The 72,089-nt window shown below is 44.5% G+C and overlaps 2 protein-coding genes and 1 pseudogene across 3 annotated transcripts; 2 read left to right on the forward strand and 1 right to left on the reverse strand.

Annotated features, from left to right (window-relative positions):
• Positions 1-27,670: 27,670 nt before the first annotated feature.
• On the forward strand, positions 27,671-44,353 carry LOC146208695 (uncharacterized). Of its 2 annotated transcripts, none has more exons than XR_014705405.1 (3): positions 27,671-28,258; positions 37,793-37,862; positions 43,981-44,353. XR_014705405.1 is itself a non-coding variant. In XM_084595923.1 (3 exons), the coding sequence occupies exons 1-3, from the start codon at positions 31,924-31,926 to the stop codon at positions 44,314-44,316; spliced, it is 462 nt and encodes a 153-aa protein (XP_084452049.1). In that variant the 5' UTR covers positions 31,832-31,923; the 3' UTR covers positions 44,317-44,353. The 2 variants fall into 2 exon arrangements, 1 of the variants encoding a protein (XP_084452049.1); XM_084595923.1 differs by lacking the exon at positions 27,671-28,258 and adding an exon at positions 31,832-31,979.
• A 22,102-nt stretch (positions 44,354-66,455) lies between these two features.
• On the forward strand, positions 66,456-69,274 carry LOC146208696 (uncharacterized). The gene is made up of 3 exons (XM_084579180.1): positions 66,456-66,704; positions 67,684-67,757; positions 68,115-69,274. Exons 1-3 carry the CDS (start codon positions 66,456-66,458, stop codon positions 69,241-69,243), a joined length of 1,452 nt encoding a protein of 483 aa, XP_084435306.1. The 3' UTR covers positions 69,244-69,274.
• A 1,649-nt stretch (positions 69,275-70,923) lies between these two features.
• LOC146208697 (uncharacterized) overlaps positions 70,924-72,089 on the reverse strand; it is a 2,496-nt pseudogene continuing 1,330 nt past the window's right edge.

Consider the following 72,089-nt stretch of genomic DNA (forward strand, 5'->3'; position numbering starts at 1 on the left):
GAGGAAAAAAATAATGAAGGCAAGCAAGCAAGCTAAAAAAAAAAGTTGCCAAGGTAAATTCGCGAAACTAATGCGCAAGACACAGTAAATGCGCTATTAAAACGCTCCATTCCTGTTGATTACTTTCTGCATTGTACTGGTGATTATGCAAGCTATCGTAGACAGGGAAATATAGACCACAGGACAGCTTAAATAAAAATTATGCAATGAACAACTGCATCCATGAGCGCGGCCCACTGGGTGCGCACGGCGCTCACAGTAGCGCTGATGCCTATGAGTTGACAGATTTCTTTAAATATATATTCTTTTGCGGCTTGAGAAAGGATGCTAATGCAGGTCTTTCAGAAAAAATGCTTCGCGGTAAATCTGGACGCGGCATTACCCGGGCATGATTGCCAGCTCACTGCTCGTTGGAAGGCAGCGATTCACATTTAGTGTCGCTTCGCTTCGTAAAGCTTATTCGGTGACGCGAAAAATATTTTATAAGGCCAGTGAAAATGTGTGCAACAGCAGCAATCCAAGGACTGCAACCTAGCAATTCAGTTGTGACCATAGAATGCCGCGAATCGAAAGAACGAACGGCGAATGTGCCCCACGCACAGCAGATCCGCCGCATCTCCGCTGCACGGCCGGGCGCACGTCTCCCTACCAAACTGTTCTTACCGCCGCGAGGGGCGCGCGCGTTGCACCGCGAGTTACTCCTGCACGGTGCCTATAGTCTATTCGAAAAAATTCCGGCACTTCACTCGCATCAGATGTAGAATATTCGTGTTTTCTTCCAATAAATAGTTTGTAGTTTTGCGCATATGGTGTCTTATTCGTTTTTGTTGTCATCTTTGCACCGTAGCGTTTTCAAATCAGTACCCTCAGCTCACTTTAAGGTTTTCTGTGTATGTACAGGGTGAATAAAGCTTTCTTTTCTTAAAACATACTAGAAAGACTGTTTAAGTTAACGGTAGGTCAGTGCCCGAAGCCACCTCGTTTTGTGGTGCGAGCTATGAGGGATTTTTTTTTTTTCATGCATGGCTCACTTGGTGAATGGTTTCAATGGCGTTCATGGTAGGTCCGGACATTTTGAATAGATGCTAGTGGTATCACCTTATTTTAGTGTTTCCTTTTTCCGTGCATATTTTCTTTTCTTAAAAACCCCACAAAACCCAGGCACGGAGCTGAACTGCCACTGCCTTTGGCTCGTTTGATTATTTCGAGCTTTTTGTGTCTTTGCAGGTTGCTGGAATCTTGTCTCTCTTAAAGACCCCTGGAAAAGGCAGAACTTGGAGCTTACGATAAGCCATTGAATTTAGCTCATCAGGCAATGCCTTCAGTGTGCATTATGATTTTATATATCTATGCAAGTTATAAAAAAATATTTTTATGCTGAACCTTCTAGGTGGATGGTTCCAGTGCGTTTACACCAGTGCATTTGCATGCATGCCTGTAACAAGTTTTTTACCAGTGCAGGTTATTTGGAATTTACTTTTGCAGAAGAACCTTCAAAAAAGGCTTCTCAAATCCATATTGTCAACAAGTTTATTTGCTGATTGCATTTACTTTTGTAGATGGAGCGCAATAAAAATTCGGACTGGAGAAGCATGTGTTCTTCATACATTCAGCATGTGCATTCACTATTGAGTGTAGCGATTTGTAGTTTTTGCTCATTGTCCTCAATTCTGCATGTGAGATCACACAATACTCTGCTTTGAGAACATTTTTTCGAAATTTTAAATTTTACAGTTAACTGGGGAGAGTATGCATTGTTGAAGGCTTGCATTTTCTACAGCATAATAAGACACAGCTAGAGATGGCACATAATCGGTGGGATAGTAAAAAAGTAAAACTTAAAATTCTATAAAAAAAAATTTTCAATTTTAATTCTCTTCAGCCCATCTGATTTTGTGCCATCTCTAGCTGTGTCTTATTGTGTTGTACAAAGTGCAAGCCTTCATCAATTCGCCTTCTCCCTAGTTAAATGTGTAATTTCATTAAATTTAGAAAAAAAATGCTCTCGAAGCAGAGCACTGTGTGACCTCACATGCAGAATTGAGTGCAATGAGCAGAAACTGCAAATCGTTACACATCTAAAACAAGAATAGAAATGCTCTAGCCAAGAGGGTTTAAAGAAGTCTAGTAGCAGAGTTACAGCTAGAAGCAATGTCTAGAACAAGTATAAAAATTTTCTAGGCGAGACGTTTTCAAGACTTCTACTAGCGTAGCGTTAGCAGTGCTAAACCGGAGCTACAGGAAGGCTTGTAGCTCTTGGGTCTACAGAACGTCTCAAATGAGACTCCTATTTCTTGGCCTAGACATATTCTAGATGTCAATTAGCTCTTTTCGTGTTTCGTGGGTTGTCACTGTCGTTCGGGCCACAGCTCCGCCCTGGCGTCCCAGTGGCTGTTCTCATTGGCGCCTTTTGGCGGGAACACGGCACCGCTTCGACACCCGCGCTCGCGCGACTGTCCGAGCGGAGCTCAGGGAGAGACCCCTCCGAGATATCGCAAGGTGCGTACGCAACTGTTTTGTCTGCCGGCCTTTGTCCGCGCAGACCAGTGTGTACTCGAGTTCGTGTGCTCCGGGTCGTACCTGAGAGCGCAACTCGAGCCTGTCGATCGTGATCCAACGATCCGCGACAGGCGTACCTTGCGGTGGTTGCCCACTCTTTCTCAAAGGAACCCTTTGGTCTCTGCGAGAGAGAGATCACAGCACGCCCTTGCGTGCTTGCGTGCTTGCGGCGCGCACTCCGTGTCACTTCTTGCGGTGGTTGCCCACTCTTTCTCAAAGGAACCCTTTGGTCTCTGCGAGAGAGAGATCACAGCACGCCCTTGCGTGCTTGCGTGCTTGCGGCGCGCACTCCGTGTCACTTCGTGCGCGCAGGGGAGCCTTGCTCCTCGCACGCTCCCGGGACACGGTGACTGAATATGTGTGTGTATGTGCGTTTGTATATAGGTGTATGTGCGTTTGTATATATGTGTATGGGTATGCGTGTATGTGTATGTGTGCCGCTGGAGGATGGCGTTTCAATAAACGTCTCCTTTGTTAACTTGGAGTTTTGTGTCCTTGCAGCGCAGTGCTCTCCTCCCGGTGGAGGTTGAGTGCGCGCTGCGGTGTTTCTGTGTGCGCGTGGTGACGGCTGATCAGGGCTTCGGCTCGCGCGACGCTCGAACCCGCGGTGGTTGGTGGCGATGCCCACGTAGAAACCACAATGTATAACGCATTTTTTTGGCAGCTCTATTATTGTAAAAATATCAACACAGCTATCAACACTGTTTCCTGCATGACAAGTGTTAACTAATGAGTAAGGAATGATAAATGTGCTCTTGTTTCAATTCCGATAATTTAGGCAGACGTAGTTTTCGCAAAGCGCTAAAGCTTGCGCGCTAAGAAAAGACGAGCTGCGAATGCATCACTGCTCTGTAAACGTGTAAAGAATGGATTTTATCAACCTTTTGCGCGTACACAGAGGCCTATGAACGGAAAGTTGATGACTGCCCAGGCGATATCTTCAGTCCGCGACTCGACGCAGCTCAGACCAGTGGGCCTCTTGGCTCTTTCATCGGCTCAGCGCTGACCACGCACGATCCGCAAAAAGAGTCGAATCAGACAGTCGATTCCAGGCGCCTAATGGTCGCCGCGCAGGGAACGTTAAGAGTTTAAGTAATAGGAATGCGTACACACATGCACAATAGTGTATCGAGAGCACGACTTCGATGCTCATCGGAGCCATCGCGCTGCGCGATAGGCGACACCTGTCAGAAGCTGCGCCGCCGCATCAGCCGTATTGCCTCGCCTCTCTTTACTTTGTCAACTGTTTTTTCTTTTTCCCGCTGAGGTAGACATGGAGGAAACTCTAGGGAGGCAGAGGCGGCGAGGTATATAACACCCCTAAGTGGCGCCTTGTATTGCATACCTGTGTCTGGTTTGCGTCTTGTTTAAAAACTACCAGATGGCGCTATGTGCCTGACGTCAGTTTTATCATGTCATGGCCGGTCTCGAGGGTGAGAGCAAGCCCGCGCTCTCCCCCGAGACCGGCCGTGATCAAGTGTAGCGTCTGTGGGAAGATTTTTCACGCCAGAATAGTAATTTTTCGAAATGTAGCCAGATTTAAGCTAGATTTTACCACAATAGCTAATTTGTAGCTAGACTTTGAAGAAAGGAGCTAAAACAGCTACTCGTAGCTAAACTAACTTTCTTGGTAACTAGTTAAATTCAAAAGTAGCTGAATCTAGCTACAAAGTAGCTAAATTGGCAACACTGAGCTGCAGCAGCCAACGCGAGGCGCGCACCTGCACTGCTTGAGAGGAGAGGGAAGAGCGAAGAGAGAGAGCGCGCCGGCGCCAGCGGCGTTAGTCGGGCGAGCAAGGCAGGGCTGTCCGCATGGTTTCATATGACACCGCAAGTTGGAATTCACCGACGGTCACTGCCCGCTGCTGAGGCGTGGGAACGAAGAACGCCTATGCTACCACGGCGAAGGCTCGCGCCGCTGCGTTGGCTGCGTCGCAAATAGCCGCCTGTCTATTACTGCTACAAAGAACATACGTTTACTCTAAACTGTTAGAGCGAACAAACGTAATTTCTAAATTGAAATACCTTCGGTCTGGTCGGAATAATTTTTGATAATACTCCCATAATAGCATCGAGAATCTTCCCAAAATACTGCGTAGGAACAAGTCTTTAAACGCGTGACGTTAAGCCGACTTTGCAAAAATATACGAACGCAGATCAGGAGAGTTATACGCACGCTTATACAGCCTTTGCAGAAAAATAATTTTCTTGAAGAGCAGCATGACCAGTCAACAATAATTTAATGACAAATATTTCGGTGATGAGCACGTATTCATGTTTGGTTTTGTTTCTGAAAAACAAAAAAAAAATTATTTGACACTTATTTCGAGTTTCCAATTGTGGGCATGCTATGCTTCAAGCCTATTCAATATTTTTTCTTTTAAGTCTTTACAAGCAAATGTTAAGTCCCAACTAGTTAAACATCTGCCACAACAAGTACACAACTTGTAGTAAAAAGTTGGGCAGCATGCAATTCTATTGAATTTAAATACACTTCATTCAAGAACATCTGAGAAAGCTAAAGCTAGATTTTTTCTCTACCAGGCGAAGGTAGCGAACGTATAGAAAATATAGCTTTTATTTTTTTATGTGGGCGGATCTACCTTTTGACTATGAGCTATGCTGCATCAACAGCCTAAAGGGTTTGTTCATCATTCGTCCCTTGCAGAAGCACTTTAAGCAGGGCATGGCGGCATGTAGGAATCAAGTGCAAGTTTCTGGCTGATGTAAGTTACAATACAAAATATGCTGCACCTAGCCCGTCTTCTGTACTTTCAAGAGCACCTACCGCGCAATACAGTCGGTGCAGGCGCCTCGTTGTGAGTCATCTAGCGTACATGACAAAAGGGTGCAGCATTTGCCTTCACTAGCGCAATCTCTACGACCTCTGGTTTCCAGCATTTTTTCTTTTCTTTCTCCACGCAAACGAAATAGTGCATAAATAAAGCATTTATCTGTCTATTTCCAGTCATGGACTAACGTTTCCAGGATGCAGATGTAAAACCTCATCGCTACGCATTAACACGGGCTGACAGCCTATAGTATATATGGTTTTGAAGGTGCTACGTCTTACTGGCCCACTGCAGATTGCAGAAGTGTGTATGCTTGTTTACTGTGCCGTAATGTGTTTCTATGCAAAGGCAGCGACAGTTTTCGGCTTAAAAACATTATGAGTCTGTTTTGTTGCAGTTTTATTGTAGAGGGCGACGAAGTATTCTTTAATTTTTGACGTATGAGTGGACTTACGCTTAACACTGAAGACGTATAGATGGAATGGTAGAGTCTAACGGCGGCGCGTTCCACCTCTGTACTAAACGTTTTCACAGTTCAGAACAGCGCAACAGTCGCGCATTTCTATTTGTTTCGCAGACGGCATGAGCCATGCGCCCGACTCGATGGCAACAATGCACGAAGCATGCCCTGCTTGCATGCGTAGTGTCACCCAGTCGTTCATTTCGGAGCTTTCTAAATGTTTTGGCCCAAGAGTCTGTCTTTATCTCATGGCAAATGAAGCCTTACGCCGGCAGGGGTTCAGAGACCGGAGCAATGGGGTAGGACCATACACCAACTGTGCCTTTACAGCCTTAGCCATTTTTCTTGTATATGTGTTCTCTACTACTATATTGTTGACGATGTATAAAACATACTTGAAAGCCATCGCGAAGGACATAACAGTATTGTTCGGGACGTTAAAACTATATTAGGATATACAGGTTGAGAGTTGATTGTTAATACCTGCAAGCCAATTCCGGCCAACACATGTCATGATATGTGCAATGTTTTTCAGTGGTCAAAATTCAATGGTTCATTGTTGTAAAGTCCCCAAAACTGGTGGGGCTACATTGACCTTATAGGCCAAAATGTATTCAATGTAGATAAGCCAGCTATACTAACAGAATCATATTGTCAGCTGCGTCAAAGAGCCCAAGTCTGTGAAAGAACTCAGGAGCTTCCTGGGACTTTGCTCTTACTTTCGACTCTTCATCCCTAAGTTTGCTGACGTAGCCTACCCCCTCACATGCCTCTTGAAGAAAGATATTCCTTTCAAATGGACTCCTGAATGTGATTCTGCGTTTCGCCAGCTCAAGTTTCTTCTTACCTCGCGGCCCATACTGCGTCATTTCAGCCCGACAGATCCCACTGAACTCCACACTGACACAAGTGGCATCGGCGTGGGTGCTGTACTCATACAACGGCATGATGGAAACCAACATGTTGTCGCTTATGCAAGTCGCACACTTAGCAAGTCTGAACGCAGCTATACCGTGACGGAGCAAGAGTGCCTTGCCGTCCTTTCTGGCGTACAGCGGTTTCGCTCGTACCTTTATGGACGTTCCTTTATGGACGTTCCTTTACAGCCATCACCCATCATCATTCACTTTGCTGGCTGGTGAATCTACGCGACCCCTGCGGTCGGTTGGCCCGCTGGGCATTACGCCTTCAGGAGTTCAACTTTACAGTGTCGTACAAAAGTGGCCGCCAACACGCTGACGCTGACTGCCTCTCGCGGCTGCCTCTCGCAACTACCCTCTGCGATGACAACTTTGACGACTATCTTGCCGCCGTTTCCGTAAAATTTCCGGATCTTGCCACTTTCCAGCGAGAACAACGAAAAGATCAAGACTTGGAATTACTTTTTGAAAAAGCTCGTGATCCGGCATCTGCGAACCCTTTCTGAATTCGCGATGGTTTGCTGTATCGAAAAAATTACTCGTCTGGCGATGCACGCTTTCTGCTAGTCGTTCCGGCTAGCCTCTACTCCTCTGTTCTACAATCTATGCACGATGACGTCACAGCTGGGCACTTGGGATTTGCCAGGACTCTTACGCGCATTAAGGAACGTTTCTACTGGCCAAATATGCGTCGAAAGACTCAGCGTTACGTGAACACCTGCGTGCAGTGCCAGCGGTTCAAGCTCCCCACGACTTCTTCGCCGGGCCACTTACATCCGGTGACACCACCGACCACACCATATGAGCAAGTGGGTGTTGACCTCATAGGCCCGTTGCCCCGCTCGTCCAAAGGCAATCGCTGGGTCATCGTGTGCGTTGATCATCTCACGCGTTACTGTGAAACTGCAGCCATCACTTCCGCCACCGCCGCTGGCGTCTCGTTCTTTCTTCTCCACGCTGTCGTCCTCCGTCACGGGCCTCCTCGTGTAATTATCAGTGACCGAGGCCGCCAGTTTACGGCAGATGTTGTGGAGCAGCTTCTGCGCTATTGTACTTGCCAGTTGCGTCACTCTACGCCGTACCATCCCCAGACAAATGGCCTCGTCGAACGTACAAACCGGACACTGACGAACATGCTTGCGATGTATGTTGACTCACGGCACAAGAACTGGGATGACGTGCTTCCTTTCATTACTTACGCCTATAACACCTCGAAGCATGAGACAACTTCCTATAGTCCATTTTTCCTCCTCTACGCCCGTCCGCCTCGACGTACTCTTGACACCATTTTGCCGTTCTCTCTCGACACCGAGCCGTCTGTTTCAAGCACCCTCTGCCGCGCTGAAGAGGCTCGTCGGGTCGCCCGATTACGCACTCGGGCCTCGCAGGACCGCTCTAAGCAGCGCTACGATCGTCGGCATCAGGATGTCTCCTACCTTCCCGGCGACTTAGTGTGGCTCTGGACACCTCTCCGAGAGCTTTGTTTGTCCCAGAAGCTATTGTCGCACTACACAGGCCCATTTATTGTGCTCAAACGCATCAATGAGTTGAACTACGTCGTGTCTCGCCAATGTTCCCAAGGTCGCCCCTCTCGGAAAACACAGGTAGTTCATGTCGCAAGAATGAAGCGCTGCCACTCTCGCTCGGGACTCTGACTGACAATATCAATCAATGCATACAATGATGCGTGTAATGTTTGCAAGCCATCGTAGCTGCCCATAAAATATTGACCACTAAACCCATGATGGATACAATATTGGGAAACCATCTCAACTAGTAGTAAAATATTGACAATCGTATCTCAGAAATATTTCAAGCTGACAGGCCATCAATGATGGCATGATAATATTGATTAATCTATGTAAACATGTATGGTTTTTGGCAAGCCATTACACCTTGTCAGGCAACATCGACCACTGTAATTAGAGATATACAATGTTGGAAAGCCATGATTACTGGCGGGAGGATATTGACCAAGGTATGCTAAGATACATTCGATGCTAACAAGCAATCAATATTGTTATTTTAAAATTCGGCAATGTATGCCATGATAGGTGCAATGCTGGCCAGTTGCCACAGCTCATTGGGCAATATTGCCCACTCGAACCAACAAGTATGCATTGTTGGGAAGCCACTAAGACAGGTGGGATAACACTAACCAATATATGCCAAGATATATTAAATATGGACCAGCCAGCTATACTGACAGGACAATATTTACCATTGTATGCCTTCATTGATCATTTTATCTCCAGATATACACAATGTTGGGAAGCATCTTGATTGGCAGGGGGATAATGGCCAATGTATGCCAAGATATATCCAATGTTAAGAGGCCGTCAATACTGGCTGGACAATATTTATCAATGCATGCCATGATATGTCCATTGTAGGCCAGTGGCCACCACTCGTTGGGCAATATCGACGACTGGAACTGAATACGCATACAATGTTGGCAAGTCACTAAGACCGGTGGGATGATATTGACCAATAAATGCCAAGCTATATTCAATGTCTACAAGCCATATATACTGGCAAGAAAACATTTACCAACGTATAACACGATTCACAAATTTTGGACCAGACATTGATCATGACTGGGTAATATTGCCCATCCTATATCATTTTGTACACAATGTTGGCAAGCAATTCTTTTCGCAAGGTAATTATTGTCCGTTGATAGCCCATGAATGCCAATCAAGAGGGGAACATGTAAATCACGAGTCCAAGAGTGGTCAATGTTATCGCATGGCTGTACCATTATTGGTAGCGCATCGGCAACGCCAGGCCACTGGTGGACCAGACGTCGCCAATCAATTCCCAATATCGGCCCGGGCGCATGTGCTACATGGGTTAGGTGACGCTTATGGTTTAGCTTATGATCATGCTTTATCATTTAGCCTATGGATATGCTCACGGTTTAGCTTATGGTTATGCTTTATAATTTAGGCTGTGAATATGCTTATGGTTTCACTTATGGATATGCTTATGGTTTAACTTATGGATGTGCTTATGGTTTAGCTTATGGTTATGCTTTAAGCGTATCAGACTAGGCTTTTCTGCGTCGTTTAGCGAGACGTTCTCGTTGTTCGGGTGTCTCGGACACACGTTGAGCCTTCAGCCTTTCATTCCTTCGCTCCTTTTAGGCCAACTCCCGTGGTAGCACATCTGTATCGGTAGTATGTATCGGTGGCATGTTTAAGACGCTTCGCGTCTACTCTTATAATAAAGTCATGTTACGGATAGCATGGCGCTATGCTTCCGCACCTAAAAATCGTGGATACTTGGGAGTGAAAGTGAAAAGAGAGGAAGGGGAGCTGTTGTCCTCACCTACATGGAGAAAGCCGGTTTCGTCCTGAACTCCAAGAACGGCCGCTTCGGGGAACGTCAGATCGTTCTGGTTTGGCATCTGGTTGACAAAGATGGTGTTAGGCCAAACCAATTGAATATTGAAGCTGTCAACGCGTCAAAGAGCCCAAGTGTGTGAACGAACTCCGGAGCTTCTTTGTGTGGGACTTTAGCCTTACTTTCGGCGCTTTATCCTAACGTTTGCATTCGTAGCCTACCCGTTGACATGCGTCTTGCCGTAAGATATTCCCTTCAAATAGACTCCGGAATGTGAGTATCCGTTTCGCCAGCCCAAGTTTCTTCTTACCTAGCGGTTCGTACTGCATCATTTGAACGTACAGCTTCCATTGAACTACTCACTGCCGCCAGTGGTATCGGCATAGGTGCTGTGCTCATACAGCAGCATGGCGGGAATAAACAAGTGGTCGCTTACGCAAGTCGCACCTTCAGCAAATATGAACGCAGTTATACTGTGACGCAGCAAGAGTGCCTTGCCGTCGTTTTCAGCATACAGTGGTTTAACTGGTACCTTTAACTGGTACCTTACTTATCATCATTCACTTTGCTGGCTGGTGAATCTGCGCGATGCCTGCGGTAGGTTGGCTCGCTGGGCATTACGCCTTCATAAGTTCAACTTTACAGTATCGTGCAAACATGGTCGCCAACGCGCCGACGCTAACTGCCTCTCGCGGCTCCTTCTCGCGAATACTCTTTGCGATGACGGTAACTTTGACGACTACCTTGCCGCCGTTTCGGTGCAATTTCCGGATGTTGCCATTTTCCAGCGAGAGTTTCGCAAAGATCAAGACTTGGTACTGTTTTTTGAAAATGCTCGTGATCCAGTACCGGAAACTCCTTCTGCATTCGCGATTGCTTGCTCTATCGGAAAAATTACTCGTCTGGCGTTGCGCGCTTTCTGCTCGTCACACCGGCTAGTCTCTACTCCTCGTTTCGACAAGCAACGCACGATGATATTACAGCTGGGCACTTGAGGTTTGCCAGGACCCTTACCCACCTTAAGAAACGTTTCTACTGGCCAAATATGCACCGAATGACTCAACCTTACGCGACATCCTTTGTGGAGTGCCAGCGGTTCAAACTCCGAATGACTTCTCTGCTGGGCCGCTTACATGCGGTGACGCCACCAACCACACCATATGAGCAAGTGGGTGTTGACCTCATAGGCCTGTTTCCCCGCTCGTCCAAAGGCAGCCGTTGGGTCATCGTCTGCGTTGATCATCTCACGCGTTACTGTGAAACTAACGCCATCCCTTCCGCCACCGCCGCTGATGTCTCTTTGTTTATGCTTCACGCTGTCGTCTTCCGTCATGGACCTCCTCGTGTCATTATCAGTGCCCGTGGCCGCCAGTTTACGGCAGATGTTGTGGAACAGAACAGCTTCTGTGCTATTGTACTTCCCAGTTACTCTACGTTTCACCGTACCACCCCTAGACAAAGGCCTCGTTGAACGCACAAACCGGACACTGACGAACATGCTTGCCATGTATATCGACTCGAAGCACAAGAACTGGGATGACGTGGCTCCAATCATTACGAATGCATATAACACCTCGAAGTAACAGAAAACTGCTTATAGTTCATATTTTCCTCTCTACCCCCGTCTGCCTCGAAGTTCTCTCGGCACCATTTTGCCATTCTTTCTCGACACCAGGCATTCAGTTTCCAGCCCCCTCTGCCGCGCTGAAGAGGCTAGTCGGCTCAGCCGGTTACGCAATCTGGCCTCGCAGGACCCCTCTAAGCAGCGCTACGATCGTTGGCACCAGGATGTTTGTTACTTTCCAGGAGATTTAGGGCGCTTCTAGACTGCTTTCTGCAAGCGTGCTTTATTCGAGAAGCTGTCGTCGCCCTACACAAGCCCATTGATTGCGTTCACTTGAATCAACGATCTAAATGACGTGGTGTCTCGCCTATCTTCCCAAGATCGCCCTAAACGGAAAACACAAATTGTGCATGTCTCAAGGATAAGCCTGCCACTCTAGGGACTCTGACTGACAGCCCAGGGGGCTTGTCGGCGAAGGGGAAAATGTCAGGCAGAGCTGGGGAGAGAAAAAGTTAGGGTGAGAGGGTGGAAGATGCTCGCCGTCTGTCCGTTAACGCAGCAGGATAAGGGGGAGAGGTTCCCAGTAAATAAACCTTAACAATACGTTAAAACACGAACAAGGTTATAGGGAGACCCTCAGGTCAAACGCCGATGTTTCGACAAGGGGCTATGTATTCGCCTGGGCGTCCAGACGAAGACAATTCTTCTTCTCGAAATGTTAGCTCATTGTTTATTGTTCGCTATTTCCTTGAAATTAGCGCGATCGCATCTCTGTATTGAAGCGTTATATGGATATATGCTTTAGCAGTTTGATAGGGTATGCTGAGAACATAGTGCGTGAGCATTGCAGCTCCACCACAACCGTTTTTGAGACAAAGGCTTGCAAGGTAGGTAAAATTTCTTTTTCCGCGCCGAATTAAAGAAATTTTATGAAAATATCTGCACTACCCAGAGAAGCCAAAATTGACTAAACACAAACAAAAACATGCATATAATTAATCAGACAACTTTCTGTTATCTACTTTATTATACTTAGTGTAATTCATAACTAAGGTTTGAAGGAAGACGATGTTGAAAGAACGACGAAGTTTCGCTTGCGTGTTCGTGTCTGTGCTGCTCGCTGCCGTCTGGGCTAACTCCTTGCTATCCTTGGCATTCTGAAACACCATGTACGCGACAATATGTGTAAATAGACGGTTGAATAGTGACAGTAATGAAGTGTTGCGTCAGAATTTTGTAAGGCTGTGACCGCAATAAATATTACTCATATTGCTCTTAGCTTTAAGCTCTGGCATTGACAACCTCATCCAAAGAACTGACATGCAGTGACAGGTTGTTTAAAGCTGTTGATGAAAAGGTAGGCCATTAATAATTATGGCAGGAATATTTGCTCCTTTTTGTACCTTTGATTTTTAAAAGAGAAACCTAACTTTTTTTTCTATCTCTATGGACGCTGCGCCTCTTACAGCACCCACTTTTCACTCGCTTTCAGTCAAGGTACAAAAAGAAGGAAATGCGCATGCACTTATAAGGCAGCCTGTCTTTCCATTAAAAGCTGCAAATAACACGCCACTGCTGCTCGGTTCCTTGCAGAGGGTTTTTCATGGGGTTACCTGAGATGCCGAGCAATTGCCGTAATATATAAAGCAACCACTGCAGTGAAAAAAGAGGTAACACTGCATCACTGTAACTACTGCATGCACATTTAATTGACCCTTAATTTCATTGTCTATTCTTATAGACGCTGGACCTCTTGCTATTGGCTTTGTTCAGTAACCGACCGCTTTTCATTGGTTCAATTCCAATCTCTCCACCACTCTCTTGTTGCTCCGAGTGTGATGATTTCACTTTATTGTCCAAATCATACTTTTTTTATCACGTGTGAATGATTTCGCCTACACATGCATGCTTTCTTTTTTTTAGATGCGCCTAGGGAGTGTTTTATACGTAGAAATGGATCGATTGAGTTGTATGGTTGGCGCGAAAACCAACAGTTTGGCACGCCAAGAAGGTATGTGTCCTGTGGTTGGAAGGGAAACAGAAGAACATAATCAGTAGAAAAGCCTGCCCGAAACTTACAAAGATGGCGCAAAAGCGAAATGCAGATCAGGGTGAGTGTTTGATCTCATCTGTTATTCCTCTTCACTTGCTAGGTGATGTGACTATATATGAAGCACCTTAGTGTAACTTTGTGGTACACTCGCTGAAAATTGTGTAGACACTAAATTTTTCTTGTTCGTTTATTTTCAGTGACGCGGGCATTTGAACAAAACGAAGTATTCCACACATTTAATGCCGATAGGCATTCGATGCATAGAGGACCTCATTAATTGTGTTCCTATGTGAACTTGCAATATTTTGTCAAATATAATACTATGTTAAAAATCGACTTTTTCACAGTTAAGCGGAATAACACACACTCTCCATATCATAGCATTAATTTGCCTATAGTTACTTACTGCTCGTTTTAAATTGCATTCTAGCATAGGATACATGGGTTATCTCGTCAACCTATTACCTGAGGAAAAAATTGTAATCCAATTCCTTTTGTGAAATTTCAGCTACAAATAACTGACGGCGGTTGTGACATTCGAAGTAAATTCAGATATAGCACAAGGCATAAAAATGAATTAATATTTTGTATGACATTTTTATTCACCGCACTGCCTAAACCAGTCTGTTTCAAGAGACGAAATGAAAATAAAATGGATGTCTTCGGACAGGAGCAATGATCGAGGGGCTTGACTATTTTTTCAATTAAATGTTTATGTGTGCTGGGCTATTGTATCAACACAAAGGAATGCCCCTTAGGTTTGAAACATGCGGCCTAGTTAAAAAAAAACCGTATCTTTAATGCATGAAGATTCAATGCGCCATCTTCACGCACAAAAAATTTCTTTGTGTACTACGTGGATTTCTGCATAAATTATTCGTTTATACAGACCTTAAACGAACGTGAGCATTTTGACACCAGAATATAAGACGCGCAATAAGCAAATAACATGCGCGACATGCACGCATCTCTTTATCGTCAGCGCAGCCGAAACACGTCATAAAACATCGTGTGCACAAAACTGTTCAATTGCTTTTAATAGACCTACAGTAGTCCAATCTAATTCTTTCATTTCTTTTATATTGTATGCTTGTAACATAACATGTATGTTTTTGTCCGTCTGCTAGGCTCTCGGTTGTGAGCGGCAGTATTGTTAAATAAATAAATAAATAAATAAATAAATAAATAAATAAATAAATAAATAAATAAATAAATAAATAAATAAATAAATGCGATTTCGGCGTGCTCTTGACGAAATACATTCCGCAAAAATGTATTCTCTAGCGGATGCTAAATGTGCAAGATAGCTCGAATTACACATAACAACGCAGCGAATTTTGCAATTAGAAGCGTTTTACACCGTCAATCATAAATTTCTCCATAATATGGAAACGTTGCCTGAACAAATTACGTGGAAAGAACATTTTTTTCATTATTTCGAAGAAAGCTGTGATATCAGAAAGAAATCGCAGTCTTCTTGGAAGGTCTGGGAATAGCTTCCATCTGTAATAACTAAACCAGTGTGGATATGACTTCATAGCTTCATATGACTTCATCAGGATCATAGCTAGGCAAACGATTCCATTATAATTGGCTCTGCAGTCACCGCTACAAACACAGGGCATTTGATGATATGACTGGTAAATATATATGCACAAACTGTGCGCTCGACAATCAGTCAGCAGAAAGCACTCCATGCAATTATACCTATCTTGTCGACTGTATCTAACCATCTCTTGCAACTAAACCAAGAATTTCTTTCTGTGCTCATAGCTAGTGCCTTGTATGCGCATGTTGTTGCATACTCACTTCCACATTATCTATGTACAGAGAAAACATTCTCTAGAGAGTAGGCCCGATATAACTTTGTAACCTTGTTAACTTTCTATACTACATCTTCATCTACGTTTCTACATCTACATGACAACGCACCGGGATGGGTATCCAAAACCTATTACTTGGACAGGGGTACCCCAGGGCTCCATTATCGGAGCCATATTGTTCAACTTGGTCATGATGCGCCCGTCGCCGAGAGTCTGGAACTTGGCACAAGCGCAACATTCGCTATTTATGCCAATAATAATAACATTCGCTATTTATGCCAATAATATTACTGTCTGGACTGAGGCAGCGGATTACGGTGACAAATATTATATGCAGACTGGACTTCAGGCTGCCATACTTTGTCTTGAATATACTCTAACCAAAACGGCCCCGAATTCGCTCCGCATAAAATACTACTCCTTAGTATCGATGGAAAACACAAAACCAACCCCAGTATGCAGATCCATCTTCACGTCAGAGGCAACACCATCACCTCCTCAAATGACAGATCCGTATTCTCCGCGTGCCCATCGCAAGCTGCAACAGTCCCCAAAATTACGAGACACTTTGGCGTGTAAAGTGGTGAAAGGCGAAAGCCTTAGTGCCGCATTCTGCTACGCATTTTTTGCGAATGTGGCGGTGAATGATACTCCGAGTAAAGAGGATGACTACTGTTTCACATTACTCTCTTCCTTTATGGCATGAGACAGCGGAGAATGTTCTCTCCTGTAAATAAATTTCAAAGGACGCTGATGCCTGCTGTACTAACCCTCCTAGACATCTGTGTCAGCTTCTGTTTGATGTGTGGTGCGACATTCGAAGAAGTGGCAAATGAAAGGGGGCACGGACGCCTGGATCGGACGTCCGGTGGGGTCAGATTCGTATGTATATTAATCACCTTGTTGGTTGGTTGGTTCAGTGTCGAACACAACCCGCCTTTCTTTGAGCGCATTAAAGTTTACCGGCGTTCTGTAATTCATCTATACAAAAGGAAAGGCGCAGTATTGTCACATGCGGAATCTCGCTATAATTATTACTGTAGACAAGCAGAATTATGAAGAGCGTTTCACGATCCAGGAGAGAGCGTATGCAGTGGTTTATTGCCATTCAAAAATTGGCTGTAGAACCTCTCGAATGGCTCTCAAGGGTAGAGCCTTTGGTGTCCCTGCGGGAGTTTTAAAGCGACGAGGCCAGTCTAACATAGGCTGACCATGACAGTCATTCATGTTTTCATGCTTTGATCGGAGTTTCCTTTCGTCTTATGTCGTGTGCCAAAGCCAGGCAATAAACAAAGAGAGACAAAATCTGGAGCGTGGCGCGGTGGTAAAGCGCTGGGCTGGGGATCCAAGGGATGGAGGTGCGATTCCCCGCTGGGAGACAAGGTTTATGAAATGTTTTTTCAAGTATCAGAGCCGCCGCAAAAGCTTGACGCTTTATTGACTACAACGATCAGCCATTAAAGTATTTCGCCGTTTAAATGGGTTCATCAGCTGCAGCGCCATTGCCCAGTACTCATCCACACTATTCATCGTCTATACTGGTACGGCGGTGCGCGGCAACATGCCTGCCGTGCGCTGGCCGGAGCAACGGCGGTCGGAAAAATCCTCCAACTGTCCTCCAATCTGTCCTCCAACTGTCCAAGACTCAATTCGCTAATGTCGAACGCCTTCATAACGCAGTACTACGCACTATTACCAGGGCCTATTTCAGGCGCTTTTCTCGAGGTTTTCGGCACATCCTGAGCTACGTCCTTCGCTCAGGGTCATCATCGGAACCACCGCGAGCGACCTGCGGGATCCTGACGCGGATTTTAACCGGATTTTGTCCGCCCCCAAACTAGGTTCGCGACCAACACCTGCGGCTGTTGCCTGCGCCCGTCACCACCGGGCCGAGCTCGCGAATCCGACCTACCAAACGCAGGTAAGCGCTACTCCTGCGGACTCCCGGGCGGGTTTCTTGCATCTGTTGTGGTTTTTCGCCGGACTTGAGAGCTCCGGAATCTTGGAGCCGCGGGGCGCAGCGAACGTGCCTAGGCCTACGAGTCATAATGAGGGTTTGAGCTGAAGGGTTTGGGGTGCGACCTGATAACGGTGAACACCACCGGCAACGCACTCCCTCACCAGAACAGACATTGACCACCCTGGTGCAGTAATTTGCCACATCCTCCCATGATTAGCCCTACAAAACCCCGGCCCTCAGTCACCAACGGCGCTCAGACCTGTGACGCAGCGGGGGGTGCTGAGAATATCTGGCTCCGCTGGACAGGCCGCTGTTCGAAACTGACCCTGGCAACTTTCAACGCTGGAACACTAGCTAGTGAAGCTATTTTAGCAGTGCTATTAGAGGAACTAGAGGGTTTGAAATGGGATGTCATAGGGCTTAGGGAGGTTAGGAGGTGGAGTGAGGCATATACTGTATGAAGGACGGGCATGAACTGTGATATCGAGGTTTGCCGGAGAAGCGAGAACTAGGGGTAGGTTTCCTTGTCAATAAGTATATAGCTGGTAATATAGATGAATTATATAGCATTAATGAGAGGGTGCCGGCCTCGTAATTAGTCTTAATAAGCGGTATAAACTGAAGGTTGTACAGGTCTACGCACCAACATGTAGTTACGATGACCAGGCAGTCGAAAACTTCCACGAAGTTGTAGAATTGGCAATGCGGAAAGGAAAGACGCAGTATACTGTACTAATGGGAGACTTCAATGCCAAGGTAGGGAAAAAGCAGGCAGGAGATCAAGCAGTGGGTGATTACGGCATTGGTTCTAGGAATAGCAGGGGGACTTACTAGTTGAGCTTGCAGAGAGATATAACATGAGAATCATGAGCACCTTCTTCACCAAACGGAAGAACCGGAAGTGGACATGGAAACGCCCTAACGAGGAGACTAAAAATGAAACTGACTTCATAATGTGTTCTAGTCCCACCGTTGTGCAGGACGTACAGATAATAGGGAAGGTGCGATGCAGTGGCCACAGGATGGTAAGGTCTCGAATTAGTCTAAATCTGAAAAGGGAGCGTAAACAACTAGTAAGGAAAAAGTTCATCAACAAATTTTCGATGAAGTAGAGGGCAGAAGAGTTCAGGATCTCGCTACAGAATAGATGTTTAGCTCTAACCTAGGATGACGACTTTAGCCTAGAAGCAATGAACAATAATTTCAGAGATATTACTGAGTGCGCTGTTGAAGTAGGCGGTAGGATAGTTATAAAGGATGCCAGTAAGCTTTCTTAGGAGACGAAGGATGTGATTAAGAAACGGCAGAGTATGGAAGCTTCCAATACAACAGACCACATAGAATTGGCCGAGATATCAAAGCTAATCAATAAGCGCAAAGTGGCCGATATAAGGAAGTATAACATGGAAAAATTTGAGCAAAGCGATGAAGAAAAAATTGAGCATAGGCAAATATCAGATGTATGCGCTAAGGGACAAGGCGGGCAATGTCATCACGAATATGGACAAGACAGTCAAAGTAGCCGAGGAGTTCTATACTGATCTCTACAGCAGCTAGCGGAGTCACGACAATACTTAGATTTGCTGTAGGGAAATGCCGTCAGACGTTCCGCCAGTGTAGAAGGACGGTGTTAAGAAAACATTCGAAACTGTGAAAAGGGGGAAAGCAGCTAGAGGGGATCAGATAACTATATATTTGTTGAAGGACGGGGGGAGGGGGGATATCGTGCTGAAAAAACTGGCCACCCTGCTTAAGCAATTTTTGGTGTCATCAACGATACCGGAACCATTGAAGAGTGCAAACATTATCCTAATTTTATAAGAAAGGGGACGCTAAAGACTTGAAAAGTTACAGACCAATTAGCTTACTGTCTGTTACGTATAAGGTATTTACAGAAGTAATCGCTAATAGCATCAGAGCAACTTTAGACTGCAACCTAACAAACGACCAAGCCGATTTTCGGAAAGAATACACTACTATCGATCATATCCATACCATCAGACAGGTGACAGAAAATGGCTCCGAATATAGCGAGCCCTTATACTCAGAATTCATTGATTACGAAAAAGCATTTGACTTAGTAGAAACCTCGGCGGTCATGCAGGCATTGCGAAATCAGGGGGTAGACGAGCAGTGCGTGAAAGTTCTGGAAGATATATATAGAGGCTGCACTGGAACCATAGTTCTGCATAAAGAAAGTAACAAAATTCCTATAAAGAAAGGTGCTAGGCAAGGAGACACGAACTCCCCAGTACTATTCACAGCTTGCTTAGAAGAAGTATTCAGATATTTGGAATTGGAGCTGTTAGGAATAAGAGCAGATAAAGAATACCTCAGTAATCTGCGATTTGTGGATGACATTCCCTTGCTAAGTAACTCAGGAGATGAATAGCAAAGAATGATTGGTGACCTAGACAAACAAAGTAGAAAGGTAGGATTGAATATCAATATGCAGAAGACTAAGGAAATGTTCAACAGCCTCGAGAAGGAGCAGCAGTTTGCGTTAGGTAGCGAATCACTGGAAGTAGTAGGCGAATATATCTATTTAGGACAGGTAGTATCCGCAGATCCGGGCCATGAACGGTAAATACCAAAGAGAATAAGACTGGGATGGAGCGCATTTGGCAAGCACTTCCAGGCTGTTACTAGCAGCTAAACTGTATCGCTCAAGAGGAAAGTATACAACAGTTGCATCTTACCTGTACTTACCTATGAGGCTGAAACATGGAAGCTAACAAAGAGGGTTCTACGTAAGTTCAATACAACGCAGAGGGCTATGGAAAGAAAAGTGGTAAGGATAACGTTAAGCGATAGGAAACGTGCAGAGTGGGTCAGAGAAATAACTCATGTCGCTGACATTCTAGTGGAAATCAAGAAGAAGAAATGGGCATGGGCAGGACATGTAGCGCGAAGAAAGGACGACCGATGGTCTCTTAGGGCAACAAACTGGATTCCAAGGCAAGGAAAGCGTAGCAGGGGGCGGCAGAAAATTAGATGGGCGGATGAGGTTGAAAAGTTGGCAGGTGTCAAGTGGATGCAGCTTGCACAGGGCCGGGTTAATTGGAAGAATATGGGAAAGGACTTCGCTCTGCAATGAATTGAGTCAGGCTGAGGATGAGGATGATGATTACCGGTCTATCTAAGCACACTTTTTTTGTCTGAACTTGAGCGTTTCACCGCTATTCCACCGCTCTCTACCATTGTTTCCGAGTCAGAGACGCATCAACGACTACGGCTAAAGAAAGGTGTCCAAGGGCTCCGCCTGCTGATCTGAGATCAAGAGCTCAACGACAACACATTATCCCTATATGCATCTCTTGTCCCTTGAGAGATGCCAGTAGTCACTCGCCTCCATCGTCGACCTATACACCGCGATTTTGTCATTCCCCGGGAGCTGCCCTCTGCCGAACACCGGCGAGAGCAAATCTCTGATAAGACTTACATATACACTGAAGCTTCATTTACTAACAAATTTGCCTCTATGGCCTGGGTAAGCGATGACAACCTTTCCGTCTCAGGCACTTATGCCTGCCACCTACCTCAAGGTACCCCTCTTCATTTTGAACTCCTCGCGATTTGGAGAGGCTTTAATCGGAACTGATTCAATGCGCATTCTTACTGACTCGTATAAAGCCAACAGGAGATCACTACTCCTGATTCGCAAGATGCAACTGCTACGGCATACAGCATCTCCTTAAACGCCACAAACTGGAGACCAGAACTGTCTTCATTCAGTAGCCCCAGGGCACACGGACGAATGCGGCCGTACACCCTGTGTACTTTTAACTTAACTCAACTCTTAAGATTTATTGCTACCAAACCGTTCGCAAGTTGTTATGGATCGCGTTCTATTAACATGTTCAAAAAATAATGACCTAAGCGTAATAATATAATTATTGTGGTCTAATAGTGTCAAGTGGGGCTAATTAAGTTATTCGCTTAAGACATACATGCATTCTACCCAGTCTTATCGGGCTAACGTCTGATGCCTGCCTTAATCAGGATTACAAGGAAGTCAATACCTAGTCTGCTCTGAGAGCAACAAAAGTAATATAGTGGAATGGGAAGCTAGTTGCTCAGCACACATGACGTGAATAACTGTAAATATCGTAGGCGCGAATAATTATATGTCAGTGCAGCATTGTCCTTGTCTGTCAGCATATGTCTTCTGAGTATTGTCGGTTCTGCTGTGTTTTCCATCAAGCAGCAAAAGTGCGTCCGGTTATCGGCGGAGAGAACAAGACACGCAGCCACACTCATTATAAAGCTCATTAAATGTTTATGATACCAAGCGTGAAATCAAACAAAACGATTCCGAAAGAGATAGATTTGCTTCATGTGGCTGCCACTATCTAATACGAAATTATTCACCTCTCCTGTCGAAAAGAGCTAAGGGCCCGTCCTGGCGGCACTCGGTATCAGTACAACTTACAAGCATTAGGGATATAATTTTGTACGCTGAAAGGTAGCCGCAAACTGCGAAAAATAATGTACTTCTGCGATCGGTACAGGTTCATCTCCACCCCCCCCCCCCCCTAACCTGCGTGCCGGGGCGGGAGATGAAGGAATCCTTTTCGGTGGAAATAACGTTTTCTTTCATTCATTATTCATTTTAGTTTTTGGGACTTTCAAATTGCGCGCCAATTACTTCCTATGCCCTTTTTCGGCTCTACTTCCGGTTGCGTCACGTAACATCCTTGACATCACATCTACTACAGCACCCCTTCTCTATTTTCCGCTTTCACTCGCACCTTCCTTCCTTAGCTTATGTTTCAGGTGTCCATAGAACAAGTGTGACATATACTGCGCCTTCCTTTTCCTGTGAACCAGTTATTGTAATTAAAAACCTAATTAGCATGTTGACCTAGTTATGAGGAACAATGTAGCAGGCAAAAGAAGCTTTCGTCGTTGCTCTCGTAATTCAACTAGGGTTAACCAGAGCTACACCAAAACTATTTTTTAATGGTAATCGTACTTCAAGCTTCTCTAGCAAAAGTTAAAATTAAGCTTTAATATAATTTTGCGATTAAATTTAGAAAACCAAGCGAATACGCCGAAACAGAAAAAAAGAAACTCTTGAATAAAACGATCACCCCACACATATGGGGCATGCACATATATTACATATAATGTTTGTTTTCTTTTATGAAATTGGCCTGTTAAAACGCAGTAATCAAAATCTCAAGATGGAAATGTTTGTTCGCGCCATAAAGTTGACCATGTAGCGCTTTTGAGCAGCCTTTGCGGTGGAATGGAATTCGTAAAAACGAGCTGTAGGTTCAGGCCAAAATTCTATTGCCGAGAGAATAGGGAAAAACTGAAATGATAAATCATACGCCAAAATTCTATTGCCGAGAGAATAAGGAAAAACTGAAATGATAAATCATACGCCGCTGGCTTGCGAACCGCAGTCTGGCAGAGCCCTATTTGCATTATGAAATTATGAGGTAATTGTTTTTTAAACTGCGAAAGCGATCACTGCTCTCCGTAGCTTCTTTGCTCCGTGCTTGTGTTTGACCTTGAACCGAGGAGAATCCACGCGGCGGCTGTTGAAAGCAAAGACGAAGCGCCGCCTTGGCCTGCGCTAGAGCGCTCACGCATCGAGTAGGGCAGATGGTTTCATAAGTTTCACACGGCAAATTGCGGTGTTTTTTGATTCCGCCACAGCAGCTGTGACAGCACGCAGCTGCCAAGGTCAAATCGGGCGTAACCACGCGCTCGCCTCTGCCTTGTCATGTGACAATCTTGCTGTCACTCCACCGCAGCTACGCTGCAGCCGTGGCACCCGGTATGTCTGATAACCTTTGCAGCCTCTTTTTCCGGTGCAACGAATCGCAACAGCCCTCGACAATTTAACGGAAGCAGTCGTTATGGGCGATCCAGGCGAGACGCCTCGTGAACTGTCTACGTGTCAGAGGTTGCAAACCCGACAGCTCGAATCCGACCATCCAATTTATGTAGCGCGCCAAGAGGCTGCCACACTTAGACAAAGAGAGGCAGGTCGCACGAGACGTGCCCCCGTTTTCGCATTGCTTGCTTAGGTTTAGCAAGTTTAGGTTTCGGTTAAGGTTTTGCGTAATTTTCTGTTTCCCATATAGCTGTTCAATGTTCAAATGGAGTACATTTTCAGAATGCATCGATTCAAAACTCGTTTATAGAAAAAAGCAACCAGATTTAATAAAACTGATATTTTCTTTAATTATCTGATGTCGTTTTTACTCATTTTAAAATGATCCTTTCGTTTTATGCCTTTTACGTTTTATAACATCGTTACATCAATCTCACAACCGTACTCATTACATTGTTAGGGTCATTCTTGTAAAGCACAGTCTAATACAAGTTGATAGAAAAAAATTTTGGTAAGTTATATTTGCTTATGGCTGTCCAGTGCCTCCAGAGCTTAATTTTGGTTTCTCATGACGAAGTGAAAGCATTTAAGCAACTTGCTCTAATTATCCGCTATTATTGCGGAAGCAATACTGCGCCACGTCTAACCGCTCGTCGCTATGTTCCTTGGTCCCCTAGGAGAAACTGCCAACATGGTCTCTCGTTTCACATGGGACGGTTATGTCAAAATCAGCCTGGAAGGACCGCGGCACTCCCGTAGGCCAATAAGGCACGTTTATACGGCTTGTGTAACGCGGGGATTTATATGTGGGCTGGCAGGATCTGCCAACATGGGCCTCTCGTTTCACATGGGACGGTTATGTCAGAATCAGCATGCCAGGATCCTGGCATTCGCGTTATCCCCATGTGCCATTAAGACCTGCTTGTACAGCTTGGATAAAGCGGGGCTTTATATGTGTGCTGAAGAAGAACAAGAGGAAGAACGCTCGGTCATCCGCAGCTAATGCTTTCGCTCACTATCGGTTCAGCACCGTTGAACCCTTGTGAATTGTTTAGAAAATGATTGTCACGTTCAGAGATGTCGGTAATATAGAAAAAAGAGTTCAAAAATAGAGTGAAGAGTGTGGTATGACGTGGGAAGAAATTCGCTCTCATGCTAAATTTCGTGAACGCGTTCAGAAAGCGCGTAATGGAGATAAGGTGGGGACGCTTTACTTGGCAGGTTTTCAATAAATAAGATATTGCGCAAAAAAAAAAAAAAACAGCGCGGCAAGCGATACGAGAAGAGTGGTATCTCTGATCCGCTGCTGCTGTAGAGTTTGGACGTTTTATAGGGGCTACCAACTCAATTACAATTAAATCAAATGCGGTAGCTTGTACACAGTTACAATTGTAAATTTCAAGATAAAATATCCTGTACATGAAGATGGAAGAGTAGAAAAGAAAGATATTTTGCAAAAAAACTCTTCTTGTATTCTGGAAGGTGAAATACAGCACAAACAAAAAACATAACTCATGAAGCCCTTACAAAATATGAACATTGGCTCAAATCTACCGGTAGCTGCTACGAAATGGGGCTAAACATTGGGATGGTGGCAGGACACCATTCTAGTTTGTTGCCATTTAATCATAGATACACAATTTAGATCTAGCTATGAAGGTCCGTAGCTAAGAAGGCTTACTGTTATTAGACACTTAGGTATGCCGAAATTCTGTATTTGCTTTCTTCTTTACAGTGGCTCGGGTATGCCGCACGATGTATAAAGGTATCTGGTCTGTCTTTTTTTTTTGTTTCGCTGTGTTTTTTTGCATATTAGAATGCGCGAAGTATGTAGGCATCTTGAAGATATTGCTTTTCAATGTTTTATATTGCATATGAGAATGTGGCGGCGAGAAGCTGCATTTTAAGAGCATGTTTTGATGTTTTCCAGTGTACACCTAATAGCGCGATTCCACTCATATATGAAAAAAAAAATTGATTTCTAATGAGAGAGCACAGCATAGTGCCTTTGGCAACAACAGATGTAATAATTTTGCCATCGGAAATGACTCACGGTAGCTAAATTTTGAAAGTTTTTGCATAAAAGCTAAAAGCAGCTCTTGGTAAATACCTCTAACCTTTTCGTGCAGAGACTAATGTTATGTAAATTTTGTAAATTTTCAGTAGTTGTCAATACACATGGAGGACCTAGGGGCAGTTGACTGCGAGTAACCAGTCTCTATAAACTAACCATGAGTACAGCAAAGAGGTGAAATCAGCGAACTAATGACATGCAAGATCGTACTACGTTGAGAGCATCAGAGGAGTATTATGAGTTAAGAAAACGTTGTCAGTCACGAATCAAGCTATATAAGGTAGAGAAGTTCTTTGAAGTAGACAATTGATAGACATATAGTTGCACTCATTCCTAAAATACCTCTGCTAAGCAGACCCGGCCACTAAGCTGTTAATAGCCTTGCTTCCCCCATTTTTCCTTTTATGTTTATTTTTAATTTCTGCAATGCGAGATTTTCATTTTTGGCCAAATTTAAATTTTAGATTCTTTGAAGCCCGTTGTACATTTGCCTGTGTGGGCTGTGCAACGAATTTTTATTTCTTTTTATTTGCCCACATTAAATTCAGTTGGTAGCAGAAATTTAAATGATGCCGGAGAAGGGTTGCAGTCGCACCCTCGACGGCGATCATTTTGGAAAGAAGAAAATGTAAAAAAAAATATCAAAACTGGCAGTCTCTTTTGGGATTTCTAAATTCGGATATGATAAATATTTAGTCATTGGTGTGATAAAGTTGAAATGCATTGAATAGATAATCTAGGGAGAAACAAAACCACGCCACTACTTCTTGTAATGTCATTGATTCATTTAAAAATGCGATAAGCTTTTAGCTGAGAACGTTTTCGGGAATATGAATGGAACTCGCAGTTCACAGGTATTCATCAAATCAAACTCTAAGACAGGCACAAAAAGGGTCGGCTCTGTCGGCCACGTGGCTAAGTAGGTAAGAAAGCTTCATACTTTCCACTAACAACATTTGACAAAGAGAAAGGAGCAGTTAACATCAAAGGACTAGAGTATAGCCTGAAATTGCAGATATATGTTCAATATTTATTTAGTTATGATTGAATTGGAGTAAATCTGGTAAACATTAAACTACACATTAAGATTATTACAAAAAAGGTACATGCAATAGCAATGTTGAAGAAAACAAAACAAAAACACAAGAAACATGTCCTTTACTTTGTAGCGCCCGTGTTTGCGTCCGTCTTTCTTGTTCTGTCACGAGGCACGGAAACATGGACACACAACTTGGTTGATTCTCAATACTCCGAATCGCTGCTGTAGTCACTTCAGGTGTTGCTAATACCAGTTAAGATTTTAAACTTCGTTTAGCACAAAGGAAAATCAGCTTCTGTACTCTAGAGCCCATGAGCCTCTTCCTGCTCTTGATGATCACGCAGCCGCACTTTGACTTACATGCTACAGTGGACGTCGTAACACATAGAACAGAAACCTTCTAGAACCATGAAAATTGTCAATAATTCATTTTTTTAACAAAGCCAAAGAGTCGCAGCATGTGCAATTACAGAAGAATGGTAAAATAAATTTGGTCTCTGCTCACATGTGTCTATAAGCTTGATTACCATAACTGATTTTTCTCATAGTTTTCGATGTTTCGCAAAACCTTTTTTCGCTGTTTCTTTCCAGCCTTCGATATTTCAGGAAATTACATGACCCTGCGTATTACTAGGTACCTTCAAATACGCATGCCGCAGCAGCCACGAAGATATCACGTGGTGACGCCAACTGCCGATGCGTATGAGCGCCATCTTCTTGAATTTACCGTTTGTGAACATACTGTAGTTAAATGTGCTATAAACAACGCGTAATAACACACATAATTTATTTATATGTTCCGATGCGTCGGTTTATTCTAAGTGGTTTTGTTTCAAGATCTAGCGCCACGCTTTCGATAGTGTACTCGTAGGAAACGCTAAAAAGAGATCGCTAGCGCGGAGTGTCTGCATGCAACTCCTTTTGTGTGTCTGCTATGCAATTCCTTTTGAATAAATGTCTTTCAGCTCGCTAAAAGACGGTTTAGGTGTAAGAGTTTTTGTTTGATCGTGTGACACGGGTATTAAGAGAAAATCATTGCCCACCGGCAGGACATCTAATGTAAGCGCGAGATAACCGAAAGTCATTACGGATAATGAATTCACCGAAGCGTTTCATATGACTTTGTCTGGGCGCTGACTAATATGTAATTATTCATTTATTACAAATCTACACGACCTTTGGATATTTCATTATACATATAGCCAAGTAGGGCTAGGTGGCAGAATGGAAAATGAGCTGACGAAATATGAAACGTGGAGGGAAGATGACTCCAGTTGGTGGAGGAGAGAGTTAGCTGCAAAGAGTTAGCTGCACTTTAAAAGTACATTTGGTTTTATTGTAATCGGTTTAGTCATCTTTACATCTCGGCAACCGAAAAGCCTCTCCAATACCTTTGCAGCTAACTCTCTCCTCCACCAACTGGAGTCATCTTCCCTGCAAGTTTCATATTTCGTCAGCTCATTTTCCATCGCTTCCTCTACAGTCTTGTTGCATCTGCTAATGCTGCATTCATATATTTATTTATTTACAGTTGGGTTTGGGCCTCCTTAAGCTTAATTTGAGGTATTAGGCCCATTAATTCAGCAAGATAGAACTTAATCGAGTCAGCTTGCTGCGAATCGTGAGCCCAGCCGATAAGTTTACTTAGACGAGGACTGTCCAGCGTTGTTGCTTCCATCTTGGAAGGAACTCAAGCTTCCGCACAACCAGTCAGCCGCAAGCTGCAAGTGAATCTCAATTATAAGAATTTTTTGCTAGATGAAGCAGAGCTACCAGGCGCCTGACCGATGCTGACTGCCTTAAATAGCGCCTGCGGAAGCGGTAAGTGCCGTTCACCTGCTCCCTTTAATAAAGCAGAACAGACAACTTAGAGTTCGCGGAAGACGCAATTTATATTTTTATAGGAACTGTGGAAAAGTGCTTTCCACGCGGCGAATTCTTGCGCAAGGACTACTGTCATTGGTAATCATGATTGAGGCGCTCATATTTGTTTTTTACCCGCGCAGAGTGGTTTTTCTGACGCATACCTCAGAATATCACAACATGTAATGCTCTATTTCCCATTTATTCACGTACTCCGGCATTTGAAATTAAAATCAGCACTGCAGACGCTGCCTGAGACTAGTCATCATACATACCGCTGCCCGTGGCTGCAGAATCTTTAGTTCACTTCAGTGAAACTTTCGTATCAACGCCTTCATTCAGGAGAATGAGACCTGTCTTTCACACGATCCTTCCTTGTTCTGGGAGCGTACTGCTCTATGAAGGCAGCATCTTTGCCACCTTGCCAACAATACGCCTTCGTTGACTTCACAAGTTACACGCGCAAATAAAAATGCGCATGCCTTTACTTCAGCTACTACTCACCTAACTGCTTATGCAAACTTCATGGACGATATCTTGCTCGCTGAAATGTCTGCTGCCCATATGAGAATGACTACTCGCTTCTTTGTCCATTTACACCTTGGATAAGGAAAATTCCGTGAGCCTAATGCTTGGGTACCAATGGGAGCTTGCGCTGGGTTCAATCGCGTACGTCCGGATACAGAGCAATAACTGGCCGGAACAACAGCTTAAATAAACTTCAGCAAACACAGCAACGATGCAAGATCAAAAATGCAATGATGCCGAAACTCGTTATCAAGCAAAACTATGGAAAAAAAACGCAACTATTAGAGTTAAAACGCGTAAATTAAATCGATCGTCTGGTCCAGCAGCAGGGAAAAGAGTCACGTGATGCCACTTGCTCCCCTAGATTGACGCTAGCTCCGTTCGCTCCAGTGGTGGCGCTCACGCTAAATATTTCATATGCCTTCTCCCACATTGTCGTCCATCATGAGCTTCTTTTTTCTCCCATTCAGAGCAGAGTAGCAGGCCAGACTTTATTCATTCCGGCCAACCTCTCTGCATTTCCTATCAATAAATCCATCTATCTATCTAACATTTATTGGTTCAGTTTTAAGTGCAGAATACAAAAGTATCTCTCTGTACAGCGCCGCGAAAGGTCGCTTTCATTTTTAAAACAGACTATAGATTTGTGCATCACTGATCGCCTAGCTGAGCTTTTCAAGCCACATCGTTAGTGATATTAATTTAGTTGTATTTAAAAAAAAATAAATTAGTATGCGTATGGTATGCTTATCGTGACTGGTGTCCACCTGCCAACGTTTTTGGACTGCTCTGCACTGTGCACTCAAATTTCGCTTACGTTGCGCTGAAAGAGTACTTTGATTAGCGCTGGCACATGGGCTGTTGGGTTAGAGTGCTTTCAGATTTGTTCATCTTCACTTGTACCTTTCGTCTGCCATGCTGTTTACCAGTATCCTGTTTACTATCCTAGCCGTACATCTTTTTACCCTGCCATAAACAGGGCAGAAAGACTGCTTCAATCCTATTGTCATCAAACTTGCCTTATACCGCTGTAACACGGGCATATCGAAGGCCCTGGAACCGACTTCCTATCGACTCGAAGGCCTTCGAAAGCTGCCAGACGGGCGTTTTCAATGACCATTGAGTCGATAGTCTACCGAGTCAGCGGAGCAGCTCAGAACTCTATCGAGATCTCGAAGGCCCTCGAACGTCCGCAAGGTTGCTAGCGTTGACCCGAGGAGCGTCACGCACACACGTGCACAGCGCGTTTACGATACAAAAACGTGAACAAGCGTTATTTTATATCTTTAATTTACGCTATTAATATCCGTAATAATTTTAAAAAGCAGTGCTCTTTTTAAAGCAAATAATTTATGCACTCTCTACCCCTGTAACATGCGCTACCGAGAAATACAAACACAATGAAAAGCACAGACGTATAAACGCTAGCGAGCTAAAAAAAAGCAAAAAAAATCAAAGTTGCCTTTGCATAACAACTAAACACCTGCAGTTACTAAAAAAAATGGTAACAGTTATATTTTATTTTGCATTTATAGAGAGATTTTAGTTCTTTAAGCAAAACCGAAAGCAACGATAGTGGCGCCACAAAAGTTTGTCGCCAAACACCATAACTATTTCAATAGATTTCGACTTTTACCGTGTAGCAGCGGCACAACTCCTTCGAGTTCGATCGCGAGTGAAAATCTCGAAGGCTATCGGCTCAATCGCCTTTGAAAATGACCGTGTGACTAGGGTAATAAACCCAATAAATGCTTAGCGAAGCGATGGCTAATTTCTGCAATTCCAGTACTATCAATACCTGGTCAACGCTCTATTCTTGATTTTACTGCAGTTCTCTCAATACGTTCAAGACATCAAAGCACGCCATTGCATGTGATAAAAATCTGATATGCCAGCGAATACACGGGCTCTCCACTCAGATACTTCTGCGTCTGGTTCAGATGCATTCTTTCCATAAATATCAAAGTTCATAATACTCTATTGACATTTCGACAACACTGACCTCAGAACTCTCAATATAGTATCCAGCTGCCTAGCCTCCAGTTTCTATGGCTACCCTAGCATTAAAGGTATCAATTCGTGCAGTGCACAGCTTTCTGATCTTTTTTCAGGCTCCATATTTTGGTAGAAGCCTTTCTGTTTGTTCAATACTCGCGTAAGCCTCTACCACCTTCAGGTCACGCATCTTATTTAGGTGATTTACGATAGCAGTCCTATTCTCGCAATGGTACAGAGCTTTTCTGTTAGAAGCCATTATCTTTTTGATTGGGGCTCTTACAGGAGCTCTTACTGGCCCGCTATGCAATTTTAGCCAATTAAGCTCTGTCATTATTCGCTGTTCGCCCTTCGTCTGTCGCAGTTACCTATGGCACAGTACATGACTCCGATTTATTACGCACTGTATTCTCCACCATAGCTCATGGTCCACCTCACGATATATGAGTTTAGAGTTCAACTGTGCGGGGTCGAATTTCCGGTGAAGTCTTGTCTGAAGCGGGAGATGATAAGCATACTCTGTTGTGTGACATTATGACTGTGTTTCATCAGTTCCGCTACAGCCACTGGAGACCTAGGACCCTTAGTTCATTGCTACATTAAAAAAAAGCCTTCAGTGCCTAATTACAAAACCGGGCCACATTGTGTTTAATGAGCGGCTGCATTGTCAGGTGGGATTGCTAAAATCTGGCCGCGCTCGATGCTTTTATGGTCATTCATCAACAACAGGATCTTACTGCTGACAAATCGCCTTGCTGTAAAATTAGGACCGCGGTTATTTTGCATGGATTAAGTTTCTAAAATATTATATGAATGGTTTTCTTGGAGCATTTTATCACCTACATTTTCCTACGTTATCCTTGGAAGTCATCGCATAAAATATTTTGCGCCTATAACCGAATTCAGTTTCAAGAAATCGCAAGGCTATATCTCTATATAACTACACATCCTCACGTGCCTTAGAATTAGGCCATATGGATTTTTACTGACATTTGTTAAGGAGGGATGTGCAGAATAATATAAATTGCAAGTTGCCTCTGACATTAAGGCATTCTGTCCATTTCACACAAAGGTATTCGGTGGTGGCACGTGCTGACAGGATGAAAATTGTCTTCTGTATTCTGGTGTACGCCTTTGGGTTTATACAGATCTCTGAGTAAGTTTCTCTTCTACGCAAGACCGGTAACTATTCCCTCAATCCTGTCAGTTGCTTGAAGAAATATTCTTAAAAGAAAAAAGATTTTTTCGAAGGCATCCGTGCTGCGGGGTCAACGAGTGAGATATATTTTGTACATCCGACAACACCGCTGCCATGCTTATGTTTCAGCTCTTTTCAGCAATATATCAAGCGTTTTTAAAACTCTTGATATATTGCTTGCGGGCACCTGAAATAGGTTTTGAGCAGAATATATAAAAGATGTCGGGTTGGCACAAGCCTTAAATTTCACAGAAAGTAAGCGAAAAGCTCATTAATTTTAATGCATTTGGCAATGAAGATATTTCGGCGCATATATGGGGTGAAGTCTCGAATGGCTAGCCGTGGCCCCAATAAGGATCCTTTGCAGCAGACCCATATATTAGGCCTTGGAACATTTGGAGGTTGCTTTAAGACCAAAAAGGCCCATATTTTCAGGTGTTCGTTGAGCAAAAAACGTCTTCGGGCCGAAGTTACGGGCAGAAACCTCAGCTATAGCTGCAGCTAACATTTTGCTTTTTATTTTTATTACATATTTCTCTTACCCAAAGGTTTTCAAATTCCTTTCAACTTCTTTTTGGGCAATAGACCCTAAACAAAATCGGGAATGCCAGAAACCACGTTTGAAAAAAAATATCGTCGCAGTCGCAGTGAACCGCCTCTGGCGCCCATACTTTGTGTGCCATATGTGACTAACTGGAAGCTCTGCCTAACTATGGCCTGTCAGCAGTGATATATTGTGCAAAGAACAAAGAAATGAGCTTACACATATAGAGCGGCAGCGCTCATTTTCTTGTTTTTGGTCATAACGGGTCCCTACATCGTCACGTGTCCGCCATTTAACACATGTCATATTCCATGCGGGACGTTACTATGAGCAGAGATGATATATTAAATTTAGTTTATTCTAGTTCATTTGCTGCATGATTTTGATTCCAAGAACGGCATGAAAGAGACGGCGACACGACTTAATGAATGGAACGGGCTTATCGCCACTGATACCGGCACTATTTGAGTGAATGGGGTGTCCACGGTTCTCCTAAAGCTGCTAAAGTGGCGCTGTTCTTTTTGTTTTCACGCAACTTTCGGTTTCACTATCTGATTGACGCAGTTTTTTTGTTTTTCTCATTTCGTATACTAGTTATCCCAAACCAAAACAATGCGGCAGCTTAGCTCAGCATGTGTGCATGGCGCTGGGCTGCCTACTCCTCTCCAATCCAATCTAATACCCTCCAATGCAGTGTAATCCAATCCAATCCACTCTATTCTAATCCAAACCAAAACAGCCTAATCCAATCAAGTAAAGTTCATTCCAGTAAAATCCAATGCAATCAACTCTATTCTAATCCAAACCAAAACAGTCTAATCCAATCAAGTAAAGTTCATTCCATTAAAATCCAATCCAATCCAATCATGTCCAATCCAAACTAGCCCAATCGAGTTCAATCCAATCCAGTTCTAACTAATCTAGTCCAATGCAGTTCACTCCTTCCCAATGCTCCGTACACGTTTCAGGTTAGTCAGGCTGTCTAGCTATGTTGTTGCATAAAGACAAGCATTTCTTCTGCTTCTTCTGGTTGCGTCTTGATTTCCAGATGGCGCGGCGAGCAAGTGGCGTCCACTAGCTGCGGCGGTTGCTACGCAACGGATCTGTGCCTCCTCACGTGCACCGCCACAATTGCCAGTTCGTGGCCAATGTAGCTTCCGCCACAAATATTTAGCTGGAGAGTACTCATCCCTCACTGGGCGCCATTCTCATCCGAAAGTTTCGAATTTACTTAACTATTCCGTTTTACATTGCAGTATTTTGCAGTAACGAATGGCGAAAGTGCTGTTTTTATTTGCATTTATATCCCTTTCGTCTTCGGCGCCACGTTTAGCACCTATTTTAGGAGATCATTCTTTCTCACATCTAATATTCTCGAAAGAAAGTTAAAAAAATTACAGGGTATGCGAAGAGTTGAGATCAATAATTCCAAACACCAAGTTGCTAGTATGTGACACGTACTGAAAGGACCAAAGGGACTTACCATATTTCACTATCCCAATGTCGTCCCATGGAATATAAATGATTGCAAAAATTACTTCCGTCCGTCCGCATGTTCACACAATCCTGGCGCGCCCTGTAAGGCTAATTCTCTTGCTGGTACCCTATGCATGACAAAAAACGGTGAATTACAAACTTCAGTACCTTTGAAGCATTTTTGTGCACAAATAATTCTCAAAGCCCTGAAATAAATCGCATTTTTCTGCACATCTCAAGCTTTAAGAATTTATCGCGCATTCGCTCAGCTATCATCGATCAGGTAATGATTTAGGCATGAGTCACAAAAGCCGCTGAAAATATTACCATTCAGTAAATCACCAACCACTACTGCTGAAGAAGCTGACGTTGAGAGATTTTATGCGGACCTGCAATATGCCTTTTAGACTGTCCTCCATCATCAGACGTCGTTTTTCTCATAGGAGACTGGAATTCTAAGGTCGGGATTGAAGAAATATTCGGAATTACAGGCATGTTCGGTCTTGGTGTGCCAAATGAAGCTGGGATAGCAAATACTCATTTTCAACAGCACAAGAGGCGCCTGTACACATGGACTTCATCGGACGGTCTGAACAGGAGTCAGATCGATTATATTCTTTCCCGGCAGAGATGAAGAAGCGCTATACAAGCAGTAAAAACAAGGCGGGGGCCGATTGTAGCACCGATCATCAGCTTCTTTTTGCAAAATTAAACTTCGATTGAGGAAAACGCAGAAAACTAGAAGGCCTTTCAGGTATGATCTGGATCAAATTCCGTCAGAATATGCTGTGGAAGTGAGGAACCGATTTCAAGAATTAGATCTAGAGGACAGAGAGCCTGAAGAAATGTGGACTGATGTTCGTGATATAATACAAGAAGTTGCTACTAAGGTAGTTCCAAAGCAAAAGAAATGCAAGAAAGCAAACTGGTTATCTGAATAGGCTTTGGAAATAGCTGAGGAACGGAGGATGGCAAATGTTATGGGGGAAAGAGAGAGATACAAGGTTCTCAATGCGGATTTTCAGAAAATAGCAAGGAGAGATAAGAATGCCTTCCTGAACATACAGTGCCAAGCAGTTGAGGACAACAGCCAATTAAGGAACACAAGAGCTCTGTAGAAGACAATTAAAGATATCAAAGGAACCTTCTGTGCTCAGCTTGGCGTGATAAAGGACAAACAAGGCAAGGACCTCACTGAAATCTCAGAGATATAGGACAAGTGGCAGGAATACACAGAAGAACTGCACAAGAAGGACCCGGATGTGCGAACTCAACATAAGACGGTTATGATTACTGATCTCGAGCCGGGCATCCTGAAGAGTGAAGTTGAATGGGCCTTAGCCAGCCTTGATAAGAACAAAGCTAGCGGAATTGATGGCATTCCAGCTGAGTTGCTTCAAAACCTAAACCATCACGACGCTGTTAACGTTGTGTATACATTATGTCAGCAAATTTGGACAATCCTGCTTTGGCCACAGGATTGGAGGAGGTCAGTTTACATCCCCATTCCAAAGAAAGGCAGTGCCAAAGATTGTTCCAACTACCGCACGATCGCGCTTATTTCGCATGCTAGCAAGGTGATGTTGAAAATCCTCCAAGGTAGGCTGCAGCAATGTGTGGATCGGGACTGAACTGAACTGATCTGAACTGAAATCATTCGAAGTGTTGAAGTTCCTTCCTTTATAATCAGATGTACCTGCTTCTGGTTAGAGTAATGAAGCAGCGATGCCAGTGTGATTTCTCGCCTGTCCTCCTCTATGCGATACATCGCGTGGCTATGTCCTAGTGAAGCAGCTTAGTTGGCAAGGCGCACTGAGCGCAAAAAAGGCGATTGGATGACATTTTTAGGACTGCTTTTAGATGGAAGGCTGCAAACGTTGTAGAAGTCTTGAAGACACGACGATATAAAGGAAAAAAAAAAGAAAGGGAGGCCTACGAAAGAATTGGCAGTTTTATTTGCCTGCGACCGCAACAAAACGTGTGGTAAAATTTAATTATATGTTATTCCTTACTGGCTGCTTTCTTCAGTCGACATAACATAGCGGAATACTGTGCTTTGTGTGCCCTGAAATACTGGCTGCCTCCTAAACACGTATGCTAACCATTAATTCTGGAGAAAACGTTGGTCATGCAATTTCAGCGCAATGGAACCAGTAGTTACCATCCCTCCTGAAAATAATTGGTCGAGGCTGCCGGAGCCATGCTTAGGAGGTTATAAAAAGGCATTTTGCGAGACAATGCGCCTCCACAGGAGGAAAATCATGTGTATTTACGTAGCGTATGGATAAGGAATGAAACTATTGCGTTTCGCAGCAGAACACGTCACTGGTATGATTTGAGATTTTTCGCCTTTATTTAACGGCTCTCTATTTTTTATTGGACTCATCAACATTAACCTGCAAATAATGTTTCTTCTTGAAGGTGCATATTGTTGGGGAGGCAGCCTAAAATAATGTGCCTCTGCGCGACCACTAAGTAAAACGGGCTTTTCTCGAAGGGACAGCCTACTTACTCCTACAGACGAGTATAACAATTGAAATATTCTAGTAGATTTCGTCGGTTGTTGGCAGTAGCGTCGGACGAAATCGCGTTATAGGTTAAAATATACCTTACATTGGCCAAGAGAGGCGGGTATGAGCGGATGGTAGCGCCATGTTGCCTTTAGTTGCTGGTGACATGGTAGCTGCCTAGTGCTGCTGAAGCCAATAAACTAAATTTTATGTATGCTATTGAAAAAACGATGCTATCAAAAAGTAAATTTCAGTTTTCAACTCTTCTGTGCTTCGCCTCTGTTATGTTATGTGGTACATGAGGCGAATGCAGCAGATTGCACAGTTTTTGCGCCGAAAATGAGCTGTAATTGTGTCAAAAGCGGTTGCTGTAGTAGTTAAGCTCCCCCACTCAGGCAAGCCAGAATACTTGCCTTTTCAATGGTATTGGCTGCAGGTAGTCTGTACTGCATGGAGCCTATAGGAATTGCGAATGAACGCGCCTCTCTCATTGAGCGAATATATGCCCCTTAGGAGTTTCCCTAGAGAGAAGAAAGAACGGCGCCAATCTTTCATCTTTCATCTTTATTTTCACAGTGAGGTACATGTGCATGGATTATCAGTACTATCAGTATTACAGTATTAAGAATCACTGTAAATCTGTCCCGGTCTGAATTTGGTTTAATGGCTACTCCAAGAGATATATTCAAGTGGATAAATAGTTAAAGGGAGGTATGGATTCTTTCGTGTGAGCTGCTTTTCTATATACGGATTAGCCGTAAAATGGCATTGTTTTATATCTAAGCGCCAAATAAAAAAGCCTCTCTCAAGAAATCATCAAGAGCGCAGAGGAAGGCCACATATCGGTATTGATGCCACAGAGGTCTAGCATGAAGATATAAATGTGCCGTATACCAATCTACAGTATTGTTCGTCTAAGGTAAGATTAAGCGCTTGTTCGTGCGCACTCGCCCGTCCCGTCTTCGAGAGTGCGCTATTAGTTACCGCTGAAGAATTAATCACCAGCATGCCCAAATCTCTGCTCTGCTTACGTATTCTCACGCACTGTCCTACAGGTTGTCCTAATATGTGAAGTTTACATGCAGGGAGAGGACCCTGATAGTTTTATACAATAGAAACTCAGCAATTGCCCCTTTGCTCACTTTGCGTTTGCAATATATGAGCGATTTCAGTTGTTCTGTAGCCCTACCATAATGCGATTTTTATTGCGGGACATTATACTTCATTTCTGACTTTTTCAGAGGTAGTGGTTCACAAAAAAGGACACCAGCGCCTACGCCTAACTCCGTAGCAGCATGCCAAGAAAAGCCGGTGAGTGGTATTTACATGAGTGGTATTTACATCAAACTTTGTTATACCGTTTTACTGGCGCTTAGAAGATGTGTTTATTTGAGCGGCCTTCCAGCAGAATGTGCAACGGTAATTCTCTAAAAGCCCAATGCCAGCCTATATTTCTAAATTACTGAGACCCACTGTATTAAAACATACATGATTGTAACTATCATTCGGCCCGAAGATGGTTTGCGAAGAAATTGGCTACTTCAAACTTGAAGGTGAAGGTAGCGGTGGAATTTGTACGACGTTCTGAGACGTTACCGAAGTAACAATGCTTTGGGAAGTAGGTGTAAAGTCTATAAACACTGCATCTCATGTGTTTCCTACAAGTGCAGGAAAAGCTATTATAGCGGCAAGAAATGTTTATAACACTAGTTTTTTATTCGCGCATACGGCTGTCATTGTGTGAGTGAGGCTACAAATTTTCATTAAAATGTTGAAATCAGTACATAGTTGGTGACACTGCCTTGCATGTCAAAGTATATAAATACGCAATTATAATGCATACGGTTGAAGGATGGCAGCCCAATGAGCGTCTTTAACAAGCCATATACTGATAAATAACTGCAATAAAAGCTGTCGATTTCATGTAAGAACAGGAAGCCACACCTGAGGTCTTTAATTAGAACATTGAACGCAAACTTGTTGAAAGTCTTGACATCATCATCATTATCAGCCTGACTATACCCACTGCAGGGCGAAGGCCTCTCCCATATTTCTCCACTTAACCCGGTTCTGTGCTAGCTGCATCCGCTTGACCCCTGCGAACTTTTTAATCTCATCCGCCCACCTAACTTTCTGCCGCCCCCTGCTACGCTTTCTTTCCTTTGGAATCCAGTTTGTTACCCTAAGCGACCATCGGTTATCCTCTCTTCGCACTACATGTCCTGCCCATGTCCATTTCTTCTTCTTAATTTCCACTAGAATGTCGGTAACTTGAGTTATTTCTCTGACCCACTCTGCACGCTTCCTATGTCTTAATGTTACCCCGACCATGTTTCGTTCCATAGCCCTCTGGGTTGTCCTCAGCTTAAGTAGAACTCTCTTGGTTAGCCTCCACGTTTCAGCGCCATAGGTGAGTACAGGTAAGATGCAACTGTTATATACTTTCCTCTTTAGCGATACCGGTAAGCTGCTAGTCATAATCTGCGAATGTTTGTCAAATGCGCTCCATCCCAATCTTACTCTTGTTATTTCCTTTTCATGGTCCGGATCTTGCGGTTACTACCTGTCCTAAGTAGACATATTTGCCTACTACTTCCAGTACTTCGCTACCTAATGTAAACTGCTGTTCCTTCCCGAAGCTGTTGAACATTACATTAGTCTTCTGCATATTGATTTTCAAGCCTACCTTTCTACTTTTCCTGTCTAGGTCATCAATAACTATTTGCAGTTCATCCCCCGAGTTGCCTATCAGGGCAATTTCATCAGCAAATCGCAGATTTCTGAGGTATTTTTAATCTACCCTTATCCCTAACTGCTTCCATTCCAAGTCTCAGAATACTTCCTCTAAGCAAGTTGTGAATTGTACTGGGGAGATTGTGTCTCCTTGCCCAACACCTTTCTTTATGGGAATTTTGTTACTTTGTTTAAGCAGAACTATGGTCGCTCTGCAGCCACTATATATATCTCCCAGCACTTTCACGTACGGCTCGTCTACCCCCTGATTTCTCAATGCCTGCATCACCGCTGCGGTTTCAACTGAGTCAAATGCTTTTTCGTAATCAATGAATGCTATTTATAAGGGCTACTTATATTCCGAGCATTTTTCTATCACCTGATTGATGGTATGGATTTGATCCATAGTAGAGTACCGTTTCCGAAACCCTGCTTGATGCTTTGCTTGATTGAAGTCTAAGGTTGTCCTGATTCTATTAGCGATTACCTTAGTAAATACCTTGTACGTAACAGACAGTAAGCTGATTGGTCTGTTTTTTTAAGGTCCTTAGAGTCCCCTTTCTTATGAATGAGGATAATGTTTGCATTCTTCCATGGTTCCGGTACCGTCGATGACACCAGGCACTGCGTATACAGGGTGGCCAGTTTTTCTAGCACGATATCCCCCCCGTCCTTCAGCAAATCTGTAGTTATCTGATCCTCTCCAGCTGATTTCCACCTTTTCATAGTTTCTAATGCTTTCTTGACGTCGTCCTTCGTAACTGGTGGAACGTCTGACTGGTTTTACCTACCGCTAATCTCATTACGGTCCTGATTACTTTGGCTACTGTAGAGATCTGTATAGAATTCCTAGGCTACTTTGACTATCTTATCCATAATCGGGAGGACGTTGCCCACCTTGTCCCTTATCGCATACATCCGGTTTTTGCCTATGCCCAATTTCTTCTTTACCGCTTTAAGGCTTCCCCCGTTCTTTACAGCATGCTCAGTTTTCTCCATGTTATACTTCCTTATATCGGCCACCTTGCGCTTATTGATTAGCTTTGATATCTCGGCCAATTCGATCCGGTCTGTTGGATCGGAAGCTTTCATACTATGGCGTTTCTAAATCAAATCTTTCGTCTCCTTAGACAACTTACCGGTATCCTCTCTAACTATCCTACCGCCTACTTCTACCGCGCACTCAGTAATGATATCTCCGAAATTATTGTTCCTTGCTTCTAGGGTAATTCATCTTGGAAATCAAACTAGCGCACTTAAAAACAGACACAGGAAGAGAACGAAAACACAGCGCTGTGTTGTCGTTCTCTTCCTGTGTCTTTGTTTTGAAGTGCGCTAGTTTGATTTCCAAGATGAATTACCAACTAGTCCGTTCTTCATCCCTTTCTAGGGTAATGTCGCCATCCTCGGTTAGAGCTGAATACCTATTCTGTATCGAGATCCTGAACTCTTCTGCCCTCCCCCTCACCGGTTATTCGTTGATGTGTTTCTTTCTTATTAATCTGTTGCGTTCCTTCTTCACATTTAGGCTAATTCGGGACCTCACCATCCTGTGGTCACTGCATCGCACTTTCCCGATTACCTCTACATCTTGCATAATGGCTGGGGTTGAACACATTATGAAATCGATTTCATTTTTAGTCTCCCTGTTCGGATCTTTCCATGTCCATTTCCGGTTCTTCCGTTTGCTGAAGAAGGTATTCATGATTCGTAAGTTATTGCGCTCTGCAAACTCAACTAGCAACTCCCCCCTGCTATTCCTAGAACCAATGCCATAGTCACCTACTGCCTTGTCTCCTGCCTGCTTTTTCCCTACCTTGGCATTGAAGTCGCCCATTAGTACAGTATACTGCGTCTTTACTTTTCGCATTGCCGATTCTCTATCTTCGTACAAGCTTTCAACTGCCTGGTCATCATAACTACATGTAGGTGTATAGGCCTGTACAACCTTCAGTATATACCGCTTATTAAGCCTAATTACGGTGCCTGCCACCCTCTCATTAATACTATAGAATTGATCTATATTACCCGCTTTATACTTATTGACAAGGAAACCTGCTCCTAGTTGTCGCCTCTCTGGTAAACCTCAATAACACAGTACGTGCCCATCCTTCAGTACAGTAAATGCCTCATTCGGCCTCCTAACCTCACTAAGCCCTATGACATCCCATTTCATACCCTCTAGTTACTGTAAGATCACTGCTAAACTAGCTTCACCAGCTAGGGTTCTAGCATTAAACGTTGCCAGGGTCAGTTTCCAATGGCGGCCTGTCCAGCCGAGCCAGGCATTCTTAGCACCCCCTGCTGTGTCACAGGTCTGACCGCCGCCGTGGTCAGTTGTTTCGCAGCCGCTGGTGACTGAGGGCCGGGGTTTTGTGGAGCTTATCATGAGAGGTTGCGGCCCATTACGGCACCAGGGTGGCCAACTCCTGTTCTGGTGCGGGAGTGCGTTGCCGGAGGTGTCCACCGGCATCAGGTCGCACCCCAAACCTGTTTATGCAATCCTTGACATATTAAGATGAGTTGTCGGATTTCTCTGTAAAGTCTTGCCTTAAGGTCGCATTGCCATATTTTAATGGTTACTCCTTTCGCTGCGGCTCTGACCTTTAATAATAAACATGCTTGATATCTCGATGTTATTTTCCATATTATATGCTATTTGTATGTTGTGCACCAATTTTGAAGAACGATCACAATGTGAACATTTCCCTGCATAAATAAGGCAGAAATGCGTCCAAAATGTCTTTTGCGACCAGGCCTTCTAACTCAGAAGGAGCACAGTATCAACCGGCTGTTATTACCAATGAAAAAACAAAGGAAAGTAGCTTTTTCCTATATTTACCATTCCTCTCATGCCTCGAAGCCCCCTTTAACACACTGTAATGCTATCTGTTGTACATAGGTATTGCCAAACGGGGTGCGGAGAGCGGTATGAATTACAAATTTCAGCCTTGCGTTCAAAACTGATTTAATTTAAATAATTTCTCAAAGGCGCCCTTCGTTCATGCAAACAAAAACGTACATGTAATCACCGCTTTTGAGAAGAAGTGCAAAGTGTACGCTTCTGTGCGGCGATTTCATGAGTTCTGTGGGTAGAAAGCAGCCATTCCAGACGGATGACAATTTGACTTCTTCTTTACTTTGTCGCGGCGTTCCTCATCTCTTGCCATAGTCTCCATATGAGGCTTTTTTGAATCTTTTGGTTTTCTTATCTCCACATACCGCTAGAAGATGGTTGTTATATGCGGGACGAAACGCTGTCGCGATGGAGAATATTTTGATGTGAAACTTACCCTACCCCATGTGTCTGCCGAGGTAAATTGGGTAGGCCCTTTCACTTTCATCGAGCGAGGAGTAAAAGCTTAGTCGCGGAACTACTTATGTGTGTGTTGTACCACTACTCGACATTCGATCTTTGACGGCAGGAGTAGCGTTCCGTGCTCCATCTTGTGTTGACAGCATCCTCGAATCCATAGTCTTGGCAATTTAATAGCTACAAAACCTTGCCTGCGTATATATATAAACATAAGACTAACCAAATGGTCCAAGCGAAACGATACTTTCACATCACCTAACAAGGTTTAGCAAGGGCAAATGGGAGCGGATATACTGGCACTGCCGCTAGTTGTTATTCTACACCAACAATTGCGTTCTGCGGCTTTTCCTTTCCTCTCCACTCGACCAGTGAATTCAGGAATACGCCCCACAATGTACAGCCATTCTTAGTGTGCTATTTACATTTGTCATGAATTAACAAACATTACTCCTGGACACGTCAGTGCCCTGTAATTAATAATTAAATCTGAATCCTCCTCTTGCTGGCTGTTATGGGTTCAGGAATTATGGCACATACCCACTCACGAGCATCGGCACAGAATTGGGGCAAACAGAACTCTTCGGCTGTACATTTGCTTGACCCCAGTATAATTATAAAAAGAAATAAGAAAACAAGCGGTGACAAATGCGAAATAGTAGAGAAGCAATATTTACATATAGCCAGATAATTGATCAGATTCTGCCACGAGTGTAATCATCGCCGGACGGAGTTGACGATTTTCCTCTGATCTTTTTCTTACTTTTCTAGCCCCTAGTAGAGCCCCGCCGCTCACAATAAGTATCAAGTGAATTCATCTATTACAAATTTTAGACCATCTTGAAAAGCAATTTGTATTGCGCGCAATACAAGTATAAAATACAGGTTGTAATTTTCCCACGAGCTCTAATATAAACAATATACTCCTTTTTATCTACTGGAACCTGTTTTGTTTTGTGTCTGTAACGATTCCAAGAGGCATCGCACCTAAATGCATTCAAAGCGCGCAGCAATATCTACACAAAAGCTGGCCACGTGGGCGATCGCACCTTGGGAACAGAAAGAAGCTTTTTCCTTTTTGTGAATAGAACGCCTTTGATAGGCTTGCTATAAATCCCTGGATTACTCAACATCAATTTACAACAAATTTCCTGTAACGTGCAAGTAGCTGACCTTTGCGCATAATTGTTTCACATTTGCGTATAAATACTATTCGGGTTCTATGTTTCAAACAGCAAAGTAAAACGTGCGCCTGTTTTTCCTACGCATAAATTCAAATAAATGGTTTTCAATGTTCGTGACTTTGTTCATATCATCATGAAGCCTTTGTTTGAAGCGTATTGAGATTGAAAATTTACCTGTACTATTTTCTTTCCCGACCAGTGCGATCCATACTATGAAGGCCCGCAGTGCAGCCTTAACTGTGAATGTGGTTACTACGAAGAGGACGGCCAGTATTACGGCATCTGTACGTCCGCTAATAATGTCCTTGGCGGTGATGACGGAGGTTATCGGCCCGGTGTCGACCCGAATGTAGCGATGCAAAGCGGGGCCGAAATAGCTAGTAGCGCCGTTTACGCGCTAGCTTCAACACAACCGAAAATGCCATCTGCGAAGAAACTGACGAGCCCTCTCCGTAAACTGAAGGTGAAAGCACAGAAAATCAAATTACCAAAACTTAGGAAGATCAAAATGCCAAAATTTAGGTTGCGAGGCTGAATACACTTTGATTTTTAAAATAAATCAATAGTACATTTTGTAAGAGTGCTTTTCTTTTAACCATAGAGACAGCAGCAATCAGCGGGTATAGTTTTATCTGATGAAAAATACACATTGCTAATCAATACAGCCCCAACTCAACGCAAGCCTTATAAAGCCATTCATAAAGGTACGTGGAACATGTTGGCGTACACTGTTTTCTACTCATATTGTGTGTCGTTTATAGCAGACAGTAGGTATGTATGCTTCGACACTTAGCTCTCATTTAAAAAATTTTGAGACATTTTGGCGACTAAACTGAATAAAGGCGAAAGCCTGAGTGCTGCATTCTGCTACGCGACTGTTGCACATGTAGCGATGAATGCTGCTACGAGTAAAGCGAGCTACTACTCTTTCACATTCTGCGTGTGCATTTATTCTGTGAATTCTGCTTGACAGCGACGAGATTGCGCTCCTTGTAACTTCGCAGTTCTACGTTTACTATTGTGCGGTTGATTTTAACGGATGCGTGGCATTAATTAGTAATTAATTACTTGCGCAACTGCAACTAATAAAAATTGATAGGTAATTATTCGGCATTAGTAATTAGTTATAATTTAGTAAATAATTACGCACTATTTAGCATTATAATTATTTCAAGTTAATTATTTATGTACCTGTTATTAGTAATTGATCATTGATTGGCATATGGCCATATAAGGCACGCTTTCGCGCATACTGTGATTGGTCGAGACCTACTTGACGTCATCCCATTTCGACCAATCAGAGCCGCCGCAAAAGCGTCACACTTTTGCTGACAGCAATGATGAGGCAATTTCTTGTGAAAACAGATATGCGATGAGCGGATACATTTGCTTTAGTAGTGAGTAATGAGTTTGCTTTAGCATATCGTTTTCAGTGGCTGTAGTGGTCACACAGGGAAGGATTCGAATTGTCGGCCCTTCAAAAGTTATGATCATCTTTGTCTATATGATACCATTAAAATCTGAGAGGGTACCACGGTACAGAACACGACAAAAGAGAGTGAACTGCATAGGAACGCCGGCGGGTGGCACACCGTTTTCGGTATGCAATTCTGTCAGTCTGTCAAAGTCTCGAGCAGCAGTATCATTAGCGTCCTAAATCAGATAACGATTAGCGCTCGCCAATGCGAAACATTCGCTAAATAATGTAGTTAAATAGAGTTATAACTTACGTATAATTTTAAATGAGCGATGTTTCTGCTTTTTCTGTTAAAATGAGGGGAAAGTAAAGTATCTGCATTTGTAGCGCGATGTGATTTAGTATGGCGTGTGATTTGACAGCAAAGGATGTTTCCCTGAGAGGTTTATGTCCAATTGTCATCCAACCAGATATGAATAACGATTTAGTCAGGTCTGGAGTAAGCTTTGAATTAGATTCTGTACAAAATGGTTGGTTACAGCAGTGCCAAGTAAACTGCACTGCCCTTCAGATACGATGACCATGGGCATGTCGTACGCTTTCCCCTCTGCACGCAAATTCCTCCTTTTTTACCCTCTGCCTTATACAGTTGTCAGAGTTCGTCTTCTTTCAGTGGTAACCAACCTCCGCATACGCACTCATATTTCCTATTTAGAGTCGTTCACCTTCTATGGGAGCCACTATACGTATTCCTTGAGTGCCAACCATGCTCTCGTTGCCGTCCCTGCGCATTCGCCATTGACCCTAGCTTCAATGCTTGCCAACTCCATGGTCCTTGTTTTCAGAAGCTACAACCCGGTTTTGAATTCTCAGCTGTCACCATAGCCTCTTCATAGCCCAGCGATCCTCTTCAGGAAACAGTCCCAGGTTGGGCACTTCTTCGCCATGTACATAATCTCCTCCATCTACTGCAGCGTCTTTGTTTTCTGCAGCCTCTTTCTTTGTTTAAGAAGAGCAATCAATACAGTGCCTATATAAGTCCATATGCAGTAATACTAGTGCTAGGAAATGTCCGGGATGATAAGGAACTGCGTCTGAGCCTTCTACAAACGGTAATTGTCTTCTTATAATCAACTGCGAGCAATTCTAATTTGAATGTATGTTTTATCATATATGGAAGGGCAAAAATCAAGAATACATTTTTAAAAATCCTACCACTGAGCCATGTTAGCACGGCCTCGCAACCTAATATCTCGAAAGCCACATAACCCCGGCATAACATGCGGGGTAAGCAGCAATCTTCAGCGAGGTACTAGCGTTAGTGCTACGCCTGTTATTTCTTGATGAATAACAAAATTTGGTTTGTTTGTGGAGTTTAACGTCCCAAAACGACTGAGCCTATGAGAGACGCCGTAGTGGAGAACTCCGGAAATTTCGACCAACTGGGTTTGTTTAGCGTGCACTGATCTCGCACAGAACACGGCGCTCTGCTTTTCGCCTCCAATGAAAGACGACCGCCGAGGCCGGGATTTGATCCCGCATCCATGGGAGCAGTAGACGAGCGCCGTAGCCACTGCACCACCTTGGCGGGGTAATAACAAAATTTCAGTATTTCATTTATTTTATGCCCCCAACCTGGAAAGTCGGTTCGTCACGTCTCGCCTTCCAAGATTTCTTCCGTTTCCTCTTCCTCCGAAGGGTTAACCCAATCTGCACTGCTCACGCTGATCACAATTGAGCGAAATTCGAGATTGAGGTAATAAAACTAAAAGGTTTCAAAGTAGGTACTACGTTTCTCTAAAGAGCTTGTAAATATTTTTGCAAAGACTTCAAGTCGCTCAAAAGTGTTAACATTTTGCGATTACAATGACTCAGCGATAGGATTTCTTTTAATAAATTTTGTTACACAATACCTGCTCCGCCTCGAAGGCATTAGCGCTGGAGAGCTACATAGATTTTGAATATAATGTGCTATTGTGACACTACAAAATAATAATTATTAATAAACAGGGTTGGCAAAGTAAAACAAAAAAGTAACAGAAAGTTCGAAAAAGTAGAGCAATAATTCATTTTCACAAATATAGTTCAGGTGAAAAACCTGTTCTGAATTATTATCTTAGTTTTCCTCATACTCCCTCTAACCTTTGTGATGTATTTTTTTAGTTTGCTCGTCAACGAATCGTGTCTGTACTGTTGCTGACCAAACAACTTTTCTTGGGTTACGTTGCAAACATTACTAATATTAAAATTTTTCTCGCCCATTCTTTGTGACTGCGTTTCATTCAAGTGTATTTCTTAAGTAATTTCGTTTTTACTATGTCGTTTTGTGTTAGGTTAGCAATTCTGACCTTTATAAAAGGATTTCGTTATTCTAAATTATAAGAGTTTTTTTCGTAGACGCCACAACTTATAACGTCTCTCGCATTTAAAAACGCAGCGCCACGAACCTCAGAACCGTCGCGAAACAGCTTGTTTAGTGCTAGCTCTCGCTGAGCAAAATGTAAGCCGTGAAATGTGCACTATGATTAGTCCTTATCACGCGCATGCCCTTGGAAAATAGGCATCGCTGCTGAAGGGGAAGCTGCATTGAAAATGGGACCTCGTTATTTGCAGAAACTGATGTATGCTTTCAGGTCATGCCACTGGCGAAGAAAAAGTTTCATGCTCCTTAGAGAGCTGCATTCAAGTATCGCATCACCGACTGTCTTAATCATCCGTTGTGTCCTTTAATGTTAAATTTTGGTGGAGCATATACCTAATTTGTATGCACTGGTATACTGCCCTTACTGGAAAAAGATTTACAGGTGTAATTTCTAAAGAAGGAATCAGAAAGAATGGGTCAGCGAAAGAACCCAATTTTACATTATCTTAGTTGAAACGGACTACAGTAAATAAAATATATATATATATATATGTATGAGCGTGGCCTTGTGGTAGAGCATCTGCCTCGTGTTCGAGAAGTGCCAGGTTCGATCCCTGGTGCCGCCGGGTACCCACCGGCTTTTCAATGGGTACAGTCGAGCGCGATGTGAAGGTTATCGCGCGAACGTCGACCAGCCTAGTACTCCAGGCACTTGGCGGCCGGGTTCGGAACAGGTAAAATCATGATTTCGCACTCTTCTCTCCCTCGTTCGCTGTTTAAAACAACTATATTCACCCCCGCGACAAACGCACCGCCCTTTCTCTCGATTCTAAGCTTTCCATTTATTGCGATAAAGTGTTCATAAACTAATACCAAAGAATACGTCGAGCGCACTACATCACTGCCTGTTCGCAAAATAAAAAAAAAAGAAAGAAACTGATAGCCCAACAGGGAGTGACGGCTGCTGAAGAAACAGCAAAAAGAATGAGGGAAGCTGGCCTGATACCTCCCTCGCCTCGGTAGAGAATTCTGGGCCATGGCGCTGTTCATGTTCCCAGTCGACGCTCTCGCGATAACCTTCAAATCGCGCTCGACTGTACAAGCTTTCCCCCGGCCTGGTGCTCGGCTCTTTGGGGTGAAATGTTTGGGAAAGGGGTCATAGGTCACAAATAGTTGCTCCGATGTGGCAGTGATCAGTTCCGCCATCGGACAACAATAAATCCGCCTTGTGCGGCAAAAGCCCATAATGTGCGGCCAATTAGTGTTCGACTGGGGGAGTGATCGGTTGCCCACATGACGGGAATTTCGGCGTAAGCTTTCCTTTCCAAGGTGGTGCATCCCTGAAAAGCTGGGCGCTTGGCCGGGGGACCCCTGTACCCATTGAATTAACCGGCTGGATAACCGGCGGCAGCGGGGATCGAACCCACAACCTCCCGCCGCAGAAGCAGGCGTCCAAGCGCAAAGCTGCAGCTCCTTAGGATGGTTAGGGTCATTGAAAGGTTTTAAAGAGAGGAAGACCAGTCAGAGTGCGTCAGATTGACAGGTCCGCTGATAACAGTACGAACGTAGAAGTGGACGTAGTTAACAGTACGGAACGAAACAGACAAGTCCTGATGGCTCAGATAGACTTATGGCTACTTTTGACAGCAACTGGCGAGCACTTGAATGAACGGTTTTAGTTTTGGGTCTCGCTCCTGATCGTTAACATTAAGCGCCTTTCAATTGGTGAGGCTGAAAGAAAGGAAGCACTGCAAAGGGGGCTCTTTGTCGTTTTGCTTAATAAAGGTGATGTCGAAAGGCAGGTTCTATCGGAACTCAGCTTCAAGGTATGTCTTGGTCTCGCAGTTTTGGTGCATAATAGAGCAGTATGATCTTCTAAAAGTTATTATTAGCCTCAGACGGGTGTTCAGGTCCACTTGGACATTTCTCGCTTAGTGATTATTTGCATAACCGCTATCCGGTTTTGTTCTGGTGATAGCAAATGTTCCAGTAAAAAAAACAAAAAATTTACAAGGACATTTAATACTGCTTACGTGTGATTACGCGAAAGCATTTTTCTTATGCACGGCTGACGTATTATTTCTGTTCCTTACGGCATCTTTGCGTCTTGCTGCCAATTCTGTCGAAGTGTGCCCGCCTCGCATTTTAGAACAACCCCTCGAAGTTATCTTGACGCTTGTGTCGCATCTGCTGGGCCTAGCGGTTCCAAACATGAGCGCGTATAGTTGCGTTTTAATATGGCACGTAGAGCGCGTCGCTGGGGCGGTAAAGACTACAACGGCTTAGGAAAACAAGGAGAAGCTCTTCTCGCATGACAAGCCTGGTTCTCCCGCTTGAGTGCCTCGCGACCGTTTCCGTTCTTGCGAGGACGGCTGCGTGCATTCAGTGCAACTGAATATATGGGCACCAAGTCCCAAAAGCTTATCATTGAACGTGCTTTGTTCCCGTTCTCATTACTCTGCGGACGGCCTCAAAGCTATAAAGCGCGACAAAGTGCGCTTCAACTTGGTGAGTCGTTGCAATGGGTTTTCCATAACCGACGTCATCTGGTCCTTGTCTAGAGCGCGTGTATGTGACGAGGAGCGTTCAGCTCTCTTCGCACGTGCCTCATATTACTTGGTTACGCTGCCGCTGTGCGCCACGATGCTATTAGGACTCATCGTGCCTTCGGCAGGTTACACGATTGTTGCACTTTTTCTTTTCTTGTAAGCCTCGCAATATTCACTTGCTCATATTTCCTGAACCATCTTAGTCCGAATAGCAAGCAGCGATGAAAATTCCTCTACTGAGTCTGAAAATAATTTAGCCCTAAAACGAACACCTTCAAACGACCTTGTTCTATATTGCAAGGTTTGCTTGTAAAGGAGGAAATAAATTTTTATAGCAGTAGAAAACAAAAATGGTTTGATTTTACATACCTAAACCGAGTAGGCTTAACAAGGAAGTTTGCCGAAAGATAGAAATTGAGCATCTATGCACAGGAGAGGCTGTGTCGCAGCCATAGCAGCGATAACCACGACGTTCCGTACTGCCTTTCTACGAGACGTGCCTGCGTTTGAATCAACTTCAGGTCACGCACAGGACGTACGATCGTTAGAAAATTTTGCTAGCCTCTCTCAGGGGGTTTAACCTGATCTGATTGGTGATACCGAGTGAAAGCACGTTTTTGATAGCCAACGCTAGGGCACATGACTTTGACGTCGCGTCGCAATTTGGCGGGAGAATCAGCATTCACGAAGAAGCAAGATCTTGTTCATTGAGACAAACATACAAGTGCTTTGCCACCAATATTTTGCGACGAGAGATGCCAATGTATGCATGTAAACATTAGGAATTATAACAGTATGCGCTGTCAGGAGAAAGAGAGAAACACTTATGAAGGTATAAGTTCACTGCCACGATTACTTTCCCTTACAGTTCAGAAAGGCATATATTCCGAGCGCTGGCTGTCTTCTGACTTTCGTGCAGGCGCAGTAGTATTGAAGGAAGGTGTCTGGAAATTAGGTGAAGACTGATGAAGGTGCGCGGGTGTGATTATTTCAGTTGTAAGGCAGCATGGTCCTTAAATGTGTATGTATCTTTCTTCAGTTTATCTTTGTCTGTTAAGATCCGCAGTTCGTCACGTAATAGTAATACCAGGTACCGGACGTAGGGATGAAAGGGCTCGCAAATTGCTCTGAAATCAAGTCGGTCCCCGACAGGGATTTCCGAACGCTGTACCTAGTAAAGTGTACATGTGAATATCCTTGATATCAGATGGGTATTACAAACGTAGTGCCACTGTCACCGTCGTGGTTACGATGGTGTTGGGACAAGTTTTGAAACCGGTGTCCTGATGACGTAGCCATGGTCTCCATTGGCTTTATAGCTTTCAGGCTGCGAATGCAGCTGGGTATCATAGGTGGCGCAGTAGAAGGCTCAGGAATTTCGAACTGCTTGGTTTCTTCCTCTTCCAAGCAATTTCACTGTAGATGGGTACCTCACTTCTCCTGGCTTACATTGAGGAGATGAAGCGACTTTCTCGCCGCGCCGGCCTTAACATGACCACGAATTGTTAGAGTCGCTTTTGCCAGGACCTGTCAGAAATCTGCCGAAAACCGTTGCGGAATTTGAAATCGATGCGTCCACCATCGAGAACGAGGAGGGACACCAGGATGGGCCACAACGACTGACCACTCAAATTGGCCTGCGCAAGTCACTACAGCAAAGCATCTGCGAGCAAAGAGAGCCTTTTGGACCTTATCTGAGAGATGGTCTGAGAATAGCTCCACTGGTTGCTGCCACTATCTCAATAACCCCAAGTTGCGACACTCGCGAACGTCGTCAGTGAAATACAGCAGGGGCTGGGTGTTCCTCAAGCTACGGCTCCAAATGCTCCAGTACAAGAAGCAGCATCCATGTACTGTGCTGCTGCATTAGGTCGTCCCGCACCACAACGTGACCTTCCAGGCCCTTGTCGCTACCGTCCTGTTCCCAAAAGCCGCCCCTTGGCCCACGTCTACCAAGACTACCAACGAATTGCAAGCTGCAGAAAATTCGACGCCTGGAGGACGTCTAATAACCGACCACTTTGCTTCCACTGCGGTGAGGCCGGCCACATTCTACGCCACTGCGCTTACAGGCGCGTCAGCCTGCGCACCTCCGCCATCGACGCCACACAACCCTGTCCTGGTTATTGACCGGAAGAAACCGATAACTACTTTCAAAAGGTACAGTCACCAAGCCGTCGGTAGCCCTCTCCATCGCCGTACTACGCCCTATTTGCGTCGCCAGGCCGCATCTATCGTGACAGTGCGCGATGAAGGTCCCCTATCCGTCGTAGGGGAAACTAAAGGCAGCAACATGTGGAGTTGAGATCGCTCAACGGCGAAAAGGCGAAGATTCGCCACCGCCGACGCCGACTAACAACGATGCCGCGGTTTCACCGCTGCTCCACACGACGACATCGACGACCAACCAACCGAAGCTGAATCTTATACCGCCTCCCAACAAACTGAAAATGGTGTGCCCCGGGCACTCCCACACTACACGATGGAGTTGAGATCGAACACGGAGGCAAACACGTATGCAAGGATACGAACAAGTAACCTTGAAGTGGCTATCGACAGTCGCATGGTTAGTGCTCCAGTGGACACCAGACATGACTTTTCTGTCATCACCGGACCGTTCGCCGCCCAGCTACAGAAAGGGGTGACCATTTGGGATGGCCCGCTAATCCGCATCGCTGGTGGTAATCTAATTACTCCGTCCGGGATAGGCACCGTAATAATGACAATAAATGACATCACTTTACCTGCCTGCTCCGTAGCCTTACAGAACAGCTCGCAAGACGTGGTTTTGGGCATAGATTTTCTCAGCGAACATAAAGCGATCATTTACAATTGATCAAAGCTCATCAAGCTTTCGATGGACAACCACATACTATACTAGGACGACTTCGACGCAACCTGTTACTCTAAACGTCCGCTACAAAGAAATTACCGCGCCACCCCGATCAAGGGTTGTAGTTTGCGAGGGTAGCGCAGACATCGAAACCGCCTTAGGCGTCGCCGAAAGAAAAACTCAATCGCCCTAGGAACGAGGTCTAGGCACCGCAAGAGGCATCGCCAATTTCTGGAGAGGACAACCTGAGGTGATGGTGATGAACTTTCTTAACGATCGCTTTCCTCGACGCGCTGGCAGATACCCGAGGTGTCTCCATCCTAGCTACTGCAGCCTGGTATGGGGAAAAACCACTTCCCAAAATTTAAACATACTATTCTTTTTGCAAAACAAGCGCCGTTCGAGCAATAGAAAATATACCGTTTTATGAGTATACTGAAATTCGTTTCCAAGAAAATAAAATAGTAAAAGCCGAAAATATACAAGTACAAACTCATAAGAAATTACTCTAAAGCGGTACAAGGAAAGCTCGATTTTTTTTTCTCACACTAGCTAATCTACAGAAACAGCATTATACTTACCCTCACCGCGATCAAATCCCATGAAAAATTCCTTTCTCGCTTAGTAACAATTGCCGTCAACGAATTGCTCACACACTTCCAAACACATAAACGACTTTCCAAAGAAAAACATAACCATAATAGAACTAAACAAAAAGCATATCTTAGAAATATTTCTGTAAGCAGCTTGCCTCAAAAATTAAAACAGTGTTTCTTTAATGTATTTTTTTTTATAATTGACGATCAGCGAATAATATTTATTTTACTCATTTTATAATTTTCAATGTGCATTTTACGTAAAAATATATATATTTGTATTTTGCATCTGTATATGCCAGTTTAATGAGTTTTCTTTCTACAATCATTGAAGAAATTTTTTTATTTAACAGTGTGTCACTGTTGCTTGGGTGGCCGTAGCGTCGTGAAGCTGCTTCTGTTCAGCTTTTTCTCCCGTCCCTCTTTTTCACCACGTATCCCCTCCTTGGTGAAAATAAAATTTTTGTGAAGAAAAAATACCCGACCAGCCCACAGACGATGCACCCACCCGAGGAGATCAGCTCATGTTCGTCATATACTCAGAACTGCCCCGGAGAACACAAGACCAAATTCGCACCCTTCTTTAAAGCTACAGTGAGTGCTTTTTGTCAGCGTCGAAGTTATGACTAACTCCGTTCGCCAAGCACCGCATTATCCCAGACGAACGTGCCCGACCTCTGCGTCAAACCCCTAACGCGTATCTCTGTTAGAACACCAAGTGATCCGCAAGGAACTATATGAAATAATTCATGACTACGTCAACAACCTATCAAAGAGCCCCTGGGCAGCACCAGTCGTACTGGTGAAGATGAAATATGGGACACTGGTTTTGTGCATCGATTATCGTCTTTGAAAAGCATAACAAAGAAGAATATTTACCCTCTCTCTCGCATCGACGACACGTTCTTCGAAACGCAAGTCTTTTCTCATCGGTGGACAAAAAGAGCGGCTATTGGCAAATTGAGGTCGATGAAAGAGACCGTGAGAAGACCGCGTACTTCCCGCCAGGCGGCGTCTTTTAGTTCAAGGTAACAGCTCAACTGATGAGGGTCTTAAAATACAAGGCCTTGAAATACCTAGAGTAGCAGAATATAAATATTTGGGGGTATGGGTAAACGAAGGATTGGCATACATTGGAAAGCATGAGCAATCACTTAAGGACAAAGGGCGAAGGAATACCGGGATAATGAAGCATAAGGCATTGTTGGGATACAATAGGTATGAGGTATTGAGGGGTATTTGGAAAGGAATTATGGTGCCCGGACTTACTTTCGGAAATGCGGTTTTGTGCCTAAAATCAGAGGTACAGTCGACATTAGAAACAAATCAGAGATCCGTTGGACAATTAGCACTAGGTGCCCACGGCAAAACTACAAATGAGGCGGTACAGGGAGATATGGGCTGGGCATCTTTCGAAGTACGGGACGCACAGAGTAAAATATTATATGAGGAACGCCTGAGGAAATTGGACAGTAACAGATGGGCAGCTAAGGTATTTAAATACCTGTACCTAAAAAGCGTTGACTCGCAATGGAGAAAACAACTAGGAAACTAACTAGTAAGTATGCTAGTAACAAGGACGGAGAAATAAAGAGCATTAAGCAACAGGTGAAAAACACAGAAGGTAAAAATTGGATAAATTCGATGAAAAAAAAACAGAGTGTGAAATTATACTGAAAGTGGAAAATGCAGATCAGGAAGGAAGATTTCTTTGATAACTCGAGAGGCAGTGCCCTACTTTTTGAAGCTAGAGCAGGGTGCCTTAGAACACGCAGCTACAAAAAGAAGTTTAACAATGGAGATGACGCATGTGCTGTATGTGGAAACTCCAGTGAAACAATTGACCATATTATACTCGAATGCAATGGTATCCATCCGGAAGTTGATGCAGGCGTAATCACTGTTCCTGAAGCTCTGGGGTTTAGAGATAACAGTGGCCGGGTGAATAAACCAGCGGTGGAAACTAGCAAAAAACGGCTGGAAGATTGGTGGCTTAAAAGCAGAGAAGTGACATAATGTTAGTAATGTAGGAGAAAAATTTAATAAATAGAATGATGGTTTAGTTAACCATTCTAAATCAATAATTAAGATATATGGAGAAAAATGAGCACGGTAGCTACTGCTACCACCCCGTTTCAAAGGGGACGCTCCTATATTCCATCCATCCATCCTAATGCCATTCGGTCTCTACTCCGCACCCACCACGTTGCAGCGAGTAATGGATACCGTACTGGCTGCTTTGAAGAGGCATATTTGTCTGGCGTACTTACAAGACGTACTCTTCTCTTCGACCTTTGAAGACCACCTGAAAAGGCTTCGCACACTGCACGTCGCAATCAAGTCGTCAGGGTTCACACTGAACGCAGAGAGGTACCACATCGCTTAAGAGGAGCAGTTGTTTCTGGGCCACAATATAAGCCAGGACGCTGTTCATCCAGACCCAAACAAAACAGCTGAGATCGCGCAGATTCCTCATCCCGGGGACAAGAAAGCTGTGAGCCGATTCTTCGGACTGTGTGCGTATTACCGGCGATTCGTCAAGCACATTTCGCGCCATGACGAGCCTTCGAAGCTGCTTACGAAGGCAAAAGTACCATTTGAGTGAAAAGCACAGCACGCAAGCAGAAGCCTTCGAGGAACTCAAGCGCCGCTTACAGTCTCCAACTGTCCTCGGTCATTTTCATGAAAATGCTAGGAGTGAAATTCCTACCTACGAAATGGGCAGGGGTAAAGCGCCGTCCTCATTCAGAGGAATGACTGAGTAGAAAACTTTATCGTTTAAGCTAGCAGGCCCCTCTCAAAAGCCGAAACCAATTATTCGATGAATGAGAAAAAATGCCTCGCGATCATCTGGGCCACGTCAAAATTCCTCCGTACTTATACAGTCGATCGTTCAAGGTAGTAAGCTATCACCATGCACTCTGCTGGCTTGCCAGTGTAAAAGAACCCTCCGGCGGCCTTGCATGATGGAGCTTTTGCCTGCAAGACTTCCACATCACGTTGGTATACAAGTCTGGTCGAAAGCATTCTAATGTAGACTGTTATCGTGGGCCCCTGTTGACGCCCCTCCGAACAAAGACGGCGACTACACCTTGTTTGAACCGGTAAGCACCACCAGGTTTGCACAGCAGCAGACCTCAGACTCTCTGTAGCGAGACATGGTGGATTACATAGAAGACGGCTTCTGCTCCTGCGGTCTTCAAGCGTCAGCTTTTGTCGGCGTTGCACAAAGACGTTCTTGTGAAGCATTTCGCTCCAAAATTGACTTCATACCTGCTTGTCGTGTCTAATAAATTACGAAAGGATATTTTGCGAGGTTTTCACAACGAGCCGACAGCGGACATCTCGAGATGGCACTAACGTTGCATCGAATGCGAGTGAAGTATTATTGGCAGCGGCTGCCTGCCGACGTTGCACAATACGCGAAGACGTGCCGCGAGTGGCAGCGATGCAAGACGCCTCTGATCAGGCCTGCTGGACTACTGAGCCCCGTGCAAGCCCCGACCAAGCCATTTTAGCAAACTGGAATAGATCTGGTTGGCCCCTTTCCAACGTCATCAATGGATAACAAGTGGGTCATCGTAACCACCGACTACCTTACCCGCTACGCCGAGGCAAAATCATTGCACAATGATACTGCAGGAGAAGAAGTTTCATTGCGAGATCAATACTACGACCGCCAAAGCGAGACCTCGGGTGGCCACAGCTGCGCCGTGAAGAGGCAGCTACGCGGCCGTGAGTAGGCGTAGCTACGGTCTTCTCATAAACAAATAAGCCTTCCATGACATTTGAATTCATATTACCCCGAGTTGGTAGGAGCTGCCAACTCGGTTCTCTCATTTTATATGAGAGGGCGATATCAGGATCATGCCTGCCATAACCGTTTTCGTTCTCGTTCCCCCTACGACACGCAGGCACGTCCATGCGGCTTTGTTGAAGCGTGGCTTCATATGTGGGCTGGTACCTTACGCTCTCGCGTCATGCCCTTAAAGGATGAGCTTAAGTGTCCCCAATAATGTAGCACCTTGCAATGAGAGGGCGTGATAGGGGAATAATAAAGCAGGCAAAAAGAAACTTCCGTCGTTGCTATCAAAATTCTGCTAGGGTTAACCAGAGCTAAACCGCAGCTAATCGTTTAGTCCAGCGTATTCTCCTGCGACATGGCTTCCCCGAAGTGCTCATCACGGACAGCAGAACAGTATTTACGGCGAAATTCACTCAAGCCATCTTGGAGTACAGCCAGACGAGCCACCGGGGGGCAATTGCTTACCACCCGCAGAGAAACTGGACTCACAGAGCGTCTGAATAAAACTATCGCGGACATGCTTGTCAATTACGTCTACGCAGAACACAAAACCTGGGATGCCACCTTGACATATGTGATCTTCACGTACAACACGGCCTTCCAGGAGACAACCAGAGCAACGCCGTTCAAGCTTGTGTACGGCAGGGAGGCCACGACAACGTTTTATGGGATGCTGCCGCACGATACAGAAGACAACCTAGACGTCGCCGACTACCTGCAACGTGCATAGGAAGGCCGACATCTCACCCGACTACGCATTAAAAACACACAGCTCAGCGACGCCCGACGTTGACGCGACGCAGAGTACAAGCAGAACGACCAAGTCTTGATATGGACGCAGATTTGCCGTCGCGGACTGTGAGAAGTTGTAACGTCAATACTTCGGGCATAGGAAAAGCCTTCGCCAAGTATGACAAGGGAAATTTGAAGCCATTGGCGACGTTACGACAGCCTGCCAACGGCGACGAGCACACCCAGAACTCGTACATGTTGTATACCTGAAGCCGTATTACGCGCGGTAAAGAATCCATGATGTTTAAACATTCTAATGTTTATGATTACTTTCCTCTGTTTGTTGCTCTTCAACATCGAGATGGTGTTTTTTAAGGTGAAGTAATGCACCATATCGATCAAATCAGTGTTAGTTACAGCCGCTGGCATGCGACCTTATCAGTGCGATTGCAGCGCAGAGATCAATTCTGTAATCTTTTGTTTCTCATGCTTTTTGTCGCGAGGTGGAGCTTTATCAGTTTTTGTCGCGAAACACGCTCAGAGATGTGTCTCGAAAATACCGAGCACTCGCGCGTCTTTCTGCAATATTCTTGGTTGCGCTAGGCACTGTCTGCGGCTTTTTATTGGTATTTCGGCGCCGCGCTTTAAATTGAGCGTTGACGGGTGCGACGGGTATTTAATTGGACGACCAGCGAGCACGTTTGCTGCTCGCTGGTCGCCACTCATTACCGCTCTTTCGAAAGAGCGGTTCAAAAGACAGCCGAAGGCGAGGTTATGCAAGGGGATGTTTGCAACTCTTCTGGGGAAAGGCTAGAAGCCATGCGGGAGGGTACTTGCTTTCTCGCATTGCTAATAGATGGCGCCGAAATTGCACCGAGAAGAAGATACGGCTCCCAAGGAACCGTTTGGCACAAATGGGATCACTTAACGAGAGATCCGGTGAAGCAAAAGCACCGCCGCTCACTTTTAGTGAGCAGGCGGCTAACCCGTCCTTTTGAAAGAGCCGCTCTAAAGATCCGGGTCATTCCTGAGCAACCCATCTATAATATTACATGCTTCTTTGTCACAGGGCAATAGAGTTCGTTATTCGCAGCTGCCTTTCTAGGATCTGATGCACGTTTGACCAAACTGATCACATGTCAAAATTATGAAAGTCAGGGTTCAGCCATCGGACACTTGGCCGAAGCCGTTGTTATGTCCACCTTTGTCCGATGTTCGTAGACGGAGTGAGGTGCCTTAAGTTTTATCTGAAAACATCGAGAACGCATTAGTATCGTCCATGAAGCATACGAATACTAACAGCAATCCCTGAAAAGCGTCTTCAGAACACACTGAAATACTACCACCATGTTAATCACATAGGCGACCATTACTCTTCATGCACACTGAAGAGCCTGTGGGAAATACGCGGCGTATTTTCGAGTTCCTTCTCTTCGCCTACTCTGCCAGTAACCCTGTTTCGAATCTAAGAAATAATGTATTTCACTAACCGTTTTGTGAAAATTAGCTTCTGTGAAAAGGAAACGAGGAACCTTTCGTTTTTACTTTCATCTTAAAAGCTTAATCAACTCATCTTCTCATATTATCATCTTTCTGTGAAATCAACAACAAACTGCGCGCTCAAAGTAACATTCGATTGGACAAGTCAGCTTAAACTCAAGGTGTTTGTCAGTTGTCGACCGGATTTTCTGCTAAGGGCCTGGACGTAGGAGCTTTTCAGAATTAAACTTCCTGTAGATTGACACGATGCTCGTCTTTGCCGGCAACCATTCTGTATTCTTCATGAAGGCTTCCCTCGCATCACTGTCAGCTACATTAAAAATGAGCAGTGACAATTTCGATAATGAGCGCCACGCTAGGACTTCTCCTCTTTGGATTACTTGAGAGAATAGTTAACCACTTCGAAGTCTTCGATGTAGCTGTATGCTTTGTGCCCACATGAGATACTCAGAACCATGATGTTCACTTTTTGTTAACATAGACCACGCTCCGCTTCCCTTTTCTCTGTTCAAACTCACAAGTATGGTGACCGTCATATAAGCCACAGTTGCTGCTCCCAACATTTCGCATGCATTTTATTGACTGTCTCCGACAAAATATTTCATTTGATCTCAATCGGGGAGGTGCTCTGCCGCTGCTTTTGATTGACAATAAGAAGCGCACTTTCGCCACTCGTTATCCTCAGTAAGAATGACATCTTCAGAAGGCCTATGCAAGCTTTCACGCACCGTTGTATGAACTCCGTGAGACTCTCACGGAGCATGAGAAATAATCATCTGCGCCCTGCCCCCGTGTCCTTCATTCAGCGTGTCATAGGTGGGCAACGGCCTGCTTATGAAAACAAATTTGAAAGGCAGCACGCGAGTAGTCTTCCGTCTTTCTGCAAACATTTCATCAAATCCCCAAATGAGTGCTTAAGGATAGTTGCGTAACACTTTGCAGTTTGCCAATGATCGCGATATTTTATCAGGAATGCACCGATGGCGACGACAGCTCCTCGGCAACACGCCTGATTACTGCTTTTAACATAAAGGTGTCGTTTACACGAAGCAAAACGTAAGCTGAATTCACTTAACATTATATAGCCTTCACTCTGTGTATACTATGTGTGATTGTATTGATACTGCGCAGAAGGCTAGCACAGGAAACCACAGCAGGTGATGGGCAAGTGTTCACAGCACAGCAGAGCAGAACACAGCAATTGTTCAGGCAAGTCCCAACGGTTTCTTCAGCTTCGTCGTCTCTCACTCTATTTTCTAACGTCGTCCTCTTCGATGGCATATACGTAACATTACCCCACCACCAAAAGCACCGTCCCGGTGCGTACTACGTTGAGGAACTAAAGCTGGAGTGGTAGGGCTTCATGCGAGCGACATGAACGATTTCTGAACGTGGCACATGGAACTGTTGGCGCGGGTGCACAGGGCTGACTTCGTATGTCACAGAAGTGACTGGCCGTAAAACACGGTAGGGGCATGTGTACCGTGGCAAGAGCTTCTCACAGAGCCCAATTCTACGAGCGGGAGTCCAGAGCAAGACGAGCGAGTCCGGGGAGTAGTGGACATTGCGATGTCGAGAATGATGGCGCCGTTTTGGGGAGTTCTGGGAAGAAGTCAGTCGGTGGCGAGCAACCACATGAGCGGCATCAGCTCGGGATATGGCGTCACGAATATAGGAGCTTGCATCAGTGGTGTGAGGCAGTACACTGTCAAACGGAAGAGAGGGGTCACGGCCGAACAGAGGATAGAAGGGCGAGTAGCCCATTGTATCGTGACGGGAGGAATTATATGCAAACGTAACAAATGGTAAAGTAATATCCCAGTCACGGTGATCAGCCGATACATACATTGACAGCATGTCCCCCTAGTGAAAAATCCCGTATCGCCACAAACGGGTTTGAACGGTCCTGTATTATCCCGTATAAATTTGATAGCGGTGTGACCAGTCCTGTATGAAGCTTAAACGGGCTTATATCGGACAGGTCATGTCCGGTACGAATCTCAATCCGGACGGTCCAGACCGGTATAGAGTTAATACAGGGCAGACCATTTCCGGTATGCATCTTATACATGACATCCCAGTCCGGTATGGATATGAAACAGGGCGGACCAGTCCTGTATTGAGCTCATATACAGGACAGGTCATGTCCGGTTTAACAGAAACCGGACAAATCCAATATAAATGAAACTGATACGGGACAGAGTATTTCCGCTTCTCAGTACAACTCGGGCGGATCGTGAAGCTCAGCCAGGATGACCACGTCGGAATATGCCTTCACGCTAAATAAGCATGAAACCATACATAATATACGTTAACACTTTTCTGCATATGTCGAGTACGCGTTGTTTCGTACATACCTAGAAGATATGAAGCCGTGGATGTGTGCGCTAGCAAGTACAAACATGCATCGCGTTTTGTTTTTGCGTGTGCAACAGTCGCTGCAGCTAGTACGATCTTGCGGTGCATCTTCATAGTCTGCGACTGAAGATCTGCCACCTTCAACGCGAAAGTGCAAGCAAGAACGTAGCGTTTCGTTAGCGCGGATAAAATACGCTCGAGAATAAATGAAACATCGCTGACCATCGAAATATGCACAGGTCAGCCGGACATCGGGAGTCGCTTGCTCGAGTGTTTACGCATGCAAAACGCTTGGTCAGAAGTAAATTCATTGACGTCGCGGCTCCGCTGGCAGCAGGTGAAGCTAAAACAAGCAGTATTACAAGTGTTGGTGCACCGCATATATCTATATGTAGCAAAAATTGCATGCGTTCGAAGACGATGACAAAACACATAAGCACTAGTAAATTGTGACATTCGGAGGTTTGTCTGCAAGAAACCGATACATTGTAGAGATGCGGGACACGGATAACCCTTCATGATAGCCAGGAAAAAGATGCAGCGTGTTTAAAGGGCGATCGTTCAATTACGACCACAAATTCTACATCCTACAAAAATACACAAACTACAAAAGAGCAATCTCGACTACATAAGTAGATATATAACCGCCATCACCCTGTGCTGCCGTCGTGTAGTGTTTTTTTTTTTCTTTATTGCCTGGCTTTGACACAAATACACCGCACTGGAACTCAAAACAACAGGAAAAAAGGAATAATATATGTACACAAAGGTAGTAAAGTGCATGCTTGCCGTCTAAAAGACCGAAGTTCGAATCACATGTAATATACTTTTTTCCTTTTCTATTTTCTTTTTGTTTTTTTCTTTTTTTCTTTTCTTTTTTTTTCTTTTTCCAATGTAGTAGTGTTATGTATTATTCAGCCTGTATCAATTAACCAGAAACCGGACGAACGCGTCATTTCTGGAACTGATACCGGGCAGAGTATTCCGCTTCTGAACAGAAGCCGGGCCGGTCGACGAAGCTCAACCAGAATGACCATGCTGGACACGCCAGCGCACTAAATAAGCATGATACCAAACATGTTATACAACTGTTCTGTATATAAAGGGCGCGCTTCGTTTCCCAAATACCTCGAAAATGCGAAGCCGTCGAAGTGTGCGCTAGCAAGCATATACGCGCGTCGCGTCGCTTTTGCGCGTACAACAGTCGCTGCAGTTCGTACGATCTTGCGGTGCGTCTTCATATCTGCGACTGAAGATCTGCCGCCTACAACACGAAAGTAGAAGCACGAACGTATCGTTTCGCTAGCGATCACAAAAAACTGTTCGAGAAAAAATAAACAAACATCGCTGACCATCGAAAGATGCGCAGATAGCCGCACACCGCGCGACGCGTTCTCGAATGTTTACATATTGAAACCGCTCAGTCGGAAGTGTATTCATTGGTGTCGATGCTCCGCTGGTAGCACGTGAAGCTAAAACGCCCAGTATTACAAGTATTAGTGCAGCGGATATCTCTATGTAGGAAAACTTACAAGCGTTCGTAGGCGATGAAAAACACATCAGCACTAGTAAATTATGATATCTCGAGGTTTGCCTTCAATAAAGCGACGCATTATAAAGATACGCCACATTTGTGAACCCTCGTGATAGCCTGCAAAGATATTCAGCGTTTTTAAAGGGCTATCGGTGAATTACGGCCACAAATTCTACTGCCAAGGAAAATATACAAGTACGAAAGAGCAAACGTAGCTACATATACTCTATAATAACCACAGTAACCATAAGCCGCCGTAGAGTAGTGGTTAAGGTACCCGTCTGAAAACCATAAGGACCGAGGTTCGATTCCACATTCGGTACAATATTTTTTTATTTTCTTATTTTTTATATTTTAAATGTAGTCGTTTTATTTTATATTGTTGCATGCTTTTTCCACCCTGGCGACGCGTTTCTTTCCAAAAACGAGGGCCATCAACCATACAGGCCATTCCCGTATCAGAGCTCCGCGCGGTTTCATTCCGGACTTTCCAGGGCAGTACAGGAATTTGCTGATATAGCCGCCAATCCTGTATCCCAGATCCTGTACAATAAACCTGTATACGATTTCCTGTACGAATTTTATACAGGATTTTTCAGTAGGGCCGTGAGTGTGCGATTGAGGCGTTCGGTGAGGCCGTTCATTTGTGGATGGTAAGCGGTGGTGAAGTAGTGCTTAATGGCGCAGTATCGGATAATTTCTTCGACTACTCGAGCAAGAAACAACGGCCACGGTCAGTGAGCAGCTGGCGTGGAGCACCGTGGAGCAAGATAACGTCGTGGAGGAGGAACGCAGCCACGTCAGTTGCAGAGCTGGTGGGATATTGCTCGTGTAACGGCATAGCGCGTGGTATAGTCCGTAGCCACCGCAATCCATTTATTCCCCGAAGCAGACAGAGGAAAAGGCCCGAGGAGATCAAGGCCATCTCGGTAAAATGGGTCTATTGGGATGTCGACCGGCTGTAGGGATCCAGAAGGCACAACCGAGGGCTTCTTCCGCCGCTGGCACCTTTCACAAGAAGCCAAGTAACGACGAACAGAGCGGTAGAGCCCTGGCCAAATGAAGCGCCGGCGGACGCTGTCGTAATTACGAGATAGGCCAAGATGACCCGCAGTGGGCGCGTAATGCTGGTGCTGAAGAACGGTGGCACGCAGGTGTTCGGGTACTACGAGCAGGAGCTCGGCGCAATCTGGTGGCATATTCCACCGATATAAAGTGCCGTTGTGGAGCACAAACAAAGCAAGAGTGGCATCAGGGTGATCAGTGCTGAGGCGGTTGATAATGGCGCAAAGCGTCGGATCTAAACGCTGCACATGACGAATGTTTAAAAGGTCAGAGATGGACAGCACACAGGTATCATCGTCGCACTCGCTTTCAGGTGCAGATCTACCGGGTTGCGGGACAGGCAATCGGCATCAGTGTGTAACCGGCCGGACTTGTGAATGACAGAAAAAGTGTATGCCTGAAGACGCAGCGCCCAACGCCCCAGACGACCAGTAGGGCCTTCAGTGTAGAAAGCCAACATAAGGCGTGGTGGTCGGTGATGATGGAAAACGGGCGGCCAAACAAGTAAGGACGAAATTTTGTAATGGCCCACACGAGGGCTAAACACTCACGTTCTGTGATCTAATAATTCCGCTCAGCCGCTGAAAGGAGGCGACTGGCATAAGCAATGACGCGAGTGCGGCCCGTCTGCTGTTGGGCGAGAATGGCGCTAATACCGTGGCCACTGGCGTCGGTGCGTACCTCTGTTCGTGCTGAGGGGTTGAAGTGTGCCAGGACGGGCGGGTTGGTGATGGCTGCGATGAGCGCAAAAAAGGCTTGAAATTGTTTTTGGCCCCAGCAGAATGGAACGTCGTTCTTCAGAAGAAGTGTGAGTGGACGAGCCGTGTCCGCAAAGTTAGGGAGAACTTTCCTCACGTTCTCTCCGTACGACCCGAGTCACGATCGTGGGATGGGAGGGCTGGTGCAAAGGTGCCAGGTCATCGCAGGATGATGTAGCCGCCATGTTCGGAAGACGGTCAAAGCGATTTACGAGACGTCTTTGTTTTGCTTGCTCAAATTCTCGGCAGACTTGAAGCGCCGAGTCGACAGTAGAGCAATTCATGCAGAATAGGATGTTGAATACATCATCCGCGATACCCTTGAGGATATGCCATAACTTATCACTTTCCGGCATAGAGCTGCTGACCTTGCGACACAACGCAAGAACGACCTGAATATAGGCGAGGTAGGACTCTGTGGGGGATTGAACTAGAGACGAAAGTTCCGTCTTTGCAGCAAGAGCCCGCCCAATTGGCTTCCCGAATAAGTCCTGAAGCTTATGCTTGCAGATGTCCCAGGTAACAAGCTCTTGTTCGTGGTTTCGGAACCATGTTCGAGCTGTTCCCGCCAAATAGAAGAGGATATTAGCGAGCATGATAGTTGCGTCCCAATGGTTATTGCGGCTGCAGCGCTCATACTCATCTAGCCAGTCGTCAACGTCTGGGTGGTCGTCGCCATTAAAGATGGGAGGGTGGCGAATTTGTGTGAGTATCACTGGCTGAGGCGATGTTCCCGTGGTGGCATGAGCTGCTTCAGAGGTCATCGTGGCTGTTTGTGGCATCGTTGGGATCCCCGGTTTGTGGCATCGTTGGGATCCCCGGGTGGTGGATCCCAACGATGCCACAAATCCAGCTCCACAAATCCAGATCCCAAATCCAGCTTTCTGCGGAGTAAATGGGCTAATCGGTGCGTACGGGAACCTTGATTCCACCTCCACCAAGATGATATGGGGCAGAAGGCTAGCACAGGAAACCACAGCAGGGGATGGGTAAGTGTTCACAGCACAGCAGAGCAGAATTCGCAACTTTCACGACCTATAGGGGGCGCCACCGCAATTCCAATATGGCTGCGAAATGATGATCGGGTGCAAGGCGCGGCGTGGCGACAGCTAAGGTGGGAGAAGGAGTCGCTTTGTCTGCTGTGATAAGTGCGTCGTTTGCGGACATGGCTTTCCCATTTGTGAACTCGTTATCGTTAGGGTGTATAATAGCCCACATTGGGAGCGCAGAAACTAGACTGCGCTGCCTTGTTGAAGGTGAAGAGGTATTGAATGCCGGCCACGTTATCTGCTGCGGCATAAAAGCTTCTTCGGCCACTACTGTTACAGTCCAAGGACTCTGTGTACAGACATCACATCCACGCCAGAAGCCGCACGAACTCTGGTTTCAATTGTGCACACAGAACACAATACAGGTAAGCGTGTATTTTTTTTTTTTTTTTACTATAACTGTCGAGTGTAATGTGCTGGCTGCCGCCGTTATGTGATCGCCGCGAAAAGTTGCGCGCTCGGCAGCAGAATAGCAGATTATCCCGAATCACGAACGCCTCTAACTAATGCCACGTTTGGTGGTGGAGTGCCTTCTTTTCGCTCTATTATAACACATGCCAAAAGTCGAGCTAGCAGAAATGTTGGTTGTTATGCACAACCGCCGTCATTGCGACTGTCCTCGTGTGCGGTGTGAGCACTTGCTGCACTCGAGCAAAAGCATGCGTACTGTTTCCGAGAAGTCACCGGTTGATCCCGCCGGTTAATGTGCTACATTTTGCATTACTGCCTAATTAACATATTCTACATTCGTTTGCTGCTGTCTGCGTATTCAACGACTAAGCGCGAGATTGCCATTTCTGCTCAGACTGCGTTGGCCCATTTCAGGAGGGGCAAATGCGAAAACGCATATTTGCTGCGCGATACGAGTGCAGCCAGTCAGTGTTGATGCAATCCTAAGCCCTCTACTACGGCATTTTATAAGACTGAAAGATTCGGGACCAAAAAAAAAAAAAAAAAAGCGTACAGAAACTGGTACATTCTGATGTACAGAATGCGTGCATAAGAGCCAGCATGCAAGTCATTCGGTTGTGACTACTGAACGCATTGTCAGATCATTTTTATTTTGAAGAAATCTGCCTGGATTTATGTTGCTTGAATTCTGCTTGTAGAAATCCTGAGTGCATATCCTCTACTATGCATGCTTCTGTGAAAGTAATCATTCTCAGACTGGCCACAGTGAATTAAATGCAGAACATGGTGCAGCCAGCACTCATGATGTACTCAATTGAAAGAAAGAAGACACTTTATTTTGGCAAATGGGCATGTGCAGAGACAATGGTCTAAATTTCCTGAAAACCTCCTTCGAGTAATGTACCAATGGATGATCATGTTTGTTCTTTACAGGGTCACTGTACGTGCAAAGCAGGAAAGTCGACGAGATGCAAGCACATGATTGCTCTGCTGCTGTTTGTTCACAGGTAAAAGTACAAAACTCAGACTGTATGTTCATAGTGTAAAAGAACATGAAGTTATATTTAAACGTCTGTATGATGCTACACTGGAATAAAAATAATTTCAGTGACTGCAACATTCAAATTATGTCACTAATACAGTTCATTCCTCGAGTGCTCTGCTGTGCTTATATTATCTGCCATAGTTTTCATTCAGTCATAACTTTAAACTGAATATCTCAGTTTGTTAATGACAGCTTTTCTGAATACTACCAAATTCAGCTGGCACTTCAAGATATGTGGATTATCATATATCATGTCATGCTTCAGCATTCATGTGTCTTGTGAAAAGGTATATAACTTGGAAGTAATTTTTCTTCACAGGACTGGCATCCAAAACCTGGAAACGCTCACAGGAACCGATGTGACTCAAGCGTGGGGCAAGCTCAAGGAGACGCCTTTGTATGGGCCGAAAAAGATAAAAGACCTCTGCCATGTGCGCTCACAGCCTAGATTGCGCTTGGAGGAAGCTAAGCTTCAAGATATTAGAAAGAAGCTTATTGCTGCTGCACCAAATAGCACTCTTGCCCTCCACCAGAAAGGCCGAGGCAACGTATTGAAAGATACTACTAGTCAAGAACAACAAAGTTTTTCATGTGAAGACTCTGGCTTGGAGCCAATGCTCTTGATGGAGCACTTGGCTTCAATTAAGAATGCTGAGGAATATGAGCGTTTGCTCTTCCACGGTGTTGCTTTTAAAGATGTCACAAAACTAACCATTTACAAAGCCACCATGGATGACCTGCCAAACAATGAGGTTACATTTTACAAGAATTTTGTCACTGTGACCCTGAACGAAGCGCTTGATATTTACACAAGTACGGCAATGCAAGATAATTCAAAATGGATGAGGGAGAGAATGCTGCGCATCACAGGAAGCAAATGCCACTCATTGTACAGATTTGTTCCTAGCGAGGAACGTGACTGGCACCAAAAGATTGCAACACTGTTATGCTCTAACTTCAAAGGTAACGATGCAACACGTTATGGAAAGGCTTGCGAAAAGCCAGCACTTGAAGAATATGCTCTGAAATCTAGCGGTACTGTAGCTACCTTAGGTTTAGTTATAAACCCTGTGCTACCATGGTTGGGGTACAGCCCAGATGGGGTTGTTTTCGTTAATGGCAAGCCAGAGATTCTATTGGAAGTAAAAAGTCCAGTGCTTGGAAAGGCCAGCAAAGCTGTTGACCTCATCAAGGAAAAGAAGGTTCCGTACATCATCAGCGGGAAAGAAAACCACAGCCTACGGCCAACGCATGCCTACTATTCACAAGTTCAGCTTGGACTATTCCTTTTAGGACTTGAGGAGGCTCATTTTATTGTTTACAGTAAGATAGAGTCATTAGTCATTCCTGTCAAAAAGGATGCTACATTCATTGATGGACTCATCAGACGACTCCAGTACGTGTACTTTGCCCACTATTTGCCCCACCTTGCAAAGCGCAGAGAGTAAAGACTCAGTGGTGTCACGAGGGGGGTGATGACAATGCTAAACTAAAATGCCTTAAACCCTATTCCATACACTTCACTGAAGTTTGGAGCATACCACATTGCCGAACAAAGTATGGGTATCAGATGCTTTGATTTAGGATTCCCAAATTATTAAACAGTTTGCAGTTGTCTTTGGATTAACAGGTGCTTTAAAATGTATCACTATGTTATCTCTCAAGTTCAATTTCTCTTGTATTACTCCTATGTTTGATCAACCATGTGTGCATACAATATTAATGCGCCATTGTTCCTTGCTAATTTCTTCAACCATATTTCTAGATGCATTGTTGCGTCTGTGTATTTTCTCCATTTAAATAAATTTTGAGTGCTCATTGATCATGTTTCTGCTTTTCTACGATTTAGTTTGTTGCATAAGTATCTCCGAGTGCTTTTTCTTATATATATAGCGAATGTTTTTTGCAGTACCCATGAGATATGTAATTTGCTGTGTCAGTCGTCCCTCACTACTTTGCCACAACATATTTGCTGTCACAGCCGCTTCACCAGAGTGCATAGCCCAAGTCAAGCCTTTAATCTGGCTTTTTGGCTACTTATCCCTTTCAGCACTGTAATGTTTGAAAAATATTGAATAAATAAAATGAAAAGTTAACTGTGTAGAAGGCTTTCACCTATGCATGTGGCGTGTTAAAGGCTCTGCTTGGGATCCAACTACAGCGCGTGGTTTCATACTGGGCAATCAGCTGTCTTAAGGTGCTTGCTCAGTGAATTTCCTCTCAACCTACCCATGCTAGTGTTTCTGCATTTTTTGGAAATATGTTCTTTTGATATGATGTTTTGCTGAATTATCAGTCGTTGGGCACAATCGCTGCGTCTAAGATTCAATAAGAAAAGAAATGCCACTTCACTCACACTGCGTTGTTGGATGCAGAGCGACCTTGACTTCAAAGCAAATCATAAGGACAGACAAGGTAGAAAGGAAGTTGCGATCATGTGCTTCGAAGGCGAAGATGAGGGGGGGGGGGGGGCTATGCCTTCACATGGGGTGCGGATGACCCTAGCGACGCCACTGTATAGACCACATGTTTCAAAGAAAGCCATATTCCTTTTTCTGTTCTCTTCTTAATTGCACACCTTGCATTAAAACAGACATAACTAGGAATATTTAAGTACCCTAAGGACCTTCCCCATTACACATTTGATATGCGGGTGAGTGGATAATAATTTTCAAACAAAATAATATGCTTACATAAATGCATAAGGATCCATGGTACAACAATGCAATTAAATGAAAAGATGAAAAAAAGCAAACACATTATCAAACTGACACAATATTATACATGATGGGCATGGAGCTACAGTGCAGTAAAACATGTAGTTAGCCATAGGAATATACCACACATTACAAGCAGCAAGTTCAAACACACTACAATGCTGGGTTAGATTCAAGAAATGCTAGTATGTTGCTAGCAAGTATGTTGGGTGTACTGCTAAGCCTAGAGACTGTATTGGGTTGACTGCTCCCCACGTCTGGCTATGGCGGTGGCTTTTCGACTGAACGGACTGTATAAGCTTCATGTAAAAATGGACTTACACACGTGTAGCAAATGTGTATGTATTAGGATATCAACACTTTGTAGTGATTTGAAGTTAAGATTCACAGTGATATCTCTAAAAAATCAAGGATTACGCAGTCTGGAATCTCTTTTCTGCCAGTATTGGTGCAGACATATTAACAATACCAGTAATTACAATCATTGCTTCATCAGCAACAGCCAGCATCTCCCAAGGCATGGGACCTTTCAATACTCTAAAAAGCTTTAAGCGCTGTATGGCACGCTCAACATGAACTCTCGCCCTTGCTATCTACACTGTCTTGGCAGCATCTTCTGCAGAAAACTGAGCCTGGTTACGGAGAAAAGGTGGCTGAATGACGCCAATGCCCAATGCAGAACATTTGTCCTCAATATTGAATCCTTTATCTACCATTATGTCATCTTTAAATGGCTCTAGTTTTCCAAGAATATCGGCGTCTTTGACACAGGCTTTATCAGAGGCACGTCCCCCAAAAGCGTCGCCTACAAAGGAGATTAGGCCACCTGGAGACACACCTATCATTACTTTCAATGTGTTTTTGCCTTTGTAATGAGAGTATGTAAGGATTCGGCACGAGGCACAATGTGATTTTTCTATTTCCACCTCTGTGCAGTCTAGCACTATTCTTACATCTTTATAAGCAGCAAAACAATGCGGCTCATTCTCACTAATTTCTTTCTTGCTTGGCCATGGAATGGCCGCCTCAAGCACAGCAGCCATGGTGCGCAACGTCCCGTAGAAATACCTATGCACAGTGGCCTCCGAAGTACTTAACAAAATTGCAAGGCATTTAAAAGACAGGAAAGTCTTCAGCCGCACCAGAACGAGTATAACTCTCTCCAGCACACTTTTCTCAGTTTGCATAGTGTTCTTTAGCAACTTGTTCAGATATGGTGAGTAGAAGGTGAAAGCTTTCTACACCTGTAAACGCCCTTACAGCACTGTCTGTCAAAAAGAGATCAAGAAAACCTTTTTTCATTGGAACAGAACTGGTGTCTACTTGGACACCTGTGGAACGTAGCCCAGTAGAGTTTTGGTTGAGCTGCAGCAGTGCTTGAACAGCCACATTTTCCAGCCCTGCAAGTTCAGTACGTCTTGCATCCAGGCCGACGAGACTCTCAGCTGTATGCTGCACAGCTAAGAGATCCGCTGTTCCTGCTTGAACACTGTTTGTAGCCTCTGATGCATCCTGCATGAAAAGGGAAGTTAATCGTAAATGCTTGTTTCATGCATGCTGCACAGAACCAAATTTCC

This window comes from Amblyomma maculatum, chromosome 1, assembly GCF_055883805.1.
Source record: "Amblyomma maculatum isolate TAMU_Amacu chromosome 1, ASM5588380v1, whole genome shotgun sequence".
Taxonomy (NCBI): Eukaryota; Metazoa; Arthropoda; class Arachnida; order Ixodida; family Ixodidae; genus Amblyomma; species Amblyomma maculatum.

What these genes read in the sequence shown, in the direction of transcription:
- LOC146208695 (XM_084595923.1), top strand. Translation starts at nt 31,924, where the DNA reads ATGAAAATTGTCTTCTGTATTCTGGTGTACGCCTTTGGGTTTATACAG. An exon ending in GGGTTTATACAGATCTCTGA is followed by an intron (nt 31,980 to 37,792) that starts GTAAGTTTCTCT and finishes TGACTTTTTCAG; the next exon opens with AGGTAGTGGTTCACAAAAAA. An exon ending in CAGCATGCCAAGAAAAGCCG is followed by an intron (nt 37,863 to 43,980) that starts GTGAGTGGTATT and finishes TTTCCCGACCAG; the next exon opens with TGCGATCCATACTATGAAGG.
- LOC146208696 (XM_084579180.1), top strand. Translation starts at nt 66,456, where the DNA reads ATGGCTTTCCCATTTGTGAACTCGTTATCGTTAGGGTGTATAATAGCC. An exon ending in GCACACAGAACACAATACAG is followed by an intron (nt 66,705 to 67,683) that starts GTAAGCGTGTAT and finishes TGTTCTTTACAG; the next exon opens with GGTCACTGTACGTGCAAAGC. An exon ending in CTGCTGCTGTTTGTTCACAG is followed by an intron (nt 67,758 to 68,114) that starts GTAAAAGTACAA and finishes TTTTCTTCACAG; the next exon opens with GACTGGCATCCAAAACCTGG.